Source organism: Miscanthus floridulus, chromosome 2 (genome assembly GCF_019320115.1).
Source record: "Miscanthus floridulus cultivar M001 chromosome 2, ASM1932011v1, whole genome shotgun sequence".
Taxonomy (NCBI): domain Eukaryota; kingdom Viridiplantae; phylum Streptophyta; class Magnoliopsida; order Poales; family Poaceae; genus Miscanthus; species Miscanthus floridulus.
In genome coordinates this window covers 53926828-53998916 of record NC_089581.1, presented here as the reverse complement: position 1 = coordinate 53998916, position 72089 = coordinate 53926828, and the positions used below count along the sequence as shown (strand labels likewise).

The window sequence follows — 72089 nt, the reverse complement described above, 5'->3', positions numbered from 1 at the left end:
CCGCAATGACATAAGTGGCATTGGCTTCAACAAGAGCAAGATCAAGGGCAAAAGATGGGGCAAGAGAAGATATGAAAGAGAGATGAAGAAGCAAGAACAAGAGAAGCTCTCTCATTTCATGTGCTTCAAGTGCCATGAAGTGGGACATCTTGCAAATGGTTGCTCCAATGAAGAAAAGCTCAAGTTGAAGAAAGAAGAAGAGAGGCTAAAGCATGTCAAGTGCTTTAAGTGCTGCACTTGGGGTCATCTTACCTCAATGTGCCCAACCAAGCAATTGGTGAAGCAACAAGTGAAGCCTCAACCAAAGCCACAAGTTGAGCAAGAGAAGACACCCCAAGTTCAAATCAAGATCAACCATGAAGATGGTGGTGATTTGATGATAAAGAAGAAGAAAACAAGAAGGGGTGGAAAGGCAAGGCATCCAATGCAAACTCAAGATGCCAAGATGATGAGCAAGAATGAAGATGAGAAGAAAGATTATGCTCACATCAAGTGCTTCAAGTGTGGAAGTATGGGATACTTTGCCTCTAAGTGTCCTACCAAGCTTGAGAAGAAGGCTCAAGTAATCCATGAGAGGCAAAGCAATGAGAAGCACCACATGAGCAAAGAAGAGAAGGCTCAAGCAAAGAGAAAGTGCTACTCATGCCGGGAAAGAGGACACATGGCACATTCATGTCCCCTAGGTGACATTTCTAAGCCTATTTCAATTGTTGATAATAATGTTCTTAGAAAGGATGGTAATGGTACCTCGATGGTTGCTATTGCAAAACATCTCGCTATTCATACTAAGGCTATGCCTAAGTATGTTGCTCCTAACTTGAGAGGACCCAAACTAGTTTGGATACCATCAAAAAGTGGATGATTGATTATAGGTACCATCAGCATTGGAGACTTGATTCAATTGACCTTACATTTTTTATCATATGTTGAATCAAGTTATGAAGCTTAGTGCACATCCTAACCCAACGCTAAGAGAAAATTGAGTGAAGTCCAAGTGCTATCAACATACAAGTGTCAATTTCAAGTTGTTGGTAATTCATTGGATATATTTGATGACTTGCAAATAATTGAGTTGAAGTTTGCTAGTTGGATGATCATGAGCTAACCAAGGTATATCTCTTGTTGGTCATTTCATTTGGGTGCATATGAGTTGATTGAATTGGATAAATATGCAATGTTGCTTGTTATGAGATGATTAAATGGATAATTGCTTAGTAATCAAGTTTGGATTGATTTGTGTTGGATAAATTCATGAGATGACTTTTAGTAAGTTGTTTGAATGGATATATGTCTTATGTAAGTATTCAAACAAGTTAGTTTCAAGTTTGATTCACATTTAATGAAGTATAGCTCAATTTTTGAAATCTGTCCTATAATTAAGAATCTGAGCTAGCTATGATATTAGCCATATTTGAGTAATTAAAACCTATTGGATTGGCATAAAAATTGGTGTACATACTCTAGACTTATGGTATAAGATGCTGTACAATTTTCATGAGAATTGGATAAGAAATGCTTTGGTTTTGGAGTGGATCTTGTCAGCTATAGTGCAGCAGTTTTCAGCATGTAGAAGTGGTGGAAGAATTGATATATGGCAGCAATCTAGAAGTAAAATGAAGATCAAATTTCTACAGATGCTAGATAACTTAGTAAAGAACATCTCCACCAAATTTCGTGGTATTTGGATTTGTACTTTGAGAGATATGCTTATTTCTTTGAAGGGTACAAAATCTGTCAGAAAAGTGATAAATGTTGGATTGATCTAGAGTCACTTTGATTGAAAGGTCCTCAAGTTGGAAACATGTTTATAAGTAATTGAGGCATCTAAGTTTGGTTTTGAGATGATCTAGAAGCATGACAAGATATGAGTACAAGGCTATTTGATTGTGGAGTGTACTTTGCACACCTTTGGTACTCAAGATGAAGACCAAGATCATACTTAAGTTGAAGATAAAATTTAAGTTCTAAGATATGATTTGAGATCATTTGCTAGAAAGAAAAGGACTTAAATAAGAAGAAATAAAAGGACTTAAAGAAGGAATCAAGGTTACTCATTAAGTTAAGTCCATCACTTGGATCAATCAATCAATCAAGTCATTTCAAGTGAGTATCAAGAATGATTCTTGGAGAGAGGTCACTTCTCCCTAGTGTAGGGGCTTGCCGCCTATGTGTAGGTGAACCAAGTGTGGTACTTGGAAGGCTAACATGGAAGTGGTGATCCGAGGAACATTTGAGATGCTTAGTTGAAGCAATCAAAAGGGTTAATCAAGAAAAGCAAGCAACACCCAAAAGAGAGCTAATCATGATATTTCAAGTGGTATTCTCAATTTGATGCTCTCATGCAAGCAAAGATCAAAAGATAAAGCAAGCCAACCACAACAAGAAAGTGCACTTGATCACAAGTGGTATTCATTTCATATGGATGAAGAATGGAATTCAACATGGTATCTATTGGTCTTTACCAAGCTTATAATTGGACTTCACATTGCTATTGGAGTAATGAATTGGAATCTATGTGACTATCCTCTACTCCAACATAGCAAAGGTATCATTGTAATGTGCATGATCATTTCATCCCTTACTAGTATGCAGTTAGTGCATATAGTACATGCTTCATAGGATCATGCATAACAAATGAAATGCTTAAATTCATGGCCTACCACTATTGTTTGAATGATTACTTGATCTAGTGGTTAGTATATGAATTTGTTCATGAGCTAGTAAACCTAAGTACTTGACTCAATTTGGATTGCTAACAAGTGACAAGTACAACATTGGCAAGATAACCCTTGCAAGAGGTGTGAAAAAGCTGTTATTGGTTCAAACCGGACTTGGAAGCTTAGGCAAATCAATTTAGTTCAAGTCAATCATAGAAGCTTATGATAGTGATAAGAGTACAAGCACAAGACAACAATGCAAATGGATATCTAGTTTGTATGTTTCAAGTGATATTTAGACTCAAGTATTTCATCAAGATTTCATAAGTGATGTCTAGATCAACTCATAAGTGATATCCTATAAGTGGTACTCATGAAGATAGCAAATGTTCAAGAAATGGTTCTTATTGATAAATCCAACAAGTGGTTCCATACTAGAAGGTTCTTTCAAGTGATATCACATCTACACATAATATCAATCATGCAAGACGATGGTTCCACAAGTGATCCTCAACTTTAAGTGATCATCAAATGAAGAATGCATCCCTCAACTACAAGAGCTCAAGTGTATCAAATGGATGACCCATGCTATCACATAGGGGAGGTGTACCACAAATTAATATCAAGATCAAAGATCTTATGTGTGGTATCTCGAGAAGCCCTACACAAGATACAAGTAGTACAAGTTATAAGTAGTGTCATTCCAACAATCATGAAGATGTCCATAAAAATGCAAGATTCAAGCCTCAACCATCTACCCCAAACGTATACCTTTTCATCAATGAGAAGCACACCTTTTATGGAAATTGATGACAAAGGGGGAGAGATTGTACAAAGATATGAAAGCTTGATTGAATGGGGGAGAGATTAAGATTGTACAAGGGGAGAGATGAGATATAAAAGAAATAGAGGTTGGACATGAACATGGACAAAGAGGGAGAAATATTGGAGAAAAGAGATGGATCAAAATTCTTGGACAAGAGAAGCACACAAGTAGGGGGAGCAAGCTCATGAACTTTGATTGATTGCATTTGATATGTGCATATTCATGTGCTTGCTTGCATTGCATAAGCTTTCAAATTCAATATGCATGCTTGTGTGGTGTATGCTAGTTGTAGAACTTGAATGATGATTTGATAACTAGCATGCATAGGATGATAGCTAGACACTTGGTATGTTTTTCAAGTAATGCTAGTACCTTGCTTTTAATGTTGATCTCACAAGGTATCTAGTGTCTTTATTTCCAAGTGATATCTAGCTAACGATGGTGCTAAGGATGAACTTAAAGGTGCAACTCCAATTAGTACACGCTTCAAAGATTTATTCTATACACCTTAGCATCATTTTGTAGTAATTACTCTCCCATAATTTTAATCTATGCATATGTGCGAGCTTCAAATCAAATATTCTAGCACATATGTAGGGGGAGCTAATACTACCTCTTGGGTTTGTGGTACTTGTCCAAAATCATTTTCACATGGTAAAATTGCTTGGGCAAGCAACATGAATCCAAAAGAGCTTAATTTCTATATCTTTGTAGAGTTGTCATCAATTACCAAAAAGGGGGAGATTGAAAGGTCCTTGTGTGGTTTTGGTAATTGAGTGACAACCTAGGTGGACTAATTGTGTTTATGTGAGATACACAGGTGATTAGTCCATAGGCACATGTGTGTGACCAACATATGCCATGAAGGTGAAAATGGCTTGGAGATATTGCAAAAGCTCACACATGTGAAGATAAAGGAGCTCATTGCACATGAGACATGACATTGAGTCATGTGATCAAAGGTGGAGAAGATCAAGACAAGACTTGGCTTGATGGACCGGTTGCAAGCGTGAAGGGCAAGTCGAAGGCTTTGGAGCGATGGACCGCGTGGCGGTGAAGCTTGAGCAAGACTTGGCGCCGATGGACAAATGCAACGGTGAAAAGCAAGTGAAGTCAAGATCGATGAACCAATATGATCACGTGATGATATGAAGTGGATCATATCATTGTTGATTGTACTGGTGCATGTGTTGCATCGACATTAGAGGAGATAGAATGGAATGCGCAAGGCAAAGGTATAACCTAGGGCATTTCATTTCACCGGTCCTAGGTGTGTAGAGAAGTTTATGACCGGGTTTAGGATAGATGGCTGTACTATCAAGAGGGGCAAACTTGTTTGCATATCGGTCATCTAAGTGCCACTCGAGTGATCTAACTTTGCATCATCGCTAGGATTGAGTGGCGTGGCAAGTTGAGTGGCTAATCCTTTGAAAAATGATTGTGAAAAGCTAACACACATACACATGGTGGTGTTGGCACATTTACAAAGGAGATAAAGTTGGAGTTGATATGGATCAACTCGGTGAAGAAACAGAGATGAGAAAGGTCCCACAGAGTGGACCGGACTCTGGTCACGCAGTGACCGGACGCTGAGGCTCAGCGTCCAGTAAGTGGTGGCAGTCAGCGTGCAGCGTCGGTCAGTCGACCGGACACTGTCTCTGAAAGTGACTGGACGCTAGAGGCAGTGTCCGATCTTGTTGTTGGATGAAGCAGTGTCACTAGAGAGTGATCGGACGCTGGGGCTACATCTGATCACGTCCGACTAGACGCGTTCGGTCGAGGTCGGTACCTTACTGTAAATGACCGGACGCTGAGGGTCCAGTGTCTGGTCTGTTGAAGCTGCTGCGTCCAGTCAGAAGATAACCATTGAGATTGGAAGAATGCCGTTGAACATAGGTGACACGTGGCTGTCATCGGGCGACCGGACGCTAAGGTCCAGCGTCTGGTCAACACGACCGGAGCGTCCGGTCGGCCTAATTTTTGCCTAGTGAAGGGGTAACGGCTAGTTTAGCCCTTGGGGCTATAAATAGAAGTGGCCTTCAGCCATGGCTGGTGCTGAGCACCTTGGGGGACTTTGTGTCCATGCTTGAGAGTGCTTAGGAGCCCTCCATCACACACATACTTGATAGTGATCATCCGATTGTGTGAGTGAGCGATTCTAGTGCGATTGCATCATGAGGTTGCATCGAGTGGCACTAGGTGATTGAGTTGCAAGCCGGTGGTGCTTGTTACTCTTAGAGGTTGCCACCTCCTAGATGGCTTGGTGGTGGTCTCTGTCGAAGCCCGCAAGAAGCTTGTGCGGCGCTCTGGAGAAATGCTTTGTGAGGGGCATTGTGCTCGCCCCACGGGAGCCACGAAGAGCAACTTTAGTAAAGCATGTCATTGAGCTACCCTCACTTCTAGGGTAGGTTCTTGCAGCGCTCGATGTGCGGGCTTGGCGGGTGATGCCAATTAGCCGCCGAACCACCAAGTGAGCGGTCGACAGAATGGGGACTAGCGTGTTGGCAAACACGTGAACCTCGGGAGAAAAATCATCGTGTCAACCTTGTTCTTTCTGTTGGTTTGCATCCCCATTACACAAGCTTGCGATTACTTTCATATACATTGAGCTTGTGTTGTTTCTTTTGTAATTAGTTAGCTTGTGTAGCTTGCTAGTTACCTTCTTGCTTGTGTAGCATAGAAGTAGCTCCTTTGCGTGGCTAATTTGGTTTGTGTAACCTTGTTAGTCACATTGCTTAGTTTGTGTAGCTAAGTAATTGCGCTCTCTAATTTAGCATTGGTTGCCTTGTTATTGAGCATTGCTAGTGAGCATTAGGTGGTTTTGTGCTTTTGCTTACTAGCATGTGTAGGAGCTCCCTTGTTGCTTAAAGTACTAGTGGCATAGGTTTGTGTGACCTTACTTTTAGAATTGGTTAGGAGAGCTCTAGCTAGCCCGGCACATTTGTTGCTTGATTAGTATCTTTGCAAGGTGCTAGTGAACATAGATAGAGGGGTGTAGTCTTGGCTAGACCGATAGTTTTAATTCCACACTTATTTCGGTTAGCCAACATGATTAAGTTTTAAAAAGGGCTATTCACCCCCCCCTCTAGTCGCCATCTTGACCCTTTCAATTGGTATCAGAGCACATTCACCCCTACCTTACTTACCTGCCAGGGCTGACATACTTACTTGGACAGATAGGATTATATGTTCCATCTTAGGTCCGTCAGTTCTATGCTTCTCTTTGGATTGACCCACAGCACAGATTCATACACTTTGCATTCAGTGGCAGAGATTATAGGCTGATGAGCACTAGGGTCAGAGAGATACTCAGGCTTTAGGAGAAGCCAGTCTGGCTACATAAGGTTTGCTATGGATAGACAGTGCCCCCCAAATGTCCTCAAGGCAGGATGGTGCCCCCTACTGATTTAGTCTGCCACTGCTTCATAGAGCCATTCGGCGAGGGGTCTAGTAGGACATCCAGTGATCTTACTCCCACTGCTAGAGTGCTTGATGCCATTATGAGGAGGACACAGCTTTCAAGGATGGGGTATCGTGAGGGCTTGACTCGCATATAGTTGTTGCTACTGAACTGTCTGATGTAGCAGACAGTGTTTGATATTTGGGATCTCCTTCTATCAAAGATGGAGGACACTATTGCTGAGGGGTTCAGAGGTCATCGACAGTTGCCCTATGCCCATTGGATCATGTTTCTTATTCATAGGGCAGTTATAGTGAGGCCGCCTAAGATGCTGGCTGAGTATAGTGGTGCTACGGTAGAGTTCCTTGCATATAACCTAACTCAGATGATCTATCACAGTACACCGACTGCACCTAGCTAGCCACGCCGTTGTCCAGAGGTGCTAGAGACTACAGCCTAGTAGGATGCTACTATCAGGGGCATAGCAGCTATAGAGGAGGAGTAGTTGGATGCTCAGTAGGAGGGGATGGTTGCAAGCGACCACAGTGATAGCTCAGATGAGGACTACCACAAGATACCTCAGATGCCTCCTCGATGACATGACCATGAGGCCGGTAGCTCTAGTTCAACTCCACCTACACCGCAGACCGACCCCGCTCTACTTGCCATACTTGAGCGGATGAGGCAGGATCAGGTTCGCTAGGCTCAGGAGACCGCCGCCATGTTTGCACAGTTCTAGACTCGACAGGATGAGTTTTAGCGATAGCAGTAGGCCATACAGCAGCAGCAGGCCATGCATCAGCAGCAGCTTCTCATGCAGCAGTAGCTCCTTGGATTTATGTAGCATGTAGTGACGGCTATTGGGGTTCCACCGCCATAGCCTTCACCCTAGCTTGGTCAGCCTACCACCACTTCTATGACTCCAACATTATAGCCTAGTGGGCTTCAGAGTCAGGGACAACCATCAGCATAGTTTGCTTCACCTATAGAGCAGGTGTCCTAGTGGTTTACTTCGCCCGTGTTAGCCCCGCAGTTCACACCTCTCTAGACGGGCTTCACACTGGCTCAGACTTCCTTGCTGCTAGTGCTAGAGACTACAGTGTCCAGGAGCCTTGGTGCCTCCTTCAGTGAGTTGATAGGGTAGCCTACTCTGCCATATTTGCATGTCCTAGGTCCTTCTATAGTTGCACCTATTACTAGGACTACCGAGACACTCCCTTCGTCAGTGGCATCATCAGAGCCAACTGCTCCAGTCATACATACACAGTCTACAGCAACTCCAGTTGTTGATCCGATCCAGACCGCTTTAGCGTCGCTTCTAGCTACAGAGGGTGAACTGACGGGCGCGTCCGGTCAACATGACTGGAGCGTTCGGTCACCCCACAGAGGCACATAACGGTTCATTTTCCAGCCCATGTTATAAATACTTCCTCCACTTGTGTGTGGGAGTACTTTTGCTCATTCCAACAGCTGAGAAACACCTTTGAGAGTGCCAAGAAGAGCAAGGTCCTAGTGAGGTGATTGAGATTTTTGAATCCCAAAGAGAGCCCTCATTAGTGAGATCAAGAGTAGCAAAGTGTGCATCCACCCTTCTCATTAGGCTTGTCGTGGTCAAGTGAGAGTTTGTGCTTGTTACTCTTGGTGATCGCCATCACCTAGACGGCTTGATGGTGATTGGGAGCTTGGTGATCATCCGGCGGTGCTTGTAGATGACCCAACTCAAGTTGTGAGCGGTTGTGGGTGATTCACCGCGATGGGGTGTCGAAGAATCAACCCGTAAAGAGCACTTGATCCTTGCGCGGATCAAGGGAGAGCTACACCCTTGCGCGGGTGCTCCAACGAGGACTAGTGGGGAGTGGCAACTCTTCGATACCTCAGTAAAACATCACCGCGTTCCTCCTTCTCTCTTTACTTTGAGCATTTACTTTGAGCAATTCAATTCTTATCATTTACATTCCTAGAATTGCCATGTTAGAGTAGGATTGGAACTTAGGGTGCTAAACTTTTGTGCATTAAATCAATAGAAGCACTTTCTAGGTATAAGGGGTTAATTGGGCTAACCGTAGAGTTTAATTATTGCAAAGAAATTTAGAATTAGCCCAATTCACCCTCCCTCTTGGGCGTCTTGATCCTTTTAATAACATTTCTCAATAGGGACTTGGAGGAAAATGTTTACATGGCACAACCAAAAGGTTTTGTCATGCAAAAAAGAACGAATGGGATGTCATCTAAAGAAATCCATTTATGGATTAAAACAAGCTTCAAGACTGTGGTACTTGAAGTTTGATCAGACAATAAGAAATTTTGGGTTTAAAGAGAATGTAGAGAACAATTGTGTATATGCAAAGTTTAAGAATGGGAAGTTTAACTTCCTTGTCCTGTATATGAATGGTATCTTACTTGCTAGTAGTGATGTCAGTCTACTACTGGAGACAAAGAAGTTTTTGTCCTCAAAATTTGATATGAAAGATCTTGGTGAAGGTTTGTTCGTTCTAGGGATCGAGATTCATCGAGATAGAAGTAAAGGGATATTAAGACTGTTATAAAAGGCATACACATAAAAGATCTTAAAGAAATTCAGTATGCACAAATGTAGTCCCTCACCTGCTCCTATAGTCAAGGGCGATAGATATGGGGATTTTCATTGACCTAGGAACCAGTAGGAGATCGATCAAATGAAAACGGTTCCATATGCTTCAGCTATCGGAAGCTTGCAATATGCTCAAGTATGTATGCGCCCTAACTTGGCATTTGTTACCGGGTTACTTGGCAGATTCTAGAGCAATCCTGGAATAGAACACAGAAAAATGATAAGAAAGTCTTGTGTTATTTGCAAGAAACAAAAAGCCTCATGATGACGTATAGAAGATCAGATTTACTCCATATAGTGGGATATTCTGATTCTGATTATGCGGGAGATGATAGAAAATCCATGTCTGGATATGTATTCACTCTTGCAGGGGGGGGCTATTTCATGGAAAAGCTCAAAGCAAATCGTCACTACATCATCCACAATGTATACCGAGTTTGTAGCATGTTATGAGGCAATGGGGCAGGTGAACTGGCTAAAGAAGTTCATACCCGGTTTAAAGGTGGTTGACGACATCTATAGACCACTTAAATTATACTACGATAGTAATCCGATAGTACAATATGCTCACAACAATAAGTCAAGTGGTGCTGTCAAACACATTGACATAAAGTATTATGTTGTGAAAGGTAAAGTCCAAAATTATGTCATAAGTCTTGAGCATATAAGTACCAAAAATATGCTCACGGATCCGCTTACAAAAGGCTTATCACCCAACGTGTTCAGAGAACATGTAGCTAGCATGAGTTTAAGGAAAAGCCTAAAATTTCTAGACAAAAGAAGACCCAAAGTTAAGTATCTATTTCAGAACAGAGTGGTGTGTTATAGTTGTTAAATCTATCGGCAATTAATCATGACGATGAAGCATGCTCTATGCGCTAATCAGTAATGGAATGAACAAAAGTAAATGATATGAAATTGAAAGATGGTAGTGAGATCAAAGGGAATAATGTTAGTTGATCTCCACCAATGGCCTATTAGGCCCTTGGATCTACGCCCCGATCGGGGGTATCTAACCCTATTATGGTTGGTGGGCCCCTATCGCATAGCACTATAAAGAGAGGTGGGGATTTGTCGATACGGGACCCACAGGATACCCCACAAGGGAGAGAGGAGATCTAGTTCAACTAGGATTCTTCCCATGTAAATCTTAGTAGTAGAACTATCAAGTAATCCTACTAGGAAATCTCATTGTAAACCGACTAGGACTCTGGCCTCCTGACTATATAAAGGAGGGCAGTGCTCCTGTCGAAAAGAGAGAGCATATCATAATCAATCCAACGCAAAGGCTAAGGCCGACTGGACGTAAGGTTATTACTCGATCTACGATCGAGGGCCTGAACCAGGATAAATCGGCTGTCTCTTGCGTAAACCATCGAGTTCGGCATACGCCAAAGCCCGAACATACTACCCCGGGTACCCCTGTGGCAGGCTATCGGTGGTAAAACATCGACAGCTGGCACGCCAGGTAGGGGATTTCGGCGACTTTACTTCCGAGAGCTCGATGGACCTCGACAACATAATTTTCCCGATGGGATCAACTTTCATCTTCGGCTCATGGATCTGCGAGGCAGACAACAACGGCAAGCTTCAAAGCCATCTCCTCGAAGATCCAGATCATCTAAAAGAAGTTCCTATTTCAACAACTGCAACGGATCAACTCACCAGAAGATTCGCGCAGCTCATAGTATCCGAGTCAAATCGGATTTCACGACCACTCGTATCCGATTCGAATTCAAGCTGCAAGGCGAAGTTCTATTCGAGTGCTTTCAAGAGACCGAGTTCTTTTTTGGTAGGATTCCAGAGCACAACCCAAAACAACTCGGATTACCCCCAGAATTCTCTCAAGAAGTCGAGTTCTTTTCCATTTGGGCTCGACAACATGGCGAAATCCTATCAGGGATAGGTCGAAAGATTTTTTAATCCAAGATTCGAGATACCACTGATAGGAGCTCAGGAGGGTCTCGTGCTAACGGTAACATCGCAGGACTGTATCATTCATTGGCCGGATTCCGTTCCTGAGGGTAGCGGAACCCAACTAGTCGGCACAACAACAACAGCTATTTTACCTTACCAAGAAGGAGACTCGATCTACGACACCGAGGCATCCACTAAAGTTATCAGCGACTCCGACAGCATGAAAACTAACGCCGATAACAGAACGACTCATGCGCGGGAAGTGCTCATGGTTCGACGACCGCGGTCACCATTAAATCCCCCAGAAGCACCTGATGTCAGATCATCAGATGAATCAGAATCCAACATATCACCCTTTGCCCAGGGCTACGATGGAGAAACAGATAGTCAGAAACAAGCTAGAGAAAGAAAAAACAAGTTGAAGCAAGGGCGCCAACACCGTGCTAGGCAGCGCTGGGAAGCTTGGATCAGATACGAGTCAGAATTGGCTGAGTACGACAAAAGAAAATCGCAACAAGAAGTCGAAGGAAGACGCACGGTGAATACGCCTTACAATAAGATTCGAGAAGCATTAGAAGAACTCGGAGCGACTTCGCATCCTGGTGGGAAGTATGAACAGCTCCAGGACTTGCTCCGATCAACAATCCCGAGAACGCATGAAGAGAAAGCTCGATCAAGACTACCCGCCAGATCAACAACCCACCGGCAAGAAGATCAAAATCAAAGGAAATCCGCTTTCGAAAGACTTGGGCCGGGTGGAAGCCATGACGGAGGAAGTAGGAAGGAACATAATCAAGGCCATCGATTTGAACAACTAAGGAAGGCTAGGAGCAGGGTACCTACCCAGACAACCTCACAAGATTGTTCCCATCAGAACAACAGTTGGCCAGAGGAAGGCGCCGAATCTGAATTCAAAGAAACCAAGGCACACGACAGGTTCCCCTGCTTCGCAAACAGGCTCGCATTGGTGCGATTTCCTCACAAATTCAAACCGTCTAATCACTCCAAGTATGATGGCAAAACTGAACCAAAGCAATGGCTCAAAATATACTCACAATCAATTGAACTAGCCGGAGGAGACGATGATATCAAAACCCTTTTCTTCCCCATGGCACTGGAGGCCATGCCCCTCCAATGGTTCGATAAACTAAATCCAGGATCTATCAGAAATTGGGAGGATTTGCAAAGAGCTTTTTGTGAGAATTTCGCAAGAATCATTACACACCCAATCACTCATGAAGAACTAAAAGGACTCAAGCAAAAGGGAGGTGAAAGTCTTAGAAACTACTATCGATGATTCGGCGAACTACGAGCTCAAGTGCATGACATAACCGAACGAGAAGTAATTGAAGCTTTCTCTCACGGAATCATGGCTAGATGGCAATTTCAAGACTTCTACAAAGAAAATCCGAGAAACAATGAAGAATTCAGACGTACAGTAGAAAAGATGATTACTGCAGAAGAAAAAACACGAGAGAGGTTTCCGGACAGAAGCAACCAAGACAACCCGGACAAGCAGAATCACCGAAATAGCAGACATCAAGAAAGAAAATGTAGACCAGACAATACTATGGCAATGGCCGACAAATCAAAGACGTTTCCTAAACCCAGAAGATATGATGACATTGAAAACATATGTTGCCCATTGCACCCTAGTGGGAGGCACACCATCGGAAATTGCTACACTTTCAATGATCGATACACAAGAAAATATAGTAAGGAAAACACCAAAGAGGACAATCAGAAAAGAGGAGAAGACAACCACGAGGACAAAGGATTCCAAAAACCCAGGGGAACAGTAGCAGTGATTTTCTCAGGGGCTCCGGATTGCAGAAGCAAACATCAAGAAAAACTAGCACTACGGACCATTATGACAGCAGAACCGGCTACACCAAGATACCTCAATTGGTCACAGTATCCTATCCAATTTACCAGAGAAGACCAATGGACTAGCGTGGGAAACGCAGGCCATTATCCACTGGTTCTAGATCCGACTATTGCCGGTATGACCGTCACCAAAGTACTAATCGATGGAGGAGCTGGACTTAACATCATCTTTTCAGAAACTCTAAGGAAAATGGGACTACAACTCGCCGGGATGATTACGCCAACAAGCACGCCTTTTTACGGAATAGTACCCAGCAAAGCAGCCATGCCACTCGGACAAATTACTTTACCTGTTACCTTTGGAACTCCTTCAAACTACCGAACAGAGTTTATCAAATTTGAAGTCGCCGACTTCGATTCATCATATCATGCAATCCTCGGACGTCCAGCACTGGCCAAATTCATGGCAATACCACATTATCCGTACTTACTGCTTAAGATGCCAGGACCCAACGGTATCCTTTCTCTTCAAAGTGATTTAAAGCGCGCTTTTGACTGCGACGTTCAGGCGATCCAAATTGCAGCTAAAGCGCAAGCCGACAATGGAAGAAAAGAAATAGCCGCAATCGCTGCAGAAACAAGCCAAGAAGAATTAGAAATACCGGCTAAAAAGCCCAGCATCATCGCACCACCAAAAGAAGCCGACGTCAAGCAAATCGACTTAGGCACAGGCGATACCTCCGTCTCGGCAAAATAGGAACTCGCGCTCACCAACTTTCTTTGGGACAACAAAGATATCTTTGCTTGGAAGCCGGCCGACATGCCAGGAGTCCCAAGGGAGTTGGCTGAGCACAGAATTGATGTTAACAAAAGCTCCAAACCTGTAAAACAATGGCTACGATGATTCTCACCCGACAAGAAGGCAGCAATTAAAAAGGAAATAACAAAACTGATGGCAGTCGGATTCATCAAGGAGATCCTTCATCCAGATTGGCTAGCAAACCCGGTCCTTGTACAGAAGAAAAACACGAACGAGTGGCGTATGTGCGTCGATTACACAGATCTCAACAAACATTGCCCAAAAGATCCGTTCGGGCTACCACGCATTGACCAGATAGTTGACTCGACAGCAGGATCTACGCTATTATCTTTTCTCGATTGCTATTCAGGATATCACCAGATCGCACTAAAAGAAGAAGACCAGAGCAAGACATCTTTCATCACCCCGTTTGGTGCCTACTGCTACAAGACCATGTCGTTTGGACTAAAGAACACTGGCGCCACGTACCAAAGAGCTATCCAGACTTGCCTTGGGAATCAAATCGGTGAAAATGTGGAGGCATACGTGGACGATGTGGTGGTAAAAACAAAGAACCCAGACACTCTAATTGAAGATTTAAAGCAAACCTTCGAAAACTTGAAGAAATGGAGATGGAAATTGAACCCAAATAAATGTGTATTTGGAGTTCCCTCAGGACAACTACTCGGATTTTTGGTCAGTCAGCGCGGGATCGAAGCCAGCACCAAGCAAATTCGAGCTATAATAGAAATGGGCCCACCTAGAAGTGTCAAAGATGTGTAGAAACTAACAGGATGCATGGCGGCCCTCAACCGTTTCATATCAAGACTCGGCGAAAAGGGGTTACCTTTCTTTAAACTACTAAAGAAGACAGACAAGTTCGAGTGGACAATAGAGGCCGACGAAGCTTTCAAAAAACTTAAAGAATATCTCACTTCATCGCCTATCCTAACACCTCCAAAGAAAGATGAAGATATGATGCTATATATCGCGGCAACTCCTACCGTAATCAGCACAGCAATAGTCATAGAAAGAGAAGAACAAGGGCGTGTGTATAAAGTGCAACGTCCCATATACTACATCAGCGAAGTACTGTCAGAATCCAAAATCCGATACCCGCATGTACAAAAAATACTCTACGCTTTACTCATTACCTCACGGAAGCTTCGCCACTATTTTGAAAGCCACAAGATTACCGTGGTGACGGATTTTCCACTCGGAGACATCCTACACAATAAAGATGCCACGGGGCGCATATCCAAGTGGGCAGTTGAAATTGGAGCTCTTGACACCAATTTCACCCCACGGAAAGCAATCAAATCTCAAGCCCTCGCCGATTTCGTGGCCGAATGGACAGAGATTCAACAACCTTTATCAGATGCAATCCTTGACCACTGGAAGATGTACTTTGATGGATCACTCAAACTAGGTGGGGCCAGTGCAGGCGTTCTCCTCATTTCTCCAGAAGGAAAGCAACTCAAGTACGTCCTTTAGATATTATGGCAAGCTACAAATAACGAAGCAGAATATGAAGCCCTCATCCACGGGCTATGAGTGGCGATTACCCTCGGAATAAAAAGATTACTCGTATACGGCGATTCAGCAGTGGTCATCAACCAAGTCAACAAAGATTGAGATTGCACCAAAGAAAACATGGGTGCTTATTGTGCTGAAATATGGAAACTTGAAAAACATTTCTAAGGATTAGAAATTTTACACGTCCTACGCGATTCCAACATTGCAGCAGATGTCCTTGCCAAGCTCGGATCAGACAGAGCAAAAGTTCCACCTGGCGTATTCATAGAAGAGCTATCAGTTCCCTCTATCAAACAATCCGGTGAAACAACACATGAAATTCAGGCTAAAGGTGTTCAGATCTTGATAATCAACACTTCATGGACCCAAGTTTTCATTGACTATATCAAAGAAAATAAACTGCCAGCAGATAAAGCAGAGGCCACACAAGTTGTTCGCAGAAGCAAAAACTACATTCTAGTAGGGGATAAACTCTATAGAAGAGCAGCATCATCAGGAGTACTACTAAAATGTGTCTCATTTAAAGAAGGCAAAGAAATCCTAGATGAAATACACTCAGGTTGCTGTGGAAATCATGCCGCTTCAAGGACACTGGTTGGCAAAGCATTTCGCACCGGATTCTACTGGCCAACCGCTTTGAAAGACGCAGAAGAGCTTGTCAAAAAATGCAAAGGTTGCCAAATGTTTGCGAGACAAGCCCACGTACCAGCTCACAATCTTATCTGCATCCCACCCGCTTGGCCTTTTTCCTGCTGGGGGCTAGATCAAGTAGGACCCCTGAAAAAAGCAAAAGGCGGCTTCGAGTACATCTTCGTAGCAATCGACAAATTCACCAAGTGGATTGAAAACAAACCACTCGCGAAGTACAGCGCAACCAAAGCAGTCGAGTTCATCCAAGACATTATGCACCGCTTTGGCATGCCCAATCGAATCATCACAGATCTAGGCTCCCCTTTCACAGCTACAGAATTCAAGGGCTAGGCACAAGACTGTGGTTTCAGTATAGACTATGCGTCTGTTGCACATCCAGAGGCCAACGGACAAGTAGAAAGGGCTAATGGACTCATACTAGCCGGATTAAAGCCAAGATTATATGAAGAACTAGTGGACTATGGGTCCAAATGGATTGAAGAATTACCGAAAGTAGTATGGGGACTACGAACTCAAATAAGCAGAGCAACAGGCTACTCACCTTTCTTCCTAGTTTACGGGTCAGAGGCCGTACTGCCCGCCGACTTGATCTAGACATCCCCAAAGATAGAGCAATACAATGAAGGAGAAGCGGAACACACAAGAAGATTAGAACTCGATAGCTCAGAAGAAATTAGAGTAAACGCTACCCTCTAATCAGCCAGATACCTACAAGGTTTAAGACGGCATTACAACAAGAGTACCCAACCTCGATCACTACAAGTCGGAGACTTAGTACTAAGAAGGATACAAAAGACTGACGGACGACATAAGCTACTCAGTCCATGGGAAGGTCCCTTCATTGTCACAAAAGTCACCGGACCAGGCACATACAAGTTAATAACCGAAGATGGAAAAGAAGTCAGCAATACATGGCACATCAGCCAACTAAGAAGATTCTACGCATAGAAACAACTCAAGAAAAAACAGATATGCAAGCCACAAGGGACCAACGTTCACAATCGACGAAAAACAACACTCTTCAACAACATATGTAGTAGTTTATACTCATGATCAATAAAGATGGCATTCATCCACAGCATGTCTTGTCATGACCTTCAATGAGTTGTTTTCATGAAACAAAAAAGCAAAATGGCTGAAAACATGCCTGAGCATCCCGGCCGAGAGCAAAATAGCTGAAAAAACGCTTGAGCCCGCCGATGAGTGTAGCTAAAAGCTAACACCCGAAACAAAAAAAGCAAAATGGCTGAAAACATGCCTGAGCATCCCGGCCGAGAGTAAAATAGCTGAAAAAACGCTTGAGCCCGCCGATGAGGGTAGCTAAAAGCTAACACCCGAAACAAAAAAGCAAAATGGCTGAAAACATGCCTGAGCATCCCGGCCGAGAGCAAAATAGCTAAAAAAAACGCTTGAGCCCGCCGATGAGGGTAGCTAAAAGCTAACACCCGAAACAAAAAAGCAAAATGGCTGAAAACATGCCTGAGCATCCCAGCCGAGAGCAAAATAGCTGAAAAAACGCTTGAGCCCGCCGATGAGGGTAGCTAAAAGCTAACACCCAAAACAAAAAAGCAAAATGGCTGAAAACATGCCTGAGCATCCCGGCCGAGAGCAAAATAGCTGAAAAAACGCTTGAGGCCACCGATGAGGGTAGCTAAAAGCTAACACCCGAAACAAAAAAGCAAAATGGCTGAAAACATGCCTGAGCATCCCGGCCGAGAGCAAAATAGCTGAAAAAACGCTTGAGCCCGCCGATGAGGGTAGCTAAAAGCTAACACCCGAAACAAAAAAGCAAAATGGCTGAAAACATGCCTGAGCATCCCGGCCGAGAGCAAAATAGCTAAAAAACGCTTGAGCCCACCGATGAGGGTAGCTAAAAGCTAACACCCAAAACAAAAAAGCAAAATGGCTGAAAACATGCCTGAGCATCCCGGCCGAGAGCAAAATAGCTGAAAAAACGCTTGAGCCCACCAATGAGGGTAGCTAAAAGCTAACACCCGAAACAAAAAAGTAAAATGGCTAAAAACATGCCTGAGCATCCCGGCCGAGAGCAAAATAGCTGAAAAAACGCTTGAGCCCGCCGATGAGGGTAGCTAAAAGCTTACACCCGAAACAAAAAAGCAAAATGGCTGAAAACATGCTTGAGCATCCCGGCCGAGAGCAAAATAGCTGAAAAAATGCTTGAGCCCGCCGATGAGGGTAGCTAAAAGCTAACACCCGAAACAAAAAAGCAAAATGGCTGAAAACATGCCTGAGCATCCCGGCCGAGAGCAAAATAGCTAAAAAAACGCTTGAGCCCGCCGATGAGGGTAGCTAAAAGCTAACACCCGAAACAAAAAAGCAAAATGGCTGAAAACATGCCTGAGCATCCCGGCCGAGAGCAAAATAGCTGAAAAAACGTTTGAGCCCGCCGATGAGGGTAGCTAAAAGCTAACACCCGAAACAAAAAAGCAAAATGGCTAAGTCGACCAAAATTTAACTTCACAAGACCCTCCAGCACTTCGTTCCGAAAAGCAAGAGGCTTACTTTTTCTCAGAAAAGCACAAGCGCCACTCAAAAAAGCACTCGGATGCCGAAGTTTGTCGAGGCAACATTCTATACCAAGTCGTTTTACATAGCGCACGCGAAAGGTTGTTAACGCAAAGGTCTACATCTAACAAGTCATAGCACGGACAAAGCACTCGATGGATCACAAAGGAGGAAGAAAAGAAAAGTACTCGACAAATTAAGGGGTCTCGTCAGAATAATGCACAGAGTTGTGGAGCAGAGACGGGAACAGGACAAAGTACTCAGCAAGTCAAGTAACTTCAACCGCACCCAGGCAAAGAATACATCAAATAAAGAATCTTCATTTAAAAAAGAGTGTAATATTACAAGGGGATGCTCAATCAAGTCAGGCGTTGTCATCAGAAAGGTAAATGTCAATATTTAGACTATCTACAACCCTACTGGCTAGACCTTCGACCTCAGACTCCATCCTCTCAATGGCGTCAAGATATTCTTGGCTTTCAGCTTCTTCTGCTATCTTGGAGAGAGTCGCCTCTGGAGCGAGGACCCGGACCTGGGCCAGCACATTCTTGGTACATACTTGGGCACACCTCTTCGCGAACTCTTGGAAACGAGTCAGAATCCGGGGAATGAACTGCGCCCAAGATAGCCCGTCATCCGCTGGAGTCCGCAGGACATCGGCCACTGAACGAAAAGATTTCCACAAAACATTCCAATTCTCAGTAGCCGCCGCCAGCTTCCCGGACAAGCCTTCAATAGTTTTTTGGGCCTGCACAAGATCCCTGTTAGCTCCGCGCCTAATCAGCTTAGCAAGGGCGAGTTCTTCCTCGGCATGAGTAATTACCTCCTCAGCTCTATTATGACTAGAACGGACAAGGGCCCTCATTTCATCAATACTCTCCGAGAGCTTCTGCTTCTCAACTCGGAGAGCTAGATAGGACACCCAAGAACAAGTCAGCGGAAAAAGAAGTCAAAATACAAGAAGAAATAGACAGAACTCGCAGCACCTTTGCATTCATTCTTCGCAGACTCCACCGCAGCATCTCTCTGTTTTTCCGTCTCCACTACCCGGGCGCGAAGGGCTTTCTCCTCCTTTTGGTGCATTTGACGCTCCGTCTCCAACTTAGCCTGAAGGAGGTCAAGATTGGCTTTCAGAGTGTCCACCTCCAAAGACAACTTCCTCTCATTTTCAGATGAGAAAAAGAAGCCAGAATGATCACGAGAGAAAGACTGAGCAAAAAGAGGCAAAGAGAAACAAGGCGTAAGGATAGAAGAAAAACAAGCATGCAAAAGAGGAGTGACAGTAAAACCTACCTAGAGCTTTCCACCAAAAGAAGTCACGAGGGTCGACAAGCTCCCCCAGGCTGCGGTCAACTCCGATAACCGATGAGTGGCATCAAACTGTTGCACCATGTCATCGGAAAAGGAGGGGCCGCCGGAAGCAAGAGAAGGGGAAGGAGAGGCTGGCTGGGGCGGAGGAGGAACGACCAAAGCAACCTCCAGGGAAGCCGGAGCCAAACCCTCAGAAGGACCCGGTGCGACGGCCATAGTTACCTCCGGAGTGACCAAGTCCGCAACTCCGCCAGGTAGCTCTGAAGCCCCCGCGGTGACTTCATCAACAGAATGTTGTGAGTCTCGAGGCTCGAAACTTGTTGGCACGGCGGGAGGCAGAGAAGAAGTCGATGAAGAAATTAGAGAAGACGAAACACTGAAAAGTGACAAAAGGAAGCACCAATAAGAACCAGAGGAAGGAAGATAAAAGCCAAAAAGATAAAGCTAGAATCTACTCACCCGACTACTTTTTTCTTCGCGAAGCCAAGAGAAAGCCTCACAGGGGGAACCACGACGGTGAAGACGTCCCCGCCACCCGGCGACGGGAGCGGGACAGCCGACAATGGAGCCGTGGAAGAAGCCAGGGCTGGAGCCGTGGAAGAAGCCAGGGCTGGAGCCATGGAAGAACTCCGCACCGAAGGAGCGGTACAGCTCGGGATAGAGGCAACCAAAGAACTCGACACCGGAGCTTCAGAAGAAGTCGGCGCGGGAGCCTCGGAAGAACTCACACCCAACCTCCGATTACTTCAAAAAGTTCAAGACTAAAATTCAAAACAAAGAGGAGAAATTCAATGCAACAAGAATATGAAAAACAACTCACCGCCGCATGATGAGGGGGACTTCATCATCCTCTTCTTCCTCAGCCAACAAAACCAGAGCACCCGCTGAAAAGGAGATGAAAAGTACTCGGTTCAAGAGAGAAACATGAAAATAAAAGAACAAAGAGTATTAAATGTGCTCACCTAAGAGCATGCTAGCAACAACTGGAGTACCTAAGGGAGTACTTGGTTTGCGAGGCTTCTTGGAGACAGGCAAGCCAGATGAAGACCCGTCCATTCGCCCCCTCTTCGAGACACTACGAGGATCGCGAGGGACTAGACGAGGAACATATTCTTCATATACATCAACAAATCTGAAAGAAACCCCAGGAAGGACTGTAAAGGTTTGAGACTTACTAATTGCAGAAGTACCAGCTAGACGATCCCCAGTTTCCGCCACGGCAGGGAGAACATCAAGGGGAATTGGATCGACAAAGTTCTGCCCAAGCTCCTGCGAAAAAAAAAGATAAAACACCGGGACAAGGAAAAGCTAAGCGAGAATGGATGCAGCAAGAGTACATAAAGGACTCAAACAAAAAGATAGACAACTCACAGCTGGGGGCGGGTTGATGGCCGAGAACTCAGAGACGGCAGGAGGAATAATGCTCACTCCTTTCAGCATCTTCTGGAGGCGCTCGAGTACCTCTTCTCCGGTCAGCTCGAGAGCTGGGACCATGCGTGAAGGGTCCTCGGCCCCAGAATACTCAAAGCCGAGATGTTCCCGCTCTTTCAAAGGCTGAACCCGGCGACGAAGGAAGCTTGAAACAATACCAAAGCCGGTCAAACCCTGCTATTTTAGCATGCTAATCCTATCAAGGAGTGGCTAGATCGCTTGAATCTCAGCTGGTGACTCAAGCTTCTTGTCCCATCGGTCATTCACCACAGGACCAGATCCGGAGTGAATGACAAGAGAAGGGATCAAATTGGCAGCATAGAACCACTCGGCACGCCAATCTTTGACAGAATCGACCAGGTCATAATCAAAAAACTTAATTTTGAGACCCTGGCGAAACTGAATCCTGCAACCGCCGAGGGCGCTGGTTTCTTCATGGCGGGGTTGAGGTTTTAGATGAAAGAAAAAGTGAAAAAGAGATAGAGAAGGAGGGATCCCAAGGAAGGCTTCACAAAGATGAACAAAAACAGAAAGATGGAGAACGGCATTGGGGGTTAGATGGTTCAGACTAACCCCAAAATAACCAAGAAACTGATGAAGGAAGGCGGAAGCAGGAAGACAAAGTCCAGCGCGGACAAAGGAAACAAAAAGGACAATCTCACCAGGACCCGAAGTCGGAACCCGATGCTCGCCTGGAACTCTCCATTCAGCGATGACTTTGCTTTGGATCAAGCCGTCGCTAATAAGCTCGCGCAGCTGGTCTTCGCTTGTTGTTGGAGCCGGCCAAACCTTCTGAGCTGCCCTCATGGCCACGAACTCCTGGTTTTCAATCAAAGACAGGGATGACTCCTCGTCCACGAAGGTCGCCTGAGACTTGCTCGCGGTTTTCTTCTTTCCCATGAACTGGCAGAAGCAAAAAAGGCACTAAGGAAGATGAAGCTAGGATGATGGTGCTCGGGTGATGGCGACAATGACGGTGGCGGATTTCTGAGAGCTAGGGTTTAAAGGCAAGAGCTGGGCGACAAGGGAAAGGAAGATAAAAGGTCTTTAAATAGATTTTTCGGTGATACAAACGGCCCACAAGGCCCGTTAAAACATAATGTGGGAACGCAACGGTCCATTTACCGACGCAGCTAAAACGACGGAGGGCACGAATCCTCACAACGGTACAAACCAACAGGCATATTTCAAACTTATCCGTCCAACGCCACGGTAGGGTTATTAGATTGATACAAGAACAACCCGTCAAACCAAGAAGAAAGAAAGAAGAAAGAAAGGGCTACCTCACGAGGAATAAAAGAACCCAGTTATGTAAGAAAGAACTCGATAGTCTCATGAACGACAGGGATCACAACAGAAAAGTCAAAGACAACTCAGAAGACAAGATTCATTACATTACAAGCGACTTCAAAAATAGAAGATTACAAATCTTACAAGACCCAACGAACTCGGCATCACGAAAAGCAAAGTAGCAAAGAGGAACACGGACACAACTAGGTTCTGGAACGACTACGTGTTCCAAATTGCTACTCGGAAGGACAAACCGCCATCAGTTACACTGTTTTCTTCAAAGGACGGACGCAGTGCATCCAAGGCGGAAATCGACAGCACGGCAGGGCAACATGGAGCATAGAAGGCCGGCAGGCATCTGTCTACCCAAGACCGATGTGATGTTGGATATGGTGTTGATCTGCACCGGACGGTCTCAAGACAGGCGCCGAGGATCAACCCAGAACTGTTGGATGAAGGAACGAAGCCCACATCACAAGACTTCCTCCAACTACCACCACGTACATCCTGGCACAATGCTGTCGCGGGATTAGCCTACCTCTAATCCCTATCACAAGACTTCCTCCAGCTACGACAAGACACACAGGAACTACAAAACATGCCCGGGGGCTGCTCTACTTCACAAACTACCATGTTCATGACCACCAAGGTTTCAACAGAATATCCAATGAATGAAAACAAGCACTCCGGGACAGTATTTATAGACCAAAGGATCGGTGCACATGGACTAGGAGTACCAACGAAATAAGCCTAACAAAGGACATAGTGAAAAGACAGGACTCAATAATAGATGACTCAGGCGAGAGGAAGCAGTACTCGAAGATGGGCATATTCGGAAGAATATACCAGCACAGTACAACCCGTGAACAAAAGGCATTTACACTCAACCACCACCATACAACTACATCTGGCAACAGCAGACCATCAAAGAATACGCCAGGACCTCACATCAGATTTCTTCCTGAACAAAACAACACGGATATACGCTCGGAGGCTCAACTAGAACCATAGCCTAATCAACACTAAGCTAGGGAACCCGGTTTTCATTTCAACTACTTCCGGAGGCTCGGAACCAAAGACAAAGGACCAAGAATACAAGAAACTCAAGACTACAACGACGACGATACATCAAGACTCTTCATCCGACTTCTTTTCTAAAGAGAAGAACTCGGAGAAAGCACGGAGCTGCGGGATAAACCCAAAAGCACGAGGCTCGTACACTCAGTGAGTGTAATTTCACCAAAAAGGAACTCGGACATAAGCTCGGAGGCTGCATGCCGCAAAACTACTCAGATGATGGTTTAATCCAAGACTAAAAGGCCGCTTCGGAAGGACTACTCGGACGATGGTTTAATCCAAGTCTTGAGGACTACTTCAGAACACAAATTTTCAAACAACATAAAGGATCAAGACCCTCCAACTTTTTGTTCCAAATAGCAAGAGGCTCAGGGGCTACACTCAGTGAGTGCCCTTTTTCTTCGAAAAAGCGCACATCACCAAAAGACTTCCTCAACACAGACCATTTCAAGACATTACGACAAAAAGAACCTAGAACAAGCCATATTCGAGTTCTTTTTGATAAAACTTCAACGAACAATCGGAACAACTTCAAGACAAGATCCTCCAGCTCCTTGTTCCAAATAGCAAGAGGCTCGGGGGCTACAACCAGATGGATGTATTTTTTCTTTAGAAAAGCACTCACCACTCAAAGATCCTAAGAAGCGCTACAAGGTTTCACTCCAGAAAGCACTCGGATGACATCTTATTCCTACTCAACAAGACTTGAAGGGGCAGAGCGAGACTTTCAGAGCTCAACCATGAAGTGCTTGGGGGCTTGTCGATACGGGACCCACAGGATACCCCGCAAGGGAGAGAGGAGATCTAGTTCAACTAGGATTCTTCCCATGTAAATCTTAGTAGTAGAACTATCAAGTAATCCTACTAGGAAATCTCATTGTAAACCGACTAGGACTCTGGCCTCCTAACTATATAAAGGAGGGCAGTGCTCCTGTCGAAAAGAGAGAGCAGATCATAATCAATCCAACGCAAAGGCTAAGGCCGACTGGACGTAAGGTTATTACTCGATCTACGATCGAGGGCCTGAACCAGGATAAATCGGCTGTCTCTTGCATAAACCATTGAGTTTGGCATACGCCGAAGCCCGAACATACTGCCCCGGGTACCCCCGTGGCAGGCTATCGGTGGTAAAACATCGACAGGATTAGGGCTCTAACTACGAGGTTGACCGGAGCCGTCGTGACCCATCAACAGAAAACCTAACCCGGTCTAAAGAGGATGCTGCCAGCGACGGGAAGACCCACTAACTTTGCCGCCACCAACCTCACCATCGCCTCTGCATCGCCACTAGACCTCGCCACCACTACGCTGGACTCCACTGTGCCGAGCTGCCACAACACCGGCGTCTAAGCCGCTGTGGCGTCATGGACCGAATGATGACCTAGGACGAGGTACATCAACAGTTTCCCTATCTAAGTAAGATGCTTACTCCTGATCTACGTTTAAGAGGTACACTGTTTGCAAACAATATCACAACTTACAGTTTCCAGAGCACACTCCAGACATATTCCCCGATGAAATTAATAGGGAAAATAGTGTTCTTGCCCCTTACACAGATGTGCAATTGTGATTTTGCCCTTGTTTTTCTAACTTTGTGATTTTGCCCTTAACTGTTCACAAGTCAACGCGATTTTGCCCCTGGTCAACGCGAATTTGCCCCTATTTTTTCCGTTGACCAGGGGCAAAATCGCGTTGACTCGTGAACAGTTAAGGGCAAAATCACAAAGTTAGAAAAACAAATGCAAAATCACAATTGCACATCAAAATAGGGGCAAGAACACAAGAGCCCCAAATTAATAAACCTAATTTGATGGAAAAGGGAGACTTTAGTGCTACCGCACCTTAGGCTGCCACTGTACTACCAAATGCACGGTAGCACCCCTAGATGCGCATAAAAATTCATCTAAAAGTAAGAATGGATAGCACATAGGCAGCTGTCTTCATTTAAAACTTGAAGCAGAGCAAAAACTCGTGCAAGAACTCCTTCGCTAAGTTATGTTCAAGCTCAATTCTACTTGATCATAGATATTTCCATGCTCTATTAATAATCATATATGTAGGTGACTCCGATGCAATATTGTGTCGGCGTTCCCTGGTGCGCCGGTACTTGTTGCTTGGTGCTTGAAGGTTGAAGCAGTAGCCGTGGCACCCAAGACAAGCGCAATTGGGAGTACCGAAAGATTTCCCCATGATTCCATGAAGCAGGTCGCGCACAGGCACAGCCCCACCGGAGAAACAGTCCAGCGAAGTGAAACAGGTCTCGCACAGGCACACAGCCCACAGCAGAAACAGTCCGGCGAAGTGAACGAAACAGCGCCACATTCATTTGGACTGGTTTAACTTATAACTTACGATTGAAAATACTATGACTGATTCAATATTAAAGAAAAATATTATTTATTGGTTAATAAGTCACCGACAAGCTCGACGCGGCCAAACACCAAACCCCCGGCCACTGTCGATGCGGGACCCATAGGATACCCCGCAAGGGAGAGAGAAGATCTAGTCCAACTAGAATTCTTTCCATGTGATCTTAGTAGTATTACTATTCAGTAATCCTATTAGGATCTCTCATTGTAAACCGACTAGGACTCTGGCCTCCTAACTATATAAAGGAGGACAGGGCTCCTGGGAGAGGAGAGAGCAACAATTGTACGACACTTCATAATCAATCCAACGCAGAGGCTAACGCCGACTGGACGTAGGGTTATTACTTGATCCACGATCGAGGGCCTGAACCAGGATAAGTCGACTGTCTCTTGCGTTAACCATCGAGTTCAGCATACGCCGAAGCCCGAACATACTGCCTCGGGTACCCCCATGGCAGGCTATCGGTGGTAAAACATCGACAGCTGGCGCGCCAGGTAGGGGCTTTCGACGACTTTGCATCCAAGAGCTCGATGGACCTCGATAATATGATCTTCCCGACGGGATCAACTTTCATCTTCGGCTCATGGATCTGCGAGGCGGACAACTACGGCAAGCTTCAAGGCCATCTCCTCAAAGATCCGGATCATCATGAAGAATTTCCTATTTCGACAACTACGACGGATCAGCTCACCAGAAGATTCGCGCAGCTCATAATATCCGATTCAAATCAGATTTCACGGCTACACGCATCCGACTCGAATTCAAGTTCCGTGTCCAAGGTGAAGTTTTATTCGAGTGCTTTCAAGAAACCGAGTTCTTTTTCAGCAGAATTCCAGAGCACAACCCAAAACAACCCGGATTACATTCAGAGTTCTTTCAAGAAGTCGAATTCTCTTCCGTTTGGGCTCGACAACATGGCAAAATCCTATCAGGGACAGTTCAAAAGGTCCTTCAATCCAATGCTTGGGATACCACTGACAGGAGCCCAGGAGGGTCTTGTGCTAACGATAACATCGCAAGACTGTATCATCCACTAGCCAAGTTCCGTTCCTGAAGATAGCGGAACCCAACTAGTCAGCACAACAACAACAGCTATTCTATCTTACCAAGAAGGAGACTCGATCGGCGACATCGAGGCATCTACTAAAATTATCAACAACTGTGACAGCATGGGAAACAACACCTATGACGAAGCAATTCACACGCGGGAGGTGTTCATGGTTCGTCGTCCGCGATCACCTTTGGACCCACCAGAAGCACCTGACGTCAGGTCATCAGATGAATCAGAATCCAACATATCACCCTTTGCCCAGGGCTACGATGGAGAAACTGAGAGTCAGAAACAAGCTAGGGAAAGAAAAAACAAGTTGAAGCAAGGGCGCCAACACCGTGCTAGGCAGCGCAGGGAAGCCTGGATCAGATATGAGTCAGAGTTGGCTGAATACGATAGAAGAAAATCACAACGAGAAGTCGAAGGAAGACGCACGGCAAATATGCCTTATGATAAGATTCGAGAAGCATTAGAAGAACTCAGAGCAACTTCACATCCCGGTGAGAAGTATGAACAACTCCAAGACTTGCTCCGATCGACGATCCCGAGAACGCATGAAGAGAGAGCCCAATCAAGACTACCCGCCAGATCAACAACCCACAGGCAAGAAGATCAAAATCAAAGGAAGTCTGCTTTCTAAAGACTTGGGCCAGGAGGAAGCCATAACGGAGAAAGTAGGAAGGAACATAATCAAGGCCACCAATTTGAACAACCAAGAAAGACCACGAGTAGGGTGCCTACCCAGACAGCCTCACAGAACTATTCCCATCAAAACAATAGTTGGTCAGAAGGAGGTGCCGAATCCGAATTCAAAGAAGCCAGAACGCACGACAGATTCCCCTGTTTTGCGAGCAGGCTTGCATCAGTACGATTACCTCACAAGTTCAAACCGTCTAACCACTCCAAGTATGATGGCAAAACTGAACCAAGGCAATGGCTCAGAATATATTCATAATCAATTGAACTAGCCGGAGGAGACGACGATATCAAAACCCTATTCTTTCCCATGGCACTAGAAACTATGCCCCTCCAATGGTTCGATAAATTGAACCCAGGATCGATCAGAAATTGGGAGAACTTATAAAGAGCTTTCTGTGAAAATTTCGCGGGTATCATCACACACCCAATCACTCATGCAAAACTAAAAGGACTCAAGCAAAAGGGAGGTGAAAGTCTCAGAAATTACTATTGATGATTCAGCGAACTATGGGCTCAAGTGTATGACATCACCGAACGAGAAGTAATTGAAGCTTTCTCTCACGGAATCATGGCTAGGTGGCAATTTCAAGACTTCTGCAAAGAAAATCCGAGAAACAATGAAGAATTCAGACGAACGGTAGAAAAGATGATTACTGCAGAAGAAAAAACATGAGAGAGGTTCCCGGATAGAAGCAACCAGGACAACCCGGACAAGCAAAATCATCGAAATAGCAGACATCAAGAAAGAAAACGTAGACCAGACAATACCATGGCAATGGCCGACAAATCAAAGAAGTTTACCAAACCCAGAAGATATGATGACATTGAAAACATATGTTGCCCATTGCACCCTAATGGGAGGCACACCATCGGAAATTGCTACACTTTCAATGATCGATACACAAGAAAAGATAGTAAGGAGAACACCAAAGAGGACAATCAGAAAAAAGATGAAGACAACTATGAGGACAAAGGATTCCAAAAACCCAGGGGAACGGTAGCGGTAATCTTCTCAGGGGCTCCAGATTGTAGAAGCAAACATCAAGAAAAACTAGCACTACGGACTATCATGACAGCAGAACCGGCTACACCAAGATATCTCAATTGGTCACAGTATCCTATCCAATTTACCAGAGAAGACCAATGGACTAGCGTGGGAAACGCAGGCCATTATCCACTGGTTCTAGATCCAACTATTGCTGGTATGACTGTCACCAAAGTACTAATCGACGGGGGAGCCGGACTCAACATCATCTTTTCAGAAACACTAAGGAAGATGGGACTATAACTCGCCAGGATGATTACACCAACAAGCACACCTTTTTACGGAATAGTACCTGGCAAAGCAGCCATGCCACTCGGACAAATTACTTTACCCATTACTTTTGGAACTCCTTCGAACTACCGAATAGAGTTTATCAAATTTGAGGTCGCAAACTTTGATTCGTCATATCATGCAATCCTCAGACGCCCAGCACTGGCAAAATTCATAGCAATACCACATTATCCGTACTTATTGCTTAAGATGCCAGGACCCAACGGTATCCTTTCTCTTCGAAGTGATTTGAAGCATGCTTTTGACTGCGATGTTCAGGCAATCCAAATTGCAGCCAAAGCACAAGTCGACAATGGAAGAAAAGAAATAGCCACAATTGCTGCAGAGATGAGCCAAGAAGAATTAGAAATACCGGCTAAAAAGCCCAGCATCATCACACCACCAAAAGAAGCCGACGTCAAGCAAATCGACTTGGGCACTGATGATACCTCCAAGACAGCAACCATCAGTGCTCACCTCTCGGCAAAATAGGAACTCGCGCTCACCAACTTTCTTCGAGACAACAAAGATATCTTCGCTTGGAAGCCAGCCGACATGCCAGGTGTCCCAAGAGAGTTGGCTGAGCACAGAATTGATGTTAATGAAAGCTCCAAGCCTGTAAAGCAACGGCTATGACGATTCTCACCCGACAAAAAGGCAGCGATTAAAAAGGAAATCACAAAACTAATGGCAGCCGGATTCATTAGAGAAATCCTTCATCCAGACTGGCTAGCTAACCTGGTCCTTGTGCAGAAGAAGAACATGGATGAGTGACGCATGTGCGTCGACTACACAGATCTCAACAAACATTGCCCAAAAGATCCGTTCGGGCTATCACGCATTGACCAGATAGTTGACTCAACAGCAGGGTCTACACTATTATCTTTTCTCGATTGCTATTCAGGGTATCACCAGATCGCATTAAAAGAACAAGACCAGAGCAAGACGTCTTTCATTACTCCGTTCGGTGCTTACTGTTACAAGACCATGTCATTTGGACTAAAGAACGCTGGCACCACATACCAAAGAGTTATCCAAACTTGCCTTGGGGATCAAATCGGTGAAAATGTGGAGGCATACGTGGATGATGTAGTGGTGAAAACAAAGAACCCAGACACTCTGATTGAAGATTTAAAGCAAACCTTCGAAAACTTGAAGAGATGGAGATGGAAGTTGAACCCAAATAAATGTGTATTTGGAGTTCCCTCGGGACAACTACTCGGATTTTTGGTCAGTCGGCGCGGGATTGAAGCCAGCACCAAGCAAATTCGAGCTATAACAGAAATGGGCCCACCTAGAAGTATCAAAGATGTGCAGAAACTAACAGGATGCATGGCGGCCCTCAATTGTTTCATATCAAGACTCGGCGAAAAGGGGTTACCTTTCTTTAAACTACTAAAGAAGACAGACAAGTTTGAGTGGACAAAAGAGGCCAATGAAGCTTTCGAGAAACTTAAGGCATACCTCACATCCTCACCAATTCTCACACCCCCAAGGAAAGACAAAGATATGATGCTATACATTGCGACGACTACTGCTGTGGTCAGCACGACAATAGTCGTAGAAAGAGAAGAAGAAGGACGCGTGTATAAAGTACAATGACCCATATACTACATCAGCAAAGTACTATCTGAATTAAAAATACGATACCCGCATGTACAAAAACTACTCTACGCCCTATTGATCACTTCACGCAAGCTTCGCCACTATTTTGAAAGCCACCAGATCACAGTGGTGACAGACTTCCCGCTCGGAGACATCTTACACAACAGAGATGCGACGGGATGCATATCAAAGTGGGCAGTTGAACTCGAAGCTCTTAACATCGATTTCACCTCACGGAAAGCAATCAAATCTCAAGCCCTTGCCGATTTTGTGGCCGAGTGGATAGAGATTCAACAGCCTTTATTAGATACAATCCTTGACCATTGAAAGATGTACTTTGATGGGTCACTCAAACTAGGCAGAGCCAGTGCAGGCGTTCTCCTCATTTGTCTAGAAGGAAAGCAACTCAAGTACGTCCTTTAGATATTATGGCAAGCTACAAATAACGAAGCAGAATACGAAGCCCTCATCCATGGGCTACGAGTGGCAATTACCCTCGGAATAAAGAGATCACTCATATACGGCGATTCAGCAGTAGTCATCAACCAAGTCAACAAAGATTGGGATTACACCAAAGAAAACATGAGTGCTTACTGTGCTGAAATACGGAAACTTGAAAAACATTTCCAAGGATTAGAAATTCTACATGTCTTACGCGATTCCAACATTGCAGCAGATGTCCTCGCCAAGCTCGGATCAGACAGAGCGAAGGTTCCACCCGGCATATTCATAGAAGAGCTATCAGTTCCCTCTATCAAACAACCCGATGATACAACCCATGAAATTCAGGCTAAAGGCGTTCAGATCTTGGTAATCAACACTTCATGGAGCCAAGTTTTCATCGACTATATCAAAGAAAAATAAATTGCCAGCAGATAAAGCAGAAGCCACCCAAGTTGTTCGTAGAAGCAAAAACTACGTTCTAGTAGGAGATAGACTTTACAGAAGAGCCGCATCATCAGGAGTACTCCTAAAATGTGTCTCATTTGAAGAAGGCAAAGAGATCCTAGAAGAAATACACTCAGGTTGCTGTGGAAATCATGCCGCTTCAAGAACACTGGTTGGCAAAGCATTTCGCACCGGATTCTACTGGCCAACCGCTTTGACAGACGTAGAAGAACTTGTCAGAAAATGCAAAGGTTGCCAAATGTTTGCAAGACAAGCCCATGTGCCAGCTCACAATCTTATCTGCATCCCACCCACTTGGCCTTTTTCCTGCTGGGGGCTGGATCAAGTAGGACCTCTGAAGAAAGCAAAAGGCGGCTTCGAGTACATCTTTGTAGCAATCGACAAGTTCACCAAGTGGATTGAATACAAACCACTCGTGAAATACAGCGCAGCCAAAGCAGTCGAGTTCATCCAAGACATTATGCACCGCTTTGGCATGCCCAATCGAATCATCACAGATCTAGGCTCCCCCTTCACAGCTACAGAATTCAAAAGCTGGGCACAAGACTATGGTTTTAGTATAGACTATGCGTCTGTTGCAGATCTAGAAGCCAACAGACAAGTAGAAAGGGCTAATGGACTCATACTAGCCGGATTAAAACCAAGGTTATACGAAGAACTAGTGGACTATGGGTCCAAATGGATTGAAGAATTACCTAAAGTAGTATGGGGGCTACGAACTCAAATAAGCAGAGCAACAGGCTACTCACCCTTCTTCCTAGTTTACGGGTTAGAGGTCGTACTACCTGCCGACTTGATCTGGACATCACCAAAGATAGAACAATACGATGAAGGAGAAGCAGAACACACAAGAAGATTAGAACTCGACAGCTCAAAAGAAGTCAGAGTAAATGCTACCCTCCAATCAGCTAGATACCTACAAGGTTTAAGACAACACTACAACAAGAGTACCCATCCTCGATCATTACAAGTCAGAGACTTAGTGCTAAGAAGGATACAAAAGACTGATGGACGACATAAGCTACTCAGTCCATAGGAAGGTCCGTTCATTGTCACAAAAGTTACCGGACCAGGCACATACAAGTTAATAACCGAAGATGGAAGAGAAGTCAACAATACATGGCACATCAGCCAGCTAAGAAGATTCTACGCGTAAAAACAACTTAAGAAAAAACAGATATGCAAGCCACAAGGGACCAACGTTCACGATCGACAAAGGACAATATTCCTCAACAACATATGTATTAGTTTATATTCATGATCAATAAAGATGATATTCATCCACAACATGTCTTGTCATGACTTTCAACGAGTTGTTTTTATGAAACAAAAAGCAAAATGGCTGAAAACATGCTTGAGCATCTCGGCCGAGAGCAAAATAGCTGAAAAGACGCTTGAGCCCGCCGATGAGGGTAGCTAAAAGCTAACACCCGAAACAAAAAAGCAAAATGGCTGAAAACATGCCTGAGCATCCCGGCTGAGAGCAAAATAGCTGAAAAGATGCTTGAGCCCGCTGATGAGGGTAGCTAAAAGCTAACACCCGAAACAAAAAAGCAAAATGGCTGAAAACATGCCTGAGCATCCTGGCCAAGAGCAAAATAGCTGAAAAGACGCTTGAGCCCACCGATGAGGGTAGCTAAAAGCTAACACCCGAAACAAAAAAGCAAAATGGCTGAAAACATGCCTGAGCATCCCGGCCGAGAGCAAAATAGCTGAAAAGACGCTTGAGCCTACCAATGAGGGTAGCTAAAAGCTAACACTCGAAACAAAAAGCAAAATGGCTGAAAACATGCCTGAGCATCCCGGCCGAGAGCAAAATAGCTGAAAAGACGCTTGAGCCCGCCGATGAGGGTAGCTAAAAGCTAACACCCAAAACAAAAAGCAAAATGGCTAAAAACATGCCTGAGCATCCCAGCCGAGAGCAAAATAGCTGAAAAGACGCTTGAGCCCATCAATGAGGGTAGCTAAAAGCTAACACCCGAAACAAACGCTTGAGCCCACCAATGAGGATAGCTAAAAGCTAACACCTAAAACTAGTCAACCAAAATTGAGCTTCAAAAGACCCTCCAGCTCTTTGTTCCAGAAAGCAAGAGGCTCGGGGGCTACATCCAGATAGGAATACTTTTTCCTCAGAAAAGCACAAGCGCCACTCAAGAAAGCACTCAGATGCCAAAGTTTGTCAAAGCAACATTCTATGCCGAGTCGTTTTACATAGCGCAGACGAAAGGTTGTCAACACAAAGATCTACATCTAACAAGTCATAGCGCGGACAAAGCACTCGACGGATCACAAAAGAGGAAGAAAAGAAAAGTACTCGACAAATCAAGAGATTTCGTCAGGATAACGCACAGAGTTGTTTACAGAGCAGAGACGAAAATGGGACAAAGTACTCAGCAAGTCAAGTAACTTTGACCACACCCGAGCAAAGAATACATCAACAAAAATAAAGAATCTTCATTTGAAGAGGAGTGTAATATTACAAGAGGCTGGTCAATTGGATCAGGCATTGTCATCAGGAAGGGAAATATCAATATTAAGATTGTCTACAACCCTACTGGCTAAATCTTCGACCTCAGGCTCCATCCTCTCAACGGCATCAAGGTATTCTTGGCTATCAGCTTCCTCTGCTATCTTGGACAGAGGCGCCTCTGGAGCAAGGACCCGGACCTAGGCCAGCACATTCTTGGTACATACTTGAGCGCACTTCTTCGCGAACTCTTGAAAACGAGTCGGAATCCGAGGAATGAACTAAGCCCAAGATTGCCCGTCATCCACTGGAGTCTGGAGAACATCAGCTACTGAACGAAAGGATTTCCACAAAACGTTCTAATTTTTAGTAGCTGTCGCCAGCTTCCCAGACAAGTCTTCAATAGTATTTTGGGCCTACATAAGATCTTTATCAGCTCCACGCCTGATCAACTTAGCAAGTGCAAGTTCTTCTTCAGCATGAGTAGTTACCTCCACAGCCTTGTTATGACTTGTACGAACAAGATTCTTCATTTCATCAATGCCCTCCGAGAGCCTTTTTCCTTCAACTCGGAGAGCTAGACAAGACACCAAACAACAAGTCAGCGGGAGGGAAAGGTTTGAATACTAAAAGAAACAGAGAGAACCTAGAATACCTTTACATTCTTTCTTCACGGCTTCCAAGCTCTTCATGGCCTCCGAGTTCTTTGAAGCCTCCCGGACAGTAGCATCTTTCTGTTTCTCTACCTCTACCACCCAGGCATGGAGAGCCTTTTCCTCTTTTTGATGCGACTTACGCTCAGTCTCCAACTTGGCCTGGAGGAGGTCAAGGTTAGTCTTCAGAGAACTTACCTCAGAGGACAACTTCTTCTCGATTTCAGACGAAAAGAAGAAGTCGGTATGGTCACGAGAGAAAGTCTAAACAATTAAAGAAAGAGAAAAATAAGACGCAAAGACGAAGGCAAAACAAATGGCCTAAGAAAGAATCTCAGAAAAACTTATGTGAAGGTTCTCCCTGAAAGAAGTCACAGAGGACACCAAGCTCCCCCAGGCTGCAGTTAGCTCCGATAGCTGAAGGGTGGCATCGAACTATTGCACCACGTCACCGGTAAAAGAGGGACCGCCGGAAGCAAGAGAAGGGGAAAGAGAGGCCGGTTGAGGCGAAGAAGGAACGACCAAAGCAACCTCCCGGGAAGCTGAAGCCAATCCCTTAGAAGGACCTGACGCGACGGCCATAGTCACCTCCGGGGCGGCTAAGTCCGCAACTTCGCCAGGTAGCTCCGAAGCCCCCGCAGCAACTTCACCAACAGTATGTTGCGAGTCCTGAGGCTCAGAACTCAATGGCATGGTGGAAGGCTGAGAAGAAGTCGATGAAGAAACGAGAGAAGACGAAAGACTGAAGATTGATAAAAGAAATCACCGATGAGAACTAGAAGAAGGAAGACAGAAGCAAAAGGATGAAGCCAGAATCTACTCACCCAGCCACTTTCTTCTTCACAAAGCCAAAAGAAGGCCTCGTAGGGGGGACCACGACGGCAAAAACGTCCCCGCCACCCGACGACAGGAGCGGGATAGCAAATACTGGAGCCACGGAAGAAGCCGGGGCTGGAGCCGTGGAAGAACTCTGCACTGGAGGAGCAGTAGAGCTCGGTACCAAGGCTACCAAAGAACTCGACACCAGAGCTTCAGAAGAAGTCGGCACGGGAACCTCAGAAGAACTCGTACCCGACGTTCGGTTACTTCAAAAAAGTTCAAGACTAAAAGTCAAGACAAAGAAGAGAAATTCGATGCAACAGGAATATGAAAACAACTCACCGCCGCTTGATGAGGGGTACTTCGTCATCCTCCTCTCCCTCAGCCAAGGAAACCAGAGCACCTGCTGAAAAAAGAATAAAAAGTACTCGGTTTAAGAGAGAAATAGGAAAATAAAGGAATAAAGAGTATTAAATGTGCTCACCTAAGAGCATGCTAGCAACAACTAGAGTACCTGAGAGAGTACTTGGTTTGTGAGGCTTCTTGGAGACAGGCAGGCAGATGAAGACCCATCCGTTCGCCCCCTCTTCGGGACACTACGAGGACCGTGAGGGACTAGACGAGGAACATATTCTTCATATACATCAACAAATCTGGAAGAAACCCCAGGAAGCGCTGTGGAGGTTGGGGACTTACTAGTTGCAGAAGTTCTAGCAAGTTTATCCCCAGTCTCCGCCACAGCAGGGAGAACATCGAGAGGGATCGGGTCAACAAAGTTCTGCCCAAGCTCCTGCGAAAAAGGATAAAATAGCAAGACAAGGAAAAGCAAAGCAAAAATGGATGCAGCAAGAGTACATAAAGTACCCAAACAAAGAGATAAACAACTCATAGTTGGGGGCGGGTTGTTGGCAGAGAACTCAGAGACAGCAGGAGGAATAACGCTCACTCCTTTTAGCATCTTCTAAAGACGCTCGAGTACCTCCTCATCGGTCAGCTCAAGAGCTGGGACCATACGTGAAGGATCCTCAGCCCCAGAATACTCGAAGCCAAGGTGCTCCCGCTCTTTCAAAGGCTGAACTCGACGACGAAGAAAACTCGAGACAATACTGAAACCGGTTAAACCATGTTGTTTCAGCATGCTAATCCTATCAAGGAGTGGCTGGATCACTTGAATCTCAGTGGGTGACTCAAGTTTCTTGTCACATCGGTCATTCACCATAGGTCCAGATCTAGAGTGGACGACAAGGGAAGAGATCAAATTGGCAGCATAAAACCAGTAGGCATGCCAATCTTTTACAGAACCGACCAGGTCATAGTCAAAGAACTTGATCTTAAGACCCTGGCAAAACTGAATCCCGCAACCACCAAGGACGCTGGTTTCTTCGCGGCAGGGTTGAGGTTTCAGACAAAAGAAGTAGCGAAAAAGAGATAGAGAAGGAGGGACTCCGAGGAAAGTTTCACAGAGATGAACGAAAACAAAAAGATGGAGAATGGCATTAGGGGTTAGATGGTTCAGACTAACCCCGAAATAACCAAGAAACTGATGAAGGAAGGCGGAAGCAGGAAGGCAGAGTCCGGCGCGGACAAAGGAAACAAAGAGGACAATCTCACCAGGACCCGAAGCAGGAACCCGATGCTCGCCCGGAACTCTCCATTCAGCGATGACTGTGCTTTGGATCAAGCCATCGCTGACAAGCTCGCGCAGCTGATCCTCGCTTGTTGTTGGAGCCGGCCAAACCTTCTGAGCAGCCCTTATGGCCACGAACTCTTGGTTCTCGATCAAAGAAAGGGATGACTCCTTGTCCACGAAAGTCGCCTGGGACTTGCTCGTGGTTTTCTTCTTACCCATGAACTAGCGAAAGCAAAAAGGTACTGGGGAAGATGAAGCTAGATGGCAGCGCTAAGGATGGCGGCGGCAATGGTGACGGCGGATGATTAAGAGCTAGGGTTTGAAGGCAAAAGAAAAGCAGTAAAGAAAAAGAGGACAGAGGGTCTATAAATAAATTTTACAGCGTTAGAAACGGCCCACCAGGCCCGTTAAAACACCGTGTGAGAACGCAACAGTCCATTTACCGACGCAGCTAAAATGACAAAGGGCACAAATCCACACAACGGTATAATCCAATGGGCAGATTTCAGACTTATCCGTCCAGCACCACGGCAGGGTTATCAGATCACTACAAGAACAACCCGTCAACCTAGAAGAAACAAAGGGCTACCTCGCAAAGAACAAAAGAACCCGGTTATTTGAGAAAGAACTCGGTAATCTCATGAATGATAGGGATCACAGGAGAGTAGTAAAGGACAACTCAGAAGACAAGATTCGTTCCATTACAAGCGACTTCAAAAATAGAAGATTACAAATCTTACAAGACCCAACAAACTCGGTACCACGAAAAGCAAAGTAGCAAAGAGGAACACGGACACGGCTAGGCTCTGGAACGACTACGTGTCCCAAATTGCTACTCGGAAGGACAAACCGCCATCAGCTACACTGTTTTCTTCAAAGGACGGACGTAGTGTATCCAAGGCGGAAATCAGCAGCACGGCAGGACAACATGGAGCAGAGAAGGCCAGCGGGCATCTGTCTACCCAAGACCGATGTGATGCTGGATATGGTGTTGATCTGCATCGGACAGTCTCAGGACAGGCGATGAGGATCAACCCAGAACTGCCAGATGAAGGAACAAAGCCCACATCACAAGACTTCCTCCAACTACCGCCACGTACATCCTGGTACAATGCTGTCGCAGGATTAGCCTACCTCTAATCCCTATCACAAGACTTCCTCCAACTACGACAAGACACATAGGAACTATAAAATATGCTCGGGGGCTGCTCTACTTCATAAACTACCATGTTTATGACCATGAAGGTTTCAACAGAATGTCCAATGGATGAAAACAAGCACTCCGAGACAGTATTTATAGATCAAAGGAGCGGCACACATGGACTAGGAGTACCAATGAAATAAGCCTAATAAAGGACACAGTGAAAAAACAGGACTCAATAATGGAAGACTCAGGCGAGAGGGAACAGTACTCGAAGACGAGCATATTCGGAAGAATATACCAGCACAGTACCACCCGTGAACAAAAGGCATTTACACTCAACCACCACCATACAACTACATCTGACAACAGCAGACTATCAAAGAATACGCTAAGACCTCGTATCCGAGTTCTTCCTGAATAAAACAACACGGATATACGCTCGGAGGCTGCAAGCTGCGAAACTACTCAGATGATGGTTTAATCCAAGACTAAAGGGCTGCTTCGGAAAGATGCCGCAAAACTACTCGGATGATGACATAATCCGAGTCTCGGGGACTACTTCAGAACACAAATTTTCAAACAACATAAAGATTCAAGACCCATCAACTTTTTGTTCCAAATAGCAAGAGGCTCGGGGGCTACACTCAGTGAGTGCACTTTTTCTTCGAAAAAGCGCACGTCACCAAAAAGACTTCCTCAACACAGACCACTTCAAGACATTACGACAAAAAAAACCCGGAACGAGCCATATTCGAGTTCTTTTTGATAAAACTTCAACGAACCATTAAAGCAACTTCAAGATAAGATCCTCCAGCTCTTTGTTCCAAATAGCAAGAGGCTCGGGGGCTACAACCAGATGGATGTACTTTTTCTTCAAAAAGCACTCACCACTCGAAGATCCCAAGAAGCGCTACAAGGTTTCACTCCAGAAAGCACTCGGATGACGTTTGTTCCTACTCAACAAGACCTGAAGGAGCAAAACGAGACTTTCAGAGCTCAACCATGAAGTGCTCGGGGGCTTGTCGATGCGGGACCCACAGGATACCCCGCAAGGGAGAGAGAAGATCTAGTCCAACTAGGATTCTTCTCATGTGATCTTAGTAGTAGTACTATTCAGTAATCCTACTAGGATCTCTCATTGTAAACCGACTAGGACTCTGGCCTCCTGACTATATAAAGGATGACAGGGCTCCTGAGAAAGGAGAGAGCAACAATTGTACGACACTTCATAATCAATCCAACGCAGAGGCTAACGCCGACTGGACGTAGGGTTATTACTCGATCCACGATCGAGGGCCTGAACCAGGATAAGTCGACTGTCTCTTGCGTTAACCATCGAGTTCGGCATACGCCGAAGCCCGAACATACTGCCTCGGGTACCCCGTGACAGGCTATCAATGATAAAACATCGACAGCCACCTGACGGGCCACGAGATCTCATCAAGCGTGAGCATTCTATACTCTCGCTCTGTTGGTCTGGCTCCGTATTTTTTTCCAGTGAACAAATAATATTTTTCTCTTATACAGTCGATCAGACAAGCGAATAGAGCTTTTATTCGTAGGCAAGCCTTCCGGTGGCTTCTCCCTGCCCAACCGAAGCAGTTCCTGCACCCGCCACGCGTCCGCCCATAAACCACGTGTGCGTCGAGGTGGCCCTCGCCTCCCCGGCCCGCTCCTATTATAACCTCGTCGAGCCCCTCACCGCCGCACCAACTCTCGCCATTGCCAATCAAGCTCGCTAAAAGCAGCCAGAGAGGGAGATTCAGGATCACCAATCACGATCCCAAACACAGCTAGCGGCTCTGTCATCTTCGATCGCGAGCTGCACCAGTTCGATCGGTCAAAGGTCTCGCGACGTCGACGGCGATGGACGCTCCTGCCATGCTCACGCGCAAGCACGTCCCCGAGGACGTCGGCCTCCGGAACACCGGCGCAGGTGAGTTACTCCCCGACCCCGCCCGCCGGCCACCGAGCCGATTGCTAGTCTGCCTGCACTACGTACTACTACGCGTTCTCTCTTACCTTACTCTGACTGTGATGCCGCGCGCGCGTGCAGTGGAGGACGAGGGAGCCGGGGGTCAAGCCCAGCTGCACCGCGACGAGAAGCAGCACAAGCCGGTGCTGAAGAAGGTAAAGGAGAAGGTGAAGAAGATCAAGAACACCCTCGCTGGCCACGGCCACGGCGACGACGGTGAGCACGGCGGCGACGACGAGCGCATGGGAGACGCAGGCACCGGCACCGGCAGCAGCAGTAGCGAGAAGGAGGAGGAGGACGCGGTGGAGAGGGAGGCCGCGCTGGAGAAGGGCGGCTACATGGAGGACGTCGAGGACAAGCCCGTCGTCATGGAGTCCGACCCCGAGGTGCACGGCGCGCCGAGTAAGTGCTAGATCCTACCTGTTCACTGGCACCGCGTGCTAGGCTGATTCGGCTACACATGTTCCAAGTCTTGTGTATATTTACGTGTGTGCTCGATCCGTCTGCAGTGTACGAGTCGGAGAGAGCACCGGACCTCGTCGCCAAGTACGATCAGCCGCCGAGCACACCGGGCGTGCAGGAGGTGGAAGGCGACGGCGCCGCACCTAGGGTGCGGCTCGGTGATATAAGCGGCCCCGTCGTCGAGGATCCGGCCGCGCCGCGTTCCACGACGCCCGCCGCTCGAGGTATGGCACACGCCGAACGCCACTCGATCATGTCTTCTGGCACTCTGCTCTGTTGCCCTGGCACTTGACACGTTTCCTTTTCGTTGCAGAGGGTGAGGACATAGGCACCACGCCCGTGGTGCAGCACTTTGAGACGATGAGCTTGTCCGACGACCCGGCGCACGTGGGCGCGGGCAAGAAGGGCGCCAAAGCAGACGAGTGGAAAGACAAGGCCGCGGACACGGTGGGCGGCGCGGCCGTTGGCGCTAGCTACACGGACAGGCTCAAGAACGCGGCCGCCGGCACCACGGAGTACGGCAAGAAGCTAGCGAGCACGGTGTACGAGAAGGTCGCCGGCGTCGGCACCGCTGTGGGCGTGGGGAAGCGCGACGACGAACAACGCAAGGAGGCAGTGCCGGCGTCGAACACCGCCGGCGCGGAGGAGTGGAGAGACGCCCCCGAGGCCACGGACGCGGCGAGAGGCGCGGGGTACACAGACAAGATCAAGTCGGCGGCCGCGGCCACCACTGGGTACGGCAAGCAGCTGGCGTCCACCGTGTACGACAAGGTCGCCGGCGTCGGCACCGCCGTCGCGCCCAACCTCCGTCCGCAGGAGAGCTCGGCGAAGGCGGAAGGCACACACAGCGAGGCAAAGGCAATGCCGGTGTCGGACACCGGCGCTGAGGAGTGGAAGGACGCCCCAGCTGCCACGGACGCGACCAACAACAGCGCGACGGGGCCGGGGCCAGCGGGCTACACGGACAAGATCAAGTCCGCGGCTGCCGGCACCACGGAGTACGGCAAGCAGCTAGCGAGCACCGTGTACGAGAAGGTCGCCGGCGTCGGCACCGCCGTGGCGGGCGAGGTCCAGCAGGCCACGCAGTCGGCCGGCACGGCGACGCCCGGGGCCGGCGCACAGCAGGACACGGCCAGCCCCGGCGCCGGCGGGCAGGACAAAGGGGTGACCGTCACGGGGTACATCGCCGAGAAGCTCCGTCCGGGTGACGAGGACCGCGCGCTCAGCGAGGCGATCTCCGGCGCCGTGCAGCGGCGCAAGGAGGACGTCGGGGGCACGGTAGCGCAGCGCGTGCCAACGCCCGGGCAGGTGATCACCAAAGCGCGCGAGGCCGTCACGTCGCTCACCGGCGGGAACCGGGTCTCCGAGACCGTACAACCAACCACAGCCACAGGTACATTGGAACAATAGAACTACCTTTTTTTTAACAGAAGGATCTCGCCATTAGCAAAGCTGACGAGAGACGAGCTCTGTGGGTTGCAGGGGAAGACGTGAAGGAAGGCTATGCGGCGGAGGCGCCTGTGATCCGCGGGGAGGAGATCGGCGGCGCGAAGCTGAACACGAATACCATGTGAAGTGCTACTCATGGAGAGCACGGCTGCTTTGTGTGATTGTTGTTCTTGGGCCTTGTTTAGATTACATCCAAATTCCAAGTTTTTTCACTCTCTCTCCATCACATCAATTTTTAGCCGCTTGCATGGAGTATTAAATGTAGGTAAAAAAAATAACTAATTGCACAGTTTAGTTCGAAATCACGAGATGAATCTTTTGAGCCTAGTTGGTCCACGATTGGACAATATTTGTCAAATAAGACGAAAGTGCTACTATTCATCGGGTTGAAATTTTTTCGTAATCTAAACGAGGCCTTGGTTTGTGTATTCGTGAATGATATGTGGTTTCCGATGTGGGGCCGAAGCTGGAATAAGCGTGCTGGTTGTCCTCGCCGTGGTGCGCTCTGGTTTTACGTGTTCGTGTGATTGTGTGTATCCACAAGTTGTATGCTGTATGTATGTATGTATGTACTCCGTATGTATGTATATGTTGAAAAAAATGTTCTGTTTTTGTTACGTTCGTACAGTCGTAGCTGTTGCCTGCGGCATCCAAAGTGTGTGTGTGTGTTTTAACGAGGCATCCAAAGTGCCTTGTTACCTCCCAAGCATTATGGAGGAGGCACGGTCACCCCAGACTGTTTGCCCGTTTGAATAAAAAAGCTGGGTGGGGGCGGCAGCGAGGAAGAAAAGCGAGATAGGCCCTGTTTGATCAATGGGTTAGAGCTAGTTTAGGTTAGTTGGAGCTCAACTAGCCCTAAAGTAGCCAAACAGGAGGGCTAGAGTGAGTTATTTGCAACTAGCCCACCCTAAAAAAAACTACCCCCCAAAGAGGTGATTATTTGGGCTAGTTGAGGCTATTTGAGGTGGGGTCCACTGTTTTCTCTCTACTTTCACCCGCACCAATGATTTAGAAAGCACATTTATTATCATTTTAACCCTTGTATCAAACATCTCTTAGGCTAGAGTTAGTTCAGGGCTAGTCCTGAGCTAAAAACTAACTCTAACCTTTAGCTGTGCTAGAGTATCCAAACAGGACCATAGATACACTTTGGTGGCATACCGAGAACGGAAGATCGGAGAAGTTGCGCCCCCTGGCGGCGGCGGTTTGAGCAGGAAGAGAACAAGATAGGGGAGATATTATTTTGGGTTTAACTGGGCACGAAGCAAAATGATCCATGAAAACTCTGGTTGAACCCTAATAAAAACTCTGGTTGAACCCTAATATAACTCTCAATTCAGACTTCTGAAAACTCTCAATTCAGACTTATGAAAACTGCGTTCAACTTCACTAATATAACTCAATTAAGACTTGAATCATGTTGGTACACGCAAAAAAGAAAATTTAATGATAATTTAAGTTGAACATAGTTTTATATTATATAAAAGTAATACTTTAAGCATTACTACATTTGTAACATTATACGTTTATATTCAACCATCACTATTACATGTAAATTAGTCTCAAACAAACTTAATTTACAAAAGAATATTTGTGGCGTTATAAATAGATAAAAGGAGAGGAAGTCGGCAACAAAACATACTGTGAGTTGTATAGGTGGAGTGACGAATGAGTATTATAAATTGAATTTTGCGTAATATGGCTAGGATTAAGAAGAGCAATTATATCCTAAGTATAATCGGTGAAGAACCAAAATTGCCACGACTTCTTAACATCGTCGTAAGAGTATTACAGACCTAACAAGTACTAGCAGCCAAGTAGTTATATGCAATTCTGTTGACTATGTTGGAAGTATTCTACATGACTACATATACGCTATTTATTTAATATTTAACACTAAAATAATGTTGATTGTTATAAACTAAATTTGTATTAATGGAATACGTAACTTTTTTATATAGTTAGTAGACGATATTCTTTGTGTATGTACCATTTATCGTTGAAATCTTAACCTTTCCTTTGTTCATGTCCTTTTTTATCGTTGGCATGATCAAAATTATAAGCTCAATCTTGTTGTGACTCTAGATCAAAAAGGATGTTCTGACAAGTACACCCGAACATGGGAAATGACCTGCCCCCTGATCCACGTTGCTCCACGTTGGCGGTGCCAAGCCGAATAGGAATCTGCTTTTCTTTTTAAATTGGTAAGAGAATATCTCGTGATAATATGAGAATAAGAGTATGCAAGACAGAAGAAACCCGTTTTCTAACATGCTGCTCAAACAAAGAAACCCGTCTTCGAACATGCTGCTCAAACACAAATTCTACATCGGATCATCCTTTTGGAACTTTCGTATTATAAGCCCGATATCATTACATAAAGTTGGTTAACAAGGTCTTTTTTATCCTAAACAATATGATCGGTAAGTTAATTTTCAACTTTAACGTAATGTGAAAGAAACAAATATTTCAACAAGCATGTGCAGACATGTGTTGCATCATCTATTGTGGAGATACGTTTATGTTTTTTTAGAGTTGCCATTTTCACGAAATATGTCATTAGTACACAAGAATATTCTTGTGCCACTGAAACTAGAAAGGAAAAAAAAAATCCAATTTATCTCCACTACCGTGATCGTCCGATTTTGTCTTCCTGGCCTACAAAACCATTTTTTTAACCCTTAATTTTTAAAAACCGTTCACTTTTGCACCTGAGCGGTTTTAATGACGGTTCTGCTTATGTGATCCCACGTCAGGGAGGATAAATCGAACTATGTTAAAAGTTCAAGAGGTAAATCAGACTAGAAATGTGTTTTAAAAGAAATTCATACACAAAAATTATTTTAAAAAAAAATTATCCAAAAAATTTTAGTTGGAAAACAAGCAATTAAAAATCCTTAAATCTAGATTTATCTTAGAAATTCATAGAAATTTGGTTTTAGCTTGGAAAATTATGAAACTAGTTTCATTTTTTCCTAAAATGATGCTCTATCTTATGGGTGGTGCCTAGCTTAAATTGTTTGAATCTTGATGAACTCATTTTGGCGCTTATTTGCTAGTAAAAGCTCTCGTTATCTATTATATTAGTCGATGTTAATCATCTGGACTATGTAGAAGCGTCAGTGAAGCATTGTCAAGGCCATAGTGGACGCTAGTCCCTAGCCCTGAAGCGTAACATGGCAGGGAATCTAGATGGTAGCACACAGGGCACGATGTTTGTATAGATACAATAAGGTGACACGAACACGATATGTTCATACTAGATACTATTAAGTATGATGTGGATACATGGCGCTTGTGTTGTCATTAAAGTCATTTGGTCGTTAATGTAGACTAGTTCTAATAGACAACAAGAACACACACACATGTGTGTGGTGGTGGTGGTGGTGGTGGTGTGTGTGTGTGTGGGGGGGGGGGGGGGGGGGGGGGGGTTGCGTGCAGGCACTCATCTATTATAGGGCAAGGGATCAATGCCTACTACAATTCTGATGATGCTTCACTAATGCTTCAATGTAGTTCAAACGAACAATGTTGACTAATTATAATAGATAATGAGAGCTTATGAGAGCTTCTACTAGCACATAATCGCTAAAATAAGTCTATCAATATTCAAACAATTTTAAGCTAGGCACCAGCCGTAACATAGAACATGACTTTAGAAAAAAAAATGAAGCTAGTTTTCAAAAGCTGAGGGGGGTTTAAAAAAACTGGTTTTGTTGATTAGTGAGGAAAATTGAATGACCGTTACAATTGAAGGAGATAAATTGGACGTTTTTGAACTAAAAGAAAGAGCGGGTCGTCGCTAATCTGCGGATGTTTCTAAGGCCAGATTGAGGCCCAACAGCAACATGTGTCATATCCATAGAAGCCCAATAGCAGGCAACAAAGATTCTGCCCTGGCACGAGTTCATTTCGTGGCGGAATTGAGCGCACGGCGGCAGCAGGCCATCACCTTCCCACTCTCCTTTCCCCTGGCACCGGCGCGCCGCCGTGCCGCCCCACCCTTCGAACCATAGCTCGGCGCCATCAGCCCATCACCTTCCCGCGGAGCCAATCACTCGCCATGTGCTTGAGTGCGCGTACTCTATGATCACGGGCGCTCACCTACCTCCGCTCCGAGCAGCCCGGGCGATCTCGGCCCGGCTCTGCCCGTCGCGGCGTCTCTGCAGCGACGGTTCCAGAAACCGCGGTGAGAGTCCTCCAGACACTGTACAGCGCAATGGTGACGGAGTCCGTTAGGGAGGGGAGGAAGTGGCAGGCCTGAATGCCTGTCGCTTCCCACGGGAAGTACTCCTCCGGCTGCCGCCGCCCCGAGGCCAGACGGAGAGCGATGACGATGACGGCGAAACTTTTTCCCCTGGTCACAATTCCAGGAGGAGGTTCTTTGAGGATGTGAGGCTGGAGGCGGACAGGATCTTTAGGATCCTGCTGCAGGACGGCCCGGGGTTCAGCGCCCGCCAGGCGCTCGATGAAATGCGCCCGAAGGTGTCCATTGAGCTGGTGAGGGAGGTGCTGTTCAGGATTGTTGTGTCCGTGGACAGTGTAAACCGTGAGAGGTACCCGAAGCTGGCGTATAAGTTCTTCATATGGGCGGGGCAGCAGGAAGGGTACCAACACGGCACGAGCATGTACAACCTCGTCATGAAGGTTTTCGCCGAGTGTGGGGAGGTGAAGGCGATGTGGCGGCTGTTTGAGGAGATGACGGACAAGGGCCTGCCTGTCTTTTCCTGGACGTTCCACCTCTTGATATGTGCATCTGGGAAGGTTGGGTTGAGGCGGAGGCTGGTGGAGAGGTTCATCAAGTCGAGTACTTTCAACTACCGCCCATTCAGAAATGCGTTTAATGCAATATTGCACACACTTCTGACCATAGAGCAGTACTCGCTGATTGAGTGGGTTCACGAGAAAATGATCCTTGAGGGGTACTCACCTGATGTCTTGACATACAATGTGGTGATGCGTGCAAAGTATATGCTCGGGAAGTTGGATCAATTCCATCGGTTACTTGATGAGATGGGAAAAAATGGGCTTACGCCGGACCTCCATACTTACAATCTGTTGCTTCATGTGCTTGGTAAGGGAGACAAGCCCCTCGCAGCTCTCAATTTGCTGAACTATATGAGTGATGTTGGGTGTGTGCCAAATGTGCTCCATTTCACAAATTTGATAGATGGTCTTGGCCGTGCTGGCAACCTAGAAGCTTGCAAGTATTTCTTTGATGAGATGATCAAGAAAGGGTGTGACCCAGATGTTGTCTGCTATACTGTTATGATCTCAAGCTATGTGGCAGCCGGGGAATTTGAGGAAGCCCAGAGGTTTTTTGATGATATGCTGGTGAGAGGGCAGCTTCCAAATGTGTACACATAAATTCAATGATACGGGGGCTTTGCACATTAGGGGAGTTTGATAAAGCATTCGCTATGCTGAAGGACATGGACTCACATGGATGCACACCAAACTTCTCTGTGTACAGTAGTCTAGTAAGTAGACTGCGGAGTGCTGGGAAGGATACTCAAGCTAATAATGTCATTAAGTACATGACAGATAAGGGTCATTATCTTCATCTGCTGTCAAGGTTTGGAGGGTTTAGAAGATGCTGAGATGAGATGCTCCATAGTTAGATGCAGAGGTTCATTTCTTTTGGCTGTTTGCGTTTCTGACAGATGGATTATGAAGGAGTATCCTATGGAAGTGGTTACACTATAATTTTTATGCTTGTTGTAGCACGTGTCCTTCGGGATTCTTTGTTTGTTAAGTACAGAAAAGAAGTGTTGTATGCTGTTCTTGTTTGAGATAGGGTGGTGGACACTAGTCATGAGTAATCAATAAATCTTGATTCCCTGGTCCTCTGATCTGATAGAATGAAAAAGACTTATTGCTCCCTCAACTAAGATATTCTCAAGAAATCATACCTAGATAGTTGCATGACCTGTTACTGTTAGCAACATCGCTGCAGTAACTTGTGTTAAATAATCTGCTGCTCCCCTGTATGAACGCACGGCAAGGACAGACGCCGAAAGACTCCCTGCTATTGCATTGTAGCTGCTGCAGGGGCAGGTGCCGAAAGGCTCCCCTGTAGCACTGTAGCCACAGCAGGGGCATGCGCCAAAGTCAGCCCTGCTGTCACATCTAGTCACTGTAGCAGCATGACAGTCTGACATGTCTGTGTACTAAGATTAGATGGGTAGAGTTGTATATATAATTTTCCACTGCAACTCAGTAAAGAGAGCGAGTTCAGTTTTGCCATCTCTGCAGAGCTCCGGCCAACGTTGGTGCTTGTGTTGTGTGTGCGCGCGCTCTGTTCTCCCTCCCTTCTTCTACCTCTAGCCATAGTGTGTGGTCGGCAACGACGGTGAGTGGTCGGCTCACCCGTTGCGAAGATCCAGGGGCTAACAAGTGGTATCAGAGCCGTACAAGCGCCGTCGTCGGACTAACCGCTGACGATGACAGACGGTTTGAAGATGGGCGACAGCAGCGGCGCTGCTGTGGTTGCCCAGCCATGACAGGAGGTCATTGTGCGCACGGTGTGGGAGGTCAGTGACACAAGTTGACCAACGCTGACTCGCACCAACTATGATGAGTGGGCGGTGACCATGAAGGTCAAGCTCAGAGCCCGACGGCTCTGGAATGCTGTTGATAAGGGAACCAACAACGAACAAGACGACATGTCAGCGTTGGAGGCTATCCTCGCTGCTGTGCCAGCAGAGTACAGGGAGCCGTTGGGGGCGAAGAGCTCTGCTAAGGAGGCATAGGAGGCCATTGCGGCAATGCGCATCGGTTCCGACCACGCAAAGAAGGCGACGGCCCAGCTACAGAAGCAGAAGTAAGCCAAGCTCAAGTTCAAGGATGGTGAATCGGTGGAGGACTTCTCCTTCCGCCTGCAGACGCTCATCAGCAAGCTAAGGAGCCACGACGTCACTATCAACGAAGAAGAGGCGGTCTCCAAGTACCTCCACTCCATGCCGGCGAAGTACATACAGATCACTCTCTCCATAGAGACGATGCTGGACTTATCCACCCTCACCATTGATGATGTGACTGGTCGATTGCGGGCAGTGGACGAGTGCCTGGAGCAGGTGACAGCAACGATGGACAGCGGTAGGCTACTGCTGACAGAGAAGTGAGCTGCTCGGAGGAAGAAGTCTAGGGAAGCCTCCTCTAGCCATAGTGGCGATGGCAAGCACCACGACAAGGCTTCTTCGGAGAAGAAGAAGCAGGTCGACCCTAACGCCTGCTGGCGCTGCGGGAAGATGGGTCATTGGGCAAAGGAGTGCCTAAATCGCAAGCAGGAGAAGAAGGCTGAGACTCATCTGACGTAGGCTGATGATGATGATGAGGCTACTCTCCTGATGGCGACGTTCTGTGCACTGCACGACGTTGAGGCCAAGGAGAAGGGAGAGGGAATGGTGGTGAAAGGGCCTAGGAAGGCTCTGAAGGCTGTCCACCACGATGAACCGCGCGCCCAAGTCCACCTCGGATATGTGGACGATGAGCAGGAGCAACGGTGGTACCTGGACTCCAGCACCAACAACCACATGACGGGCTCCAAGGAAGCCTTCTTCGAGCTCGATGGCAATATGACCAGCACGGCAAAGTTCGGTGATAGCTCAAGGGTGACGATCTGAGGGCGTGGCACCATCATCTTCAGGTGTCAGAACGGTGAGCACCGCACGCTGACGGATGTGTACTATATCCCACAGCTGCGTTCAATCATCGTCAGCATCGGGCAGCTGGACGAGCATGGATGCGAGGTACTGACCGAGAGCGGTATCCTGAGGATTTGGGATCAGGAGCGGTGTCTTCTCACGAAGGTAAAACGCTCAAGTAATCGATTGTACCTGCTCGACTTGAAGGTGGAGCAGCCGGTGTGCCTAGTAGCACGGCACATCGAGGAGCCATGGCTGTGGCATGCCCGGTTCGGACATCTCAGCTTCGACGCGCTCAGTCGGCTGGAGAAGATGGTCCGAGGGCTGCCCACATCAAGCACGGAGGAGAGCTGTGTGACAGCTGCCTGGTTGGGAAGTAGAGGAGGCTGCCATTCCCAAAGGCAACCAAGTATCGTGCGGTGGACGCTCTCAAGCTCATCCATGACGATCTCTGCGGGCCAATCACGCTAGCCACAAATGGTGGTCGGTGGTACTTCCTCCTACTCATGGATGATTGCAGTCACTATATGTGGCTGCAACTCCTAACAAGCAAGGACGATGCGGCGGCGGTTATCAAGAAGTTCAAGGCACGCGCGGAGGAGGAGAGCGGCAAGAAGCTACGCGTGCTGCGGACTGATCGGGCGGTGAATTCACTTCGGTGGAGTTCGCTGCGTACTGTGCGGATCAGGGTGTGGTGCGACACCACACAGCGCCGTACTCGCCACAGCAGAATGGCGTGGTGGAGCGGTGGAACCAGACGGTGGTCGGCATAGCTCGATCCATGATGAAGGCCAAGGGCATGCCGGCAAGGTTCTGAGTTGAGGTGGTGACCACGGTGGTGTTCATCCTCAACCGCGCGCCCACCAAGGTCCTAAAGGGTAAGACGTCGTTCGAAGCTTGGTATGGGCACAAGCCGAGTGTGTCCTTCCTTTGGACATTTGGCTGCATCAGCCACGTCAGGAAGACGAAGCCAGTCCTCGTCAAGCTCCTGGGCTACGCAGAAGGTACCAAGGCGTACCGGCTCTATGACCCACGCGGAGGCAAGGTACTTGTCTCGCACGATGTCATGTTCAACGAGAAGGCAGCCTAGGACTGGGACAGTCCGGGCACGGGGGAAGCTGGCGGCTTCACCAGCACCTTCGACAAGCACTTGGTCATCCATGGTGGTGGAGACGCTAGAGAGGAGGTGACGACCACTCCAGCAACAAAGCTGAGCACTCCTAGGGCGGTGCTGAGCACTCCGGGAGGGGTGCCGAGCACTCTAGGAGTGGTGCCGAGTGGTCCTAGAGTGGTGCCGACCACTCCAGGACGGGTGCCGAATGCTCTTGTAGCGGAGCTGAGAAGTCTTGCAGTGGTGCCGACCACTCCAAGACTAGTGCCAAGCACTCCTGCAGTGGTGCCGACTACTCCAAGAGTGATGATGAGCAGTCCAGGAGTAGTGCCGAGCACTGTAGCCGGGGTGCAGAGCACTCCAGGTGCTGTGCCGATCACTCTAGCGGAACAGGGAACTCCATCGACGCCGATCGAGTTCGCCTCACCTTCAAGCGACATCACTGAGTTCGTGGATGCTTTCCACGATGGTGCGGAGGTGCGGTTTCGCAGGCTGGGTGACATCATCGGTGACACAGGGCCCTCAGGCCTGGCGGGTCGGTTGCTCAATGACCTAGAACTGCTTCTCGTCAGTGTAGAGGAACCACCCACGTTCGCGTTGGCCGAGCGCGATGCAAATTGGCGACGGGCAATGCTGGAGTAAATGAAGACGATCGAGGAAAATGAGACTTGGGAGCTCATCGATCCACCTCCAGGATGCCATCCGATCGGCCTAAAGTGGGTGTACAAGGTCAAGCAGGACGAGCGCTGCGCCATTGTCAAGCACAAGGCGCACCTCGTCGCCCGAGGCTTTATCCAGCGCGAGGTCATTGACTTCGAGGAAGTCTTTGCACCGGTAGCGCGCATGGAGTTTGTCCGACTGCTTCTGGCTTTGGCAGCAACGAAGGACTGGCGCGTCCATCACCTAGACGTAAAATCGGCCTTCCTCAATGGCGAGCTGGCGGAGACGGTCTTTGTCAGGCAACCTCCAGGTTTCGCCATCAAGGGAGCGGAGCACAGGGTGCTCCGACTGTGCAAGGCGCTCTACGGGCTGCGACAGGCCCCACGAGCGTGGAACGCCAAGCTTGACGCCACGCTGGGCGGACTTGGGTTCACACAGTACGCAACCGAGCACGCGCTCTACACGCGACGACGGGGGAAGGAGGAGCTCGTCGTCGACGTGTATGTGGATGATTTGATCATCACCGACACGATTACGGAGGACATCGACAGCTTCAAGCGCGAGATGGCAGCTCATTTTTGAATGAGCGATCTTGGCGCGCTCTCCTATTACCTCGACATTGAGGTGAAATAGGGGAAGGAGGCGCTCACGCTTGGTCAGAGCGCGTACGCCTCGAAGCTATTAGAGCGGAGTGGCATAGCTAAGTGTAAGTCGTGCGTGACTCCGATGGAGGAGCGGCTGAAGCTGACGAAGGCCAGTACCGTGATGAAGGTAGATGCAACACTCTACCGGAGCATCATTGACGGTTTGCGCTACCTAGTCCACACGAGGTCGGACATTGTGTTCGCCATGGGCTACGTCAGCCGCTTCATCGAGGATCCCCGAGAGGATCACTGGGTTGCAGTGAAGCGGCTGCTGCGCTACGTCAAGGGGACGGTGGATCATAGGATCGTCTTCCCCAAGACAGGTGGAAGTGGGCTCCAGCTCACTGTGTTCAGCGATGCAGACTTGGCGGGGGACATCGACGGACGGCGGAGCACCTCTAGCGTGCTCGTCTTCCTCGGGTCGGCTCCAATCTCATGGCTGCGCTGAAATAGAAGGTGGTGGCGCTGTCCACATGCGAGGCATAGTACATGGCGGCGGCCACAGCGGCGTGCCAAGCTGTATGGCTGCGCTGGCTGCTGGGCGAACTGATCGATGTGGAAGCTCACCCACCAGCACTGATGATGGACAACCAGCCCGCCATCGCCCTCGCGAAGAATCCAGTTCTCCACGACCGGAGCAAGCACATCGACGTCAAGTTCCACTTCCTCAGGGACTGTATCGATGGATGGCAAATCGTTATCGAGTTCGTCGAAATTGGTCGACAACTCGTGGACGTCCTCACCAAGCCGCTCGGCCGTCTTCGGTTCACGGAGTTGAAGAAGATAATCGAAATGGTGGAGGTTTTAAGGTTAGCAGCAGGATTAGGGGAAGAATTGTTAAATAATATGCTGCTCCCCTGTATGAACGCACGGCAGGGATAGGCGCCGAAAGGCTCCTGCTGTTGCACTGTAGCTGTTGCAGGAGCAGGCGCCGAAAGGCTCCTCTGTATCACTATAGCCACAGCAGGGGCATGTGCCAAAATCAGCCCCGCTGTCACATCTAGTCAATATAGCAGCATGGCAGTCTGACATGTCTATGTACTAGGATTAGATGTGTAGAGTTGTATATATAGTTTCCCACTGCAACTTAGTAAAGAGAGCGAGTTTAATTTTGCCATCTTCTCTGCAGAGCCCCGACCAACGCTGGTGCTTGTGCTGTGTGTGTGCGCGCTCTGTTCTTCCTTCCCTCTTCTATTTCTAGCCATAGTGTGTGGTCGGCAATGACGATGAGTGGTCGGCTCACCCGTTGCGAAGATCCAAGGGCTAACAACTTGTGCCTTTCCTGGTATTGGTTCTGCACAGAAAGTCATTTCTGCCAACCCTAGCATAGGATTTGTTGATTACATGTTAGAAATTAGACAAGCCTGTAAAATGCATGGTGAATTATCTTTAAGCACTAAGAGGTGGAAGTCTATGCATTATTGCCCCTTTCCGGTGCTGTTTAAGATATTGGCAGCATCTGATCACTTGACTGCTTTATTGGTACTCATACCTGTTAAAAAAATTTACCTTTTCTTTAAGTGACAGCGATAGGTGCAACGTGGCAGTTTAAGTATATTAATTATTATTCATATAGATTTCAAGATTCAGTCTGTCCAGTCCTCCGTTGCTTCAAGGAGTATGCATATGATTCATTTTTTTTAGATACAGGTCTGCCAGGATATTTGAGTTTCCTGATAAATGTTAGTTAGATTGAGCATCTAGCCATCTAGTCTCTTTTTTCTACCTTAATTGAAAGGCAGAGCTCCTATCACTTTGCTGCAAAACGAAGGGAACATCTAATTACTTATGAACATAAGTTGGTTAGGAGGGAGCGTAGATGCTAAAAGCAATGCACAGATTGTACTTTTATTTTTAACTAATATGTACTCTGTAGTATAAATATTACATAGTAAATCCACATAGCAACATCAGTCCAAAGTCAAAGCTATTGCAACTGAAGATAGGTGAGGCCATGTGATGATATTATATGTTTTATAGGTTTATCACTTCTCTTCTTTCTTCTCTTCTTTCTTCTCCTCTTTCTTCTCTTCTTTCTTTTCCTCCTTTTTCTCGTCTTTCTTTTCTTCCTTCTTTTCTTCTTTTGCAGGTCCAACAGACACAATGTCAATCTTCCCAATCTTCTTTAACTTCTTGGCAATCGCCACTGCGTCCATCTCGCCCATGATGGTTATCTTGTTCTCCTTCAGATCCGCTGCTATGGAGTCAATACCTGTGCACGAAAGAATGTATGTATCATCAATTTTTCTTGCTGACACATTGTTCTTTTCTTTTTGTTCAGTGCTTTGTAGAAGTACATTTATTTTCCATTTTATGTGTTGTACTACTGTTAAGATATGGCGTGAAGAAAAACCAGACTGAGAAAACATTCTTTCAAAGATTATAACTGCTTACTGCTAACAAGTAAATATCCTGATAGCAACTAGAATCGAATAGACAGGTTGCTTAGTTTTTTTTTCAGTCTACATGTTTTTTCAAATATTTATGTGCTGGATTTGAAAACCCCAGTTTTTTTTTTGTGAAACATATACCAACCCCTTCTACGACTGTTCACCCGCACCGAGCATATATAACAACTTTCATGCATAAAGAAGAGTCCTTCCGACCACACACGGATGTCCTATGTGGTCCTCATCTTTTTTGTGTTAGCATGTTTGATAAGCGAATTCCACCTAATATGATTTTTCCTCTCGAGCTTCTGTCTAAAACTCATGCTAATCATTCGAAGTATGTGCCTTAAAGATTGAATGGTGGGCAGACAATGAAACAAACAATATGCTAGTTTGTGCAAATACCATATCCAATGCCTTCTTTTGCAGGACATATTTTCCAAGCCTCAACAGCAAAACAATCCATCATCCAGAAAACAGGAAGACAGTCAACCAGAGGGTGGGTGCAAAATGTTACCGTAAATGTCGGCAACAGCTTCGATGGCCTTCTGCTTGATCTTGTCATCTGTCATGGTTGGAACCCTGAGCACCACCTTCTGCTGCGGACCGATGAAGCAACACAGAGCTACAGTATGAGCAATCGAAGGAACTGAACTACTGAAGAACCAAATCAGGAGGGAGAATTCTGCATACCTGAGCCATCTCGAAGCTTTGGACAAAGGAGTGGAGGAGAGGAGGGGAAAGGCAGACGCTATGCTCGAGAATGCCCTGCGATGGGTATGTTCATACAAGGAGAAGAAACCAAAGCTAATGCTGCTGGTGGATTCCTTTATATGAAGGCGCGAGTGCACTTGGCCGTCTGTTCTTGGTGCTGAGTAGCCGGGTAGGCCGAGGGGCTGTTTTGGCTGGCACTGCAGGCTGAGGAGGTGAGGCTGTCTATTTCGCCAACCCATAGTTTTATGTCTTTTCTGTTTGTTTTCTTATCTTTTTGATTTGAAGGAAACAATATATTGTGCGTTCGCGTACGTGCGGCCGGCCTGATTCAGACGTTGTATCAGTTTCGTGTTGACAAAGTGACTAGTAATCCCTCCTCGCAGAACTCTGCGTTCAAGAAGACGTACGAAAGGGGTGGTTGATTATTGATACCACTCCTTTCGTTTGGAGGAACTATGCCTTTTATTATTCTGTTTGGGCACCTGTTGTGACGCCTCTCGTTCTGAATTCAGTCTGAATGAATTTGCGTGCATGCAGTGCAGGCGCTGTGTGTACACAAGCTGTGAAGGACTGAACTGAAGGCCCCGTGACAAGTCGATGCCAACCGACCACGCCACCGAACGCAGAAAAGACGCCGGACTTTACTCTGGAACCAGAAGGAGGGTGGCTGGATGCCGCATGCCAGCACGGGGTCACGGTCGAAGGCGTCGTCGTCGACCTGACGGGGTCTTGACGGTGTGGGCGGTGGCACTACGCCTGGTACAGTGATACGTACCATTCTTCTTATCCTATTCCATTTTGAGCGAGTGATGTGACTCGGTCTCTCAGGCGTCGTTAGATGATGCTTGACGCAGCAGGTCCAGACAGCAAATTGCTGCTCGCCGGTTGTTTGGCACCAAGGAAGAACTCTACGTACGTGTGGCTAAAAATTTTCGGTACAGGAAAAGGATAAAAATTCAGAGACTCCGCCTCTCGCAGAGCTAGCGCCTGACTGGGGGCTTTGTGGTTTCACAAGATGATGAAATCTCTTTGGAAAATTTTGATTCCAGGGACTTTTTTTGTCTTGTACAAAACTTCTCGGAATATCCTCCAGGTCCGGGCTGCGGTCTTTATTGTTTGGTTTGCAACAGGCCAGCAGCAGATACCATCAAGATAGATGCGCAATTGGGCCGGGCTGGTGAACCCCGTATCATCAACTGAGAAACTGAAGATGAAACTGGATCATATGCTGCTTTACGCACTTTAATTTGGCCGCTCTATTAGAGGGGTTAATTAGAGATGGAGCGTTTCTCAAAAAAAAAAAAAAAAAAAAAAAAAGAAGAGAGAGAGAGATGGAGCTTTTTTTTTTCCAAACAAACTTGGATGAAGTTTGCTGCCAAATAGACTTGCCTCTCACGTTTCGCTGGATCATCAAAGGTAAAACCTTTCATCCGATTCTTAAGGCAGAGTTTAAGTTGACCTTAATACCTTATGCCTACTGCCCTACTATATACTCCATCTATCCTAAAGTAAAAGATATGATTTTACTGGGTGTAATATTTAAGATAAAACTTTGATCGCTAATTTCTCTTATCCTATGCTCTTATAAAGCAAAACCCTATTACCACATTTCCATGTGAGTTCGTGAGGCCACATCATCCTATCCATCCCACTAGGACACTACCTATCGCTTGGGCTTCTCCTCCAGCTATCTTGCCTCGTAATATATAATTTGTAATAAATTCTATTGACCGCTAATATAACCACTTTTGCGGTATAAACTTCTTATATGATTATAAACTAGTTATTGTTAAAGATCATAAAATTATATTTGGGGACTAAATTAGTAGGGTTCTTTGAGGAAAAATAGATCATGTCAATGTTGTGGTCTATTTGTTTTACACTCTGATAGCTTTGAACATGTTAGCAATTTCAATTTATCGCATTTTTTTTTTGTTACTTCTCCCTTTCTTAGAGACAGGTGACAGACCCCTCCGACGATGCTGAACTGACTTTATTAGTCTCAACAAAATCCACCAGCCATGTTTGGGAACAAAATGGGACAACTACTCAAGATCCTTTTTAATTCAGTTCAAATTCAGAACTGAATCCAAGGATTTAGGTCGACACCCCACCGGTTTAACGCTAGGCCTCCAAATTTACTTTTTCTAATACGATAATGATTAGATTTGGTTGGTGGCGACGGCACGGCTGCCTCCGGTGAACTCTGCACGTCGACGAGCCTTTATTTCGTAAGCAGCAAGTAGATATTATGTTTGAAAGTACATGTTGCAAGCGTATGTTTCAGAGCTACGTCGTAAGTGTTTCGTATAGATGTTGCAATGGTTGTACACGTATGTTGCAAACGTTTGTTCCCAATGTTTCATCTGTTTTTCAAATGTATTGCAAGAGTGTTTATCTGGATGTTACATATGTTTCACACATATGTTGCAAGTGTTTTATCTAGATATTGCATATGTTTATAATGGTATCAAGTGTTTTTCCAGGTGTTTTTGTAAGTGTTTCAGACACATGTTTTAAGTGTTTCATCTGTCTTCATATGTATATTGTATCTGGATGTTTCAAAAGTATCGAGTATTGCATCTACCTCGTGACTTTCTGCTGCCTCACCTCAGTATCCCCTGTTGGTTTTTCTGCTGCCTTGCATCCTTGTTGGACGCGGAGCGCGGTGAGGCCGGTGGAGGGGGCGCGCCGGGGGGATGACGGTGCGGGAGCGAGCGCACGCTCTCCCCTTGTTTGTTACGTGAGCATGGCAAGGATACAGTTTCGTTGTTCTGCTACTGCCAAGCTCCATTAGTGGGCTACGACGCTGGCCCACAGTTCTGGGCGCCGGACTCGGAATGAGACTCGGATTGATCAAGCCCTCGAGCGCGAGGACTCGGATTACCAGTCAAGCACTCCCTGGATTCCACCATTGGATTGGGAGCGCAACTTCTGTGGCGGGCCCCTTGCCCCTCACGAAGCCGCCTCGTATAAATCCCGGTCACCGATCACACGGCAGGCGCCGCCACTCGAGCACTTCTCCGACTTCCTCGATCGCCCTGTTAAACCCCGGGACCGGGAAGAAGCCCCAGCAAGCCGCGGCGCGGACGTGGGGGCTCCAGCGGTCCAGTTCCATCCGGACAACCGCCGCCGCAGGTGCCGGCGGCGAGTGCGGGGCCCGCCCGATCCACGCCATGGAGAAGGTGAGAGCGCCCGCGGACTCGACCTCCTCTCACGCCGCTTTGAATTCTCGAATGCCATTGGCGTGTGAGTGCGACGCCCCTGTTCAGGCTGTGCGGGAATTTAGTCGCGTTTACCGCGAGCGTTTTTGGGTGGAGCTTCCTCTCCCGCTCTGTTCTGTCGGTGGCGCTGGCAATTTGGTGCCCTTTCGGCGATAAGAGCGTGATGCTCTTGGTGAATTGTGTGTGTGTTTTTAAAATAAGAGTTCAGCTTGCGTTTGTGGAAGCATACTGCAATGTTTAGTTGATGCGTAGTGAATGCTGCAACTGATTTCATTTTTATCGGTCTGATTCGTTTGTTGCCGTTGGTGTATTGGCTGCAGCCGCTAGATGAGAAGGAATTGGAGCGGAAATTGAAAAAGGATCAGAAGGTACTAACTTGGATAATTCCTGTAGTAGTGTTCATGATGGAACTGGAAATTTGGTAGAGTTGTGTATCCTCAGTTGTGACTAATGTATTAGACGAACAGGCGAAAGAGAAGGAGGAGAAAAAGGTCAAAGCGAAGCAGAAGGAAGCGGCTAGGCTCCAGGTGGCGGCAATGACTTAATGCCCCATTTCGTTCACTGATCTGATTAATCTTTGTCTCATCTCTGGTCGTCTGTAGGGGCAAGCGGCATCAGATGCAGGTCGTGCTAAGAAGAGCGATAAGAAGCAGAGGAAGAGAGGAGCCATCGATGAGAGTCCAGAGGATTTCATTGATCCTGATACCCCTGCTGGACAAAAAAAAAACTGCTGGCTTCTCAGATGGCGAAACAATATAGCCCAGCCGCCGTTGAGAAATCGTATGTTGCTTGTTATCACTTTAGTGAATGCTAACATCAGAGCTTTTGCAACTCATTGTAAGAAGTATGTGAATCAATTGTTTTTTACTTCCCTTTTTATCATGTAGATGGTATTCCTGGTGGGAAGCATCCAGGTATTTTGAAGCAGATGCAGCAAGCTCAAAGCCTCCATTTGTAATGGTAAGTGTGCCTTCATTTTCCAAAGGGTTATATCAAGAAGGAACATTTGCTCTCACTCATTATGTTGCTGTTCAGTTAGCTGATTTCACACAGTGAGGTTGTTTGTTTCTTTGTGCAATATAGGAATCATTTGACACATCTATGTTTTATACGTTGTTCAGGTCCAGCCACCCCCTAATGTGACGGGGGTGCTTCACATAGGCCATGCAATCACAGCAGCTATTGAGGTAGTGACTACTGATTAATGTCCTTTTATTATGGGTTCCTGGAATGGACTATGCTGGCATAGCTACACAGGTATTTCTTTTACTGTCATCTGATAAGTTCAACACATAAAACATACTCCACCCGTTCCAATTTGATAGTGCATTCTTTTGGACTTTTATATTTTAATATATTTTTTCTAAAAACTTTTTCAAAGTTAGAGATATTTAACTTAGGACAAAGCTAAAGTGGCCTATAAGTAGTTGGGATACAACTATATGTTTCCTCTACATGAGAAATTATGTGTTATTGCAATACCACCCATGGTTGATAATTCTCTTCTTTACAGTATGGGAGTGGGCTGATTATCTCTTTGTCAATACTCTATAGGTAGCTTGCATCAGCTAAATTATTTGTTTTGCACCATCAGGTGGTGGTCGAGAAAAAACTCATGCGTGAGAGGAATCTATCAAGGCATGATGTAGGACGTGAGAATTTTTTATCTGAGGTAAGTGCTTGGTTCCTTAAGTATAACCTATTCAACCTCACTAGTGACAATAGAATTCTAATGTTCAAGGTGTATTGCCACATTGATAGCCATGTTTAAACACTTAAGTAGGATTTAATGCCAAAATATGTTTTACATTTCATGTCAGTGTGCACTGATGTCCATACTGCAACGAAAATTTGCATACGTCAATCTACCATCTGACACAGAAAATTCCAAAACTCTGTACTGGCATTATATACATTGCTCAGTTAACTTAATTACCTGTTAAAAAGTTAGATATCATCCATATTATAACTTATAAGTTGCTGGTTCATTCTTATATTTCCCAGTTCCCTTTTTCAATTGTTTGTTTCATAGGTCCTCAAATGGAAAGACCAGCAAGGTGGTACCATACTGAAACAGCTTCGCATGCTTGGGGCCTCACTTTTTTTTTTTGAAAGAAACTGGAGGGGTTTGCACCCCTACAACATTTATTGATAAAGAACAAGAACAGTACAAATACAAAGCAGCAAAGAGTACAAAGAGAAGCAGAGAGTACAAAGCCTCACTTGATTGGTCACGTGAGGTATTCCTTTTTGTTGTCCTCAATAGTTTAGCTTGGGAAAACTCTACATTTATGTATGGAATACTATTTTGTTTTGTTTGAACTAATTTCCTTGCAATCTATGTTCAGTGTTTTTCAATGGATGAGCAGAGATCAAAAGCTGTGACTGAGGCTTTTGTTAGGATGTATAAGGATGGCCTAATTTATAGGTTAGTTTTCCATAATCTTGAAAGTTCTGTAATCTGTATGTGGTATCTTTGGTTCTACATCGACAAAGTGTTGTTTTTTTTCTTTATTATGTGTTATGTTGGAATTTTCCATCTTGATTGATATATGTCTTCTGGATGGACTACCCTGGTCCCTGATGCAGGGCTCATCATCTTGTGAACTGGGATTGTGCACTTCGAACAGCAATTTCTGATATTGAGGTACATGACACTTCCACATTTCCAACAGAACGGACAGTTTGGTTCCTTGCATAACTGCAGCACCCAAATGTTCTAGTATAATATAATAATGTATCTATTACCTATTTCAGGTTGACCATAAGGATCTTACAGGAGAGACTTTGTTAGAGGTTCCTGGTTATAGATCTCCAGTGCAGTTTGGTGTTTTGATATGTTTTGCCTATCCTCTAGAAGAAGGTATTGGTGAAATTATAGTTGCAACAACGCGGATAGAAACAGTGCTTGGCGATACTGCCATCGCTGTTCATCCACAGGATGAAAGATATAAGCATTTACATGGAAAATATGCTCTGCACCCTTTCAATGGCCGAAAACTCAAAATTATTTGCGATGCGGAGTTAGTGGATCCTAATTTTGGTACTGGCGCTGTCAAGGATGGTGTGTTCATAGTGGTGTTTTGGATACCTTGATTTTGATTTTTCCTATTTGGTCTATTTACATATTGCTATAAGCATCCACTCTTTTTATACATATTGTGGTTTACTGCTATCCTGCAGATTACACCAGCTCATGATCCCAATGACTTCAAGGTTGGGGAACGGCATAACCTTGAGCTCATTAACATTTTCACAGATGATGGTAACATAAATGAAATGGGAGGCCCACAATTTTCAGGGATGCCACGTTTTGTTGCTCGTACTGCTGTTATTGATGCATTGAAGGATAAGGTGTTGCTAGATGATTTATTTTTGCTGCTATTCATAATTAATTCTATTTCTTGTAGTCGAGAAATTCAATATGGTTTGCTAGAAATTGTTTTTATTTAAGTTTCTTAACCATCTTAGAGTGTATACCCAGAATTCACGATTCAGTTGAATCAAATAGGGAAAAAAATATAGTTGAATACTGTTTGATTGTTGTACCAATAATATATAGAGTAATTGTGCACATAATTTGATTTCCTTGAACCTGAAGCTTATCAATTGTTACAAAGAGTAAGCTTAATTGTTAAATGGATGCACCAGTACTTGATTGTTGCTTGTTACCAGCATGTTTTATTTCTTCAATTGGCTTTATCTTTTCCACTCCTTGCTTGGCAAAATATTTTCCATTCCAGCTATAATATTTAGTAGTGTAACTCCATTAAAGCTTTTGACCTGCCTCAGCTTTTTCTGCTCGCTGTGGGAAAAACCTGTTTTATTAATACTATATGACATTTGTTTGAAGATTACTGAAATTTTTGTTTTCCTATTTTTATTGAAACTTTTGCCTGTTTATTTATCTTGCTGTTATTATCCATCTTTTCCTGTATTTTATTGCTATTGTAATTGCAAAATTGTATAAAGTTTTCACTTGTGAATCAAGGATCTGTACCGAGGCACAAAGAATACTGTGACAAGCTTGAGTCTTTGTTCAAGATCTAAAGATGTTGTGGAGCCAATGATGAGGCCCCAGTGGTTTGTTAGTTGTAACTCTATGGCAAAGGTAGCTCTTGATGCTGTCAAATCCAAAAAGATTGAGATCATTCCACCACACTATGTGCAAGACTGGTATCGGTAAACACTTTTTTTGCTTCAGGCATGCATCCTTTTTTGTGGTCAGTTTATGCATCGTGTTCACCCTCCTGGATTACAGAATTGATAGAACAATGATCAATACCACATGACTTTTCAGTGTTGCAGATGGCTTGAAAACATACGTGATTGGTGTATTTCAAGACAACTTTGGTGGGGACACCGCATACCTGCTTGGTATGTAACACTAGAAGATGTCAAAGAGAAAGATATGGGTAGTTACAGTGACCATTGGATTATTGAAAGGAATGAAAATGATGCAATCTTGGAGGCAAAGCAGAGATATCCAGCAAAGAAATATCAGTTAGATCAAGATCATGATGTATTGGACACATGGTTTTCATCTGGCCTCTTCCCATTAAGTGTACTTGGTTGGCCAGATGATAAACCTGATCTTAGTACTTTCTACCCTGGTTCTGTCCTTGAAACTGTATCGGATATCCTATTCTTTTGGGTAGCACGGATGGCGATGATGGGAATGCAACTCGGCAGGGATGTTCCATTTCAGAAGGTAAGTATTCTGACAAAACTGCAGTGCCAATCTTTTGTCAATTGTAGCCGTGCCAAATTCTTGCTCTGTCAGTTCCACTTCCGTGTAGACTGTAGACCAGTGTAACAGCCTTTTAACATTGGTCCTGGGGGTATGGACAAAACTTTAGGAACAAGGAGTCTTTGATAGGGCCTCTCCTTCCTTGTCGTTGGCCCTTCATTTCTTCATAGATATAGATGACGCAAGGCTCTGGTGCTTGGCTAGAGGGACAAAGCTCCAGGAGCTGGTCATGGGTAGGGTAGAGGGGTTGGTTTATCAGCGACTAGTCTTAGTTTTTTTTTGTTTTGCAACCTTCTTCGGCATCCTACAGGACATTGAAGTGGTTGCTTTATATGGGGCCCTTTACACCCCCCCGCCCCTCTTTTTCTCTCTCTCTCTCTCTCTAACTCTCTAATATAAAAGACGCGTAGCTCTCCTGCGCATTCTAGAAAAAATAATAATTTGTTAAAGGGTGTACCCAGTGCAGAGAGCTCCCGCTCTGTGCGGGGTCTGGGGAAGGGTGTCAGTGGCAAGCCTTACCCTTGCCTGTGCAATGCGAGGAGACTACGACTCGAACCCGGGACCTTCCGGTCACAGACGGTAAGACTCTACCGCTTGCACCAGGCCCGCCTTCAAAAAATAATAATTTGTTAAAGGTTAGAAATCAATAATATTTAATAATTCACCCATGTCTGATGCTTGAGCTATTTAAACCTCCATCAATTTGGCCTGTTAGAGAACATTCTAACTAGCGTTAATCACTTTAAACCATTTCTTCCATGTAAATCCCTTGCACCAATTGATGTTCTTCTGCACCATATGTTGTGTACTTGAAACTAGTGCAGTTTACATAATCACCTAAAATCTAACATGATTTCTGTGTCTAACTCAACTTCAATATTTTTAGTTATGCTGAATGTGAAGAAAACCAATTCCCTAGTGACCATCAGAAACTCCATTTTACGCACATAGTAGAAATGATGCCTTACAAGTAGAAGATGAAACCTGTATTAATGACTGTCTTTTGTGTTTATTTATCAGGTTTACTTGCATCCCATTGTCCGTGATGCGCATGGCCGTAAAATGGCCAAGTCACTGGGAAATGTCATCGATCCCATTGATGTAATAAATGGCATATCGCTGGAAAATCTTCAGAAAAAGTTGGAAAATGGCAATCTGGATGCAGAAGAGTTAGAGAAGGCAAAAGATGGCCAGAGGAAGGATTTTCCTGACGGAATTCCAGAGTGTGGTACCGATGCCCTTCGCTTTGCGCTGATTTCCTATACTTCTCAGGTTATATGTAACTGTGGAATGCAATTCGTTTTGCAATGAGCAAGCTTGGAGAGCAGTACAGGCCACCAGAAACTGTTGATGTGTGTTCTTTGCCACCAGTCTGCAAATGGATACTCTCAGTACTTAACAAGGCTATTGGCAAGACTGTGACATCATTAGAAGCATATAAATTCCTCTATATACTCGTGGTGGCAGTACCAGCTTCTCGATGTATTTATTGAAGCAATAAAACCTTATTTGAATCTCTAGAGTTTGAATCTGCAAGATGTGCTTCTAGAGATACACTATGGGTATGCTTGGAGATTGGTTTGCGCCTGCTACATCCATTCATGCCTTACATAACTGAGGAGCTTTGGCAGCGTCTTCCTCAACCTAAAGAGGCTTGGAGGAAAGATTCCATTATGATATTAGAAGACCCCTCAGTTGTACAGGTAACTTGCTACTTTTTCCCCAGTGTACAGACGGGCGTTCTAAATACAGGCATAGGAGTTGCCTCAGCTCTTGGGAGTTTTTCCCTGAGCGTTGCTACTGTGGCACGGGAGTTTGGCTTGGAGGAATGCCACAACTCTTGTACATAAACTCTCTCTTTCATGCTTAATTGAAAGGCAAAACTGCTGCCATTGCGCCCCTAAAAAAAGTTGCTACTTTTCATAGCAAGTTTGTCTTTCCAAGAATTTGATGTTCTGAATTCCAATTTGATTTATTTTGGTATGGGGAAAATAGATGGAGTCTAATAAATGAAAAAATGCAATACGCTTTGAGGAAAAATATTTAATAGGAGGAAGGAGCATTGAAGTGAATATACATATAGAAACGAACAAAATTGATAAGGCATATCTACCTCATCAGATTGAGAGATTAGATAACTCCACATCCTGCAATACAACTTTGTAACCCCTATTTCACTCTAGGAAACTTTTTCTGTTTGACAGAAATGGACAAATGATCATATTGAGAATGAAATGGAGATTGTGTTAGATATCGTGAACAAGCTACGATCACTTCGGCTATCAACAGATACATATGAAAGGTTTGTTTGTGTTATTGTGTTAATGAAATGCGCTATATCTGTGTTAGCATTCTGTGAGAAATGATGTGTGTTGTTACAGATATTTCAATAGATTCTTCTGATTCATGAGAATTACTTCATTTGAATCTAATTACACATTTCCTGTGTGCATCTGAACAGACGCCCTGCCTTTGTGCTCTGCCGAAGCTTCGAGACTGTAGCCAGCATTCAGCGCTACCATTCCCAAATTACAACGCTGACATCTGTATCGTCTCTGAAGGTTTGATGGATTATCCATTTTTTACGCTTCCAGTATTTATTTTTATTATCCATTTTTTATGCTTCCAGTATTTATTTTACTAATCCACCAGAAAACATAAGCACTGATCCAAACGGTAATCTACCAGATCCTGACAGAGGATGATCCAACTCCACCTCACTGTGCCACACATATCGTAAACTAGGATCTATCCGTGTACCTCCAGCTTCAGGGAGCTCTGAACACTGAAGCCAAGCGTGAGAAACTAAGGAGAAAGATGGAGGATATCCAAAGGCAAGTGTGGTCACAATCTGTCTTCCTATTCAACCATCTCTGTATCGGACTAGTTTAGCAATTCCAGTGTGTATTCAGTGGTCTTTTTTTCTATTACCAAAATGCAGGCAACACGACACCTTGTCGCAGAAAATGAATGCTTCGGTCTACAGCAAGAAGGCTCCGCAGAGGAAGCAAGACGAGGATACGAGGAAACTCGCTACTTTGTTGGGGGAACTCGAGATCATCGACGAGGTTGAGAGTAAGCTAGATGCAAACAACTAACGAAGTTAGATGATTGACACATCAGCCTTCTCTTCTGAACGAGCTATACGAATCACTGACGTAGATTTTGCATGTGTTTGGAATTTTGGATGGATGATTTCGTGGAACTCTGACAAAGAAAGTACCTTCAATGTGTAAATAGCTTGTCTTACAGTTTCAAAAAAAAGCTTGTCTTACGGCCCTGTAATTAATACCCTCTGTTATTCATTATTTTGTCAACTGACCTATGTGCCCATCACTATTTTGTCAAATATTACTACCTCCATTCGTAATAGGAGTCATTTTGGCCTTATACAGTTAAGTCAAATACTATATCATTCTCCTTGTTTCATATGCACCACGTCTTTTTTAAAACGATAAATAATATGGAACGTAGGAAGTAACGTGCTTGACTGTACGCAGAGCCCACCAACTCGCTCACAAAGGTGAATTATGAAAAGACTAGTTTTGACCGGTCTGCAGAGGAGATTATTAACATTTACATCTAAGAGGTAAATTGTAAAATACATTCTATAATTTATCTAACAGATATTGTAATTATTGTTTATTATTGAATAAACTTAGGTTAAATTTAGGATGGTTTGACTTAGTACATTTCAAGATGATGGGGGTGACGGTGCAAATGAACATATTGCCGAAGCAGACCCAGATGGCCAGATCCACCGCACCCACGCTTCTGGGAGACCTCGAGTATTTAGCACCAGTATCAGGAGTCAATTAAATTATTTGTTTAAGGCAATGAGTATATAGGAAATAATATTCAGAAACAAGTCATTAACATAAGCACTCAGAAAATTCCCCAAGCTCATTAGCCAGGAATAGTTCCCGCCTGTCCAGAAACAAACTAAGTGCCTGTTTGGTTTCTGCAGGACCTACTAAAATTTCTATCACATCAAATGTTTGGACACATGCATGGAGTATTAAATATAGACTAATTATGAAACTAATTGCACAACTTGCGACTAATTTGCGAGACGAATTTTTTAAACCTAATTAGTCCATGATTTGATAACATGGTGCTACAGTAAATATATGCTGATGATGGATTAGTTAGGTTTAAAAAATTCGTCTCGCAAATTAGCCTCTAGCTATATAATTGGTTTTGTAATTAATCTATATTTAATACTCCTTATTAGTATCTAAAAATTCGATGTGACATGAATTTTAGAAGCGACTAAGGGGGTGTTTGGTTCCTACTGGAAAATTTTAGTCCCTGTCCCATCGGATGTTTGACATATGCATGAAGTATTAAATATAGACAAAAAAAATAACTAATTGCATAGATTGTGGCTAATTTGCGAGATGAATTTTTTAAGCCTAATTAGTCCATGATTTGACAACGTGGTGCTACAGTAAATATGTGCTAATGGCGAATTAATTAGGTTTAATAAATTCGCCTCGTAAATTAGTCTCCATCTATGTAATTAGTTTTATAATTAACTCATATTTAGTTCTCCTAAATAGCATCCGAACGTCCGATGCCCCTAAAGAACCAAACACCCCTTAACTGCACCCAGCAATATTACACTGCTCTGTAAATATTTATTGTCCGCACCCCCCCCCCCCCCCCCCCCCCCCCGGCCATTTGCGCATGTGGATTGTCAGCATGCTACACGTCGCTGACAGCTTTCCTCAGGGCACCCATGTATGTCAGTCTTCTCCACATGAGATCCGTAGTAAAGCGAAAAATATTGCCTCTGCTTGAGCGAATGTGGCTGCGGCGCTTGCCCCATCTCCCAGGGATAGCAGAATCGAAACAAGCTTGGTAAGCTCGTGCGCAATGATGATGTGTTTCGGGTGGTACAGCTTCTCGAGGATATGCAGCATCACAGGGGTCACTTCTTCAGCATAATGCAATAGCATATGGACCTCACCTTTTGCGGAAAGATGTTCCAAATACTCAGAGGGCCCCAGACAAGTAAATATCCTTAGTGGCAATTGAGGATGAGAAACATGGTTACCTGAATTGATGCTTCACAGTGCTTTCTTGCTCGTTCTTGGTCTCCTACCTTTGCAAATGCCTCTGCAATTGTGTCTTCGGCCTACATACTTCCACATGTTCATAAGAACATGACTTATGTGTACAGTTGTACACAAGTGCAAGTCGACTTGGATACAGAATTTGAACAAAGACAAATGAGCAACCTCACCTGCGCAAGAGCCTTTGCTATATGGGTGCCTCAACTTCAAATTTACAATTCCTAAAAGAACTCAAGAAGTTGAGGTAATCAAATTTGAAGTTTCATATGCAATTGTGAAGAATATACCTATTGATGGTAGATTCTTCCCTGTGTGATGTAGCCAGAGCAGACAACACATCAATATGGGATCTACAACTCGTGCAACATCCATGATCTATGTTCAGACTGACACCAACAACCTTTGATACATCCTAAACAAAAAGAAACTCATCATCATGTCATTTGTGATCCATCATCATTAAATACTGCCTCCAGTCACAAGTAAGTGATGTTTTGAAGTTATCTTAAGTCAACCATTCAAAATTTTGATTGCATATTTCTTTTTATATGTTTGAGTTTGGATATTTAAAAATAACACGAGTAGATTTGTTAGGTGTCACGAAATATAGTGTCATAAAAGTAAACAAATTTGCTTTGATTCATAAATATTCTGTAGCAAAAGTAGTATTCAAAGTTGTGTTTTGAAGACCATGTTAAAGTCTAAAAGGCCACTTATTTGTGACTAGAGGAGTAAATGAGAAGATATTTAAAAAACCATAGTATACGAAAATAACCGTACAGGCAATGATGGTTTGCAGACATAAGATCCTCCTAGGGAAACATTGACAAAATTCTCTTTGGACCCATAGTAAGTTGATTCTGATATGGCACCGAGGCAGTTGCTTTGTGGACAACAAAATGAATTCATAACAAGGTCTGATAGATTTAGCTCTGAGCAACTTGAACATTGACAACTGAGGTAATAATTCTCTTGAAGTGACTTCTGTCTCTCTGAAAGTTGCATCTCACCGACCTAGAAATCAGAAGCATGATGGAAGTGGAAATTTGGTCGAGTTGTGTGGGCAGTGTATGCTTAGTTTTTTTTTTCTCGAATACGCAGGAGAGCTGTGTATCATTGTATTCAGTGTATGCTTAGTTGTAACCAATGTGTTAACTGAGCAATGTATATAATGCCAATACAATGTATATATTACCTGTTAATAAAAAGTTAGATACCATCCATATTATAATTTTTTTTCTCGAACATCCATATTATAAGTTGCTGGTTCATTCTTTTATTTTCTTATTCCCTTTTTTCAATTGTTTGTTACTGTTAGATTGATCTCCTAACCAATAAGCTCAACGGCTTATTGGGCCCTGGTCACGCGCCCTGATCGGGGGCGCCCAACCCTACATGGTTGGTGGGCCCCCGTCGCACTGCGCTATATAAAGAGGTGGGGGCCGGCGGCTCAAAGCACGAGGTTCACCGCCGCCACAGCCCCACGGTCCTAACCCTAATCCGATCCAGAGGGTGGCACTGCCAGCGGCGGGAAGCGCCACTGCCTTTACCACCACCGCCGGTCTCCACCGCCACTTCATCGCCCGTCGCTGCCCTAGCGCAGATCATCACCGGCGAACTAGCCGAAGACAGGGAACTCCTCCAACCCCTCTGACCGTCAGACGTTCCCACATTTCCCTTTCTCTCTCTCTCTGTCTCCTACTCCCTCTGAATCTCTAAGTCACTAATTGTCCCAAATAGAAAAGAACTCACCCACTGAATCCACTACTAGATGATCCAAACAAGTGACAATGGTACCAGAGCCTACTAGCACGTAGATCTAGAACGGGTACCAATTAGAAAAGAAAAAAGACGAAGAGATCCAGTGCGGATCTAAGCAGAAAAGGGTCGGCCGACGTTCGGTTGAACCCTAAACTCGATCCGTCGGATCTGAGAAAAGATATGGTTCGGATGAACCCTAAACCTAATGAGGTTAAAGAAAAACCCGAAGGTAATTCGGGGAAAAGAAAAACAGTGTCGTGTCTAACCCTAACCCTAACCCTAATCGGGAAAATCGTTCAAAAATCCGATTCAAAGAAACCGAAAGGGGAAAAGAAAGGGAAGAGGGTGGCTCGGCTCACCTCGCCGTCGAGCACGCCGGCGCGCGCAGGGAAAAGAAAGGCCGGCCGAAGGGGGCACGGCTCGCTGGGATCCGGCCACAGGGGCGCCGCGGCCAGGCCGCTCGACGGCGGCGCGCTCACCCGCTGGGGAGCGCGCACGCCGGCGAGGGGCCGGCAACGGCGCCGGGACCTCGCTGCTTCACCGTGGTCGCTCGGTGACGAACTGAGAAGAGAAGAGGTGAGCAGTGAGGAGAAGAGAGAGAGCGTGCGAGTGAAAATGAAGCTAGGGCTGAGGGAGGCGCGGTCGACCGGGGTTTTTGATGCCCCAAGCTGCGCGCTCCACCGTCGATCGGAGATCAACGGCCAGGAGGGCTCGGGCCTCTTTTGGCCCAGGCGGGCGCTGCTGCTCGGCCGAAATCCCGGCCCAGGCCCAGGTTGCGGCCTAGGCGCGGGGGAGAGAGAGTGCGCGCGGCTGGGCGCGGGGGTGCGCTGGAGCGCGCGGATGGGCCACGGCAGCTGGGCCGGGTGCGCTGGCGCGCGCGCGTGAGCAGGCCGTGGGCCGCGCGTGTGCTGGCTGGGCCGAAATGGCCTAATGAATAGAAATAGCTCAAAGTTTTCTTTTCTTTTTCCAGAAATATATATATTTGATGAATTTCAATTGGAAGATGATGCAAATCTTTGTGCAATTTTTGTCCAACGACAATTTTGTTACGAGAACAGTGCAATATTTAAGAGTTTCTGGAAAAATAATTATGGGCATATTTAAATGTTTCCGCTGCATATTTAAAGTAATTATGGACTTTTAATTAAATTCGAACCAACGGGAGAATTTGATTTTAAGAGTCAAGAGATAAATATGAGTTGATTATGATATTGTTATTTTTTGACCAACGTTGTTAATAGCAATATTATAATTTTAATGATTATGCATTATTTCTATTTCTGCCCAACGGTGATGTAGATTTAATGTATAAAATAATTGTATGTTTTAATTTTGACCAACGTTAAACTAAGGCATGCAATTATTATTGTTATTTCTGTTCTCACCCTATTTGAATTGTGTTTACAGGAGGATACAACTTGATGAGTTGTATCAAAGAGATCCCCACTCTAAAAGATGACAACTATAATGAGTTGAAGAAAAAATAGACCTGGCTTTCATCCTCGCTGAGGTGGACTGGGTTGTCACCACACCGTGCCCTAGAGAACCTGTGGCACCGGTGAGGGAGACTGATGAGACTGATACTGCATGGCAGAATAGAGAGTGGGATTTTGCTCCCGTAAAGATGTCCTATGACTTTGAGCATAGGAAATGGGTCACTGCCAACAAGAAGTGTTTGGCAGTGATAAAGAACACAATTGAGCCTGCCATTATGGGCTCAATTCC

At 45.6% G+C, this 72089-nt stretch overlaps 3 protein-coding genes and 3 pseudogenes across 4 annotated transcripts; 4 read left to right on the top strand and 2 right to left on the bottom strand.

The window, feature by feature from the left end:
- The first annotated feature begins 40281 nt into the window (after window positions 1-40281).
- On the top strand, window positions 40282-42777 carry LOC136538813 (low-temperature-induced 65 kDa protein-like). The gene is made up of 5 exons (XM_066530768.1): window positions 40282-40436; window positions 40557-40877; window positions 40985-41161; window positions 41251-42330; window positions 42420-42777. Exons 1-5 carry the CDS (start codon window positions 40367-40369, stop codon window positions 42509-42511), a joined length of 1740 nt encoding a protein of 579 aa, XP_066386865.1. The 5' UTR covers window positions 40282-40366; the 3' UTR covers window positions 42512-42777.
- A 3550-nt stretch (window positions 42778-46327) lies between these two features.
- LOC136538811 (pentatricopeptide repeat-containing protein At1g55630-like) lies at window positions 46328-48223 on the top strand (annotated as a pseudogene).
- A 4306-nt stretch (window positions 48224-52529) lies between these two features.
- On the top strand, window positions 52530-52895 carry LOC136536554 (secreted RxLR effector protein 161-like). The gene has a single exon (XM_066528807.1). It carries the CDS (start codon window positions 52530-52532, stop codon window positions 52893-52895), a length of 366 nt encoding a protein of 121 aa, XP_066384904.1.
- Window positions 52896-54270: 1375 nt separating this feature from the next.
- On the bottom strand, window positions 54271-55753 carry LOC136538809 (heavy metal-associated isoprenylated plant protein 39-like). Of its 2 annotated transcripts, none has more exons than XM_066530767.1 (3): window positions 55531-55753; window positions 55355-55433; window positions 54271-54659 (listed from the first exon to the last, which is right to left on the bottom strand). In XM_066530767.1, exons 1-3 carry the CDS (start codon window positions 55537-55539, stop codon window positions 54433-54435), a joined length of 315 nt encoding a protein of 104 aa, XP_066386864.1. In that variant the 5' UTR covers window positions 55540-55753; the 3' UTR covers window positions 54271-54432. The 2 variants fall into 2 exon arrangements, with proteins under 2 accessions (XP_066386864.1, XP_066386863.1); XM_066530766.1 differs by having other exon boundaries at window positions 55355-55436; window positions 55531-55747.
- A 2550-nt stretch (window positions 55754-58303) lies between these two features.
- On the top strand, window positions 58304-66860 carry LOC136538810 (valine--tRNA ligase, mitochondrial 1-like; annotated as a pseudogene).
- A 1372-nt stretch (window positions 66861-68232) lies between these two features.
- On the bottom strand, window positions 68233-69608 carry LOC136539599 (uncharacterized; annotated as a pseudogene).
- Window positions 69609-72089: the final 2481 nt, after the last annotated feature.

Coding starts and splice junctions, on each gene's coding strand:
- LOC136538809 (XM_066530766.1), bottom strand. Junction 54,660..55,354: donor AGCTGTTGCCGACATTTACG/GTAACATTTTGC, acceptor TTTCGTGCACAG/GTATTGACTCCATAGCAGCG.
- LOC136536554 (XM_066528807.1), top strand. CDS start 52,530: ATGGAGGAGCGGCTGAAGCTGACGAAGGCCAGTACCGTGATGAAGGTA.
- LOC136538813 (XM_066530768.1), top strand. CDS start 40,367: ATGGACGCTCCTGCCATGCTCACGCGCAAGCACGTCCCCGAGGACGTC. Junction 40,437..40,556: donor CCTCCGGAACACCGGCGCAG/GTGAGTTACTCC, acceptor GCGCGCGTGCAG/TGGAGGACGAGGGAGCCGGG. Junction 40,878..40,984: donor CGAGGTGCACGGCGCGCCGA/GTAAGTGCTAGA, acceptor ATCCGTCTGCAG/TGTACGAGTCGGAGAGAGCA.